Source organism: Ziziphus jujuba, chromosome 7 (assembly GCF_031755915.1).
Source record: "Ziziphus jujuba cultivar Dongzao chromosome 7, ASM3175591v1".
NCBI lineage: Eukaryota > Viridiplantae > Streptophyta > Magnoliopsida > Rosales > Rhamnaceae > Ziziphus > Ziziphus jujuba.
The window spans coordinates 5,268,687-5,340,775 of NC_083385.1; the positions used below are offsets into that span (position 1 = coordinate 5,268,687).

The following is a 72,089-nucleotide window of genomic DNA, read 5'->3' on the forward strand; positions in this document are numbered from 1 at the left end:
ATTAAATCGCACCACATGAGCATAATTCAAATACCAATTAAACACCAATTAAACATAATTAATTGCCAAAAAATATTTTTAAACGTATATCAGCTAAGATCCTCAGTAGGATCAACTCCACTACTCCCATGCGCACCTAAAACATCCACAGTACACCAACCAAATATATTATATTAATATCAGCTAAGGCAGCTTTGTAGATCGAGGGGAGAGGATTCCAACAAGACCGGTGGTGAGGCAAAATGAGGCCGGACGGTGGAGAGATCGAAGTTTGAAGATTTTCGGTGCCTCACCGGAAAACGCTCCGATCCCGGCACATCGGAGGTCCGGTGGCCGTGAAATTTGGTGGGTAGGCCAGAAATGAGGAGGTGGTGAGGGGTGGCCGGCGGTGGAGGGAAAAATCACCGCCGAACTTCGCCGTCTCGATTCAGGCGCGTCCGGCGACCAATGGTCGTGAAATTTCAGGGTTCGGCTGGAAATGGGAAGGCGCTCCCGTCTGCCCAGTGCGTGTAGCAAGGATCGGCCGGAAAATTGGATGATTCCGGCGGCCGGTCGTTCTCTCTCTCTCTCCTCTCTCTCTCTTTCTCTCTCTTCCCCGGTGTTTTTGCCAAATAAAAGCCACCGTGGGTGACACTGTTCATCCACGTGGACCAATCAGGTGATGACACGAGGCGTTACTGTGCACTTAAGCCAGATATAATAAAATATTACGGTATTCGGCGAACTTCAAACATCCATAACTTTTTAACCAGATGTCCAATTTAAGCGTGGCACTAGTCTATGAACTCGTATCGACGAGTACTTTACAACCATACAAGAGCCAAAATAAAATTATACAACAACAAAAAGTCAACTCCCGGCACCTTTTGGACAGTTTGCACCTCGACTTGTTTTGCCCATAACTTTCAAACCGTAGCTCCGTTTTCGACGTGCTACTAGTCTACGAACTCGGGGCATCATGCACTTCACCATGGTACCCTGGTCAACTAGAAATTTCAACTGGAACAAAAAGTCAACTTTTAACCCACTCGGTTAACGGTCAACCTCGGTCAACATGCACGAATTCCGATGTGATTTGGGACGGGGTGTTACAACCTTCCCCCCTTATAAGAATTTTGTCCTCGAAATTTCACACGTCACTGGAACAGATAAGGGTACTGATCACGCATCTGCACTTCGGGCTCCCACATTGCTTCCTCGACTAAATGGTTCAGCCATAAAACTTTAACTAGAGGAATAGTCTTGTTACGTAGCACCCACTCCTCCCGATCCAAAATCTGCACCGGTTGCTCCACATACGAAAGATCTTCCCTTAATTCTATGTCAGGAGTCTCGAGTACGTGTGAGGGGTCTGCAATATATTTCCGTAGCATCGAAACATGAAACACGTTGTGCACTCGGGCTAGCTGTTCCGGTAATGCCAACCTATAAGCCACAGGGCCAATCCTCTCCGTAATCTCGTAAGGGCCAATATAACGAGGACCCAACTTACCTCGTCGTCCAAAACGTACGAATCCTTTCCATGGAGATAGCTTTAGGAATACCCAATCTCCTACTTCGAATTCCAAATCCTTCCTACGCACATCGGTGTAACTCTTTTCTCGATCTTGGGCAACCTTCAATCGGTCTTTAATGATCTTCACTTTATCCAAGGTCATCCTTAAATACTTAGATCCAACCGCATTATTCGTTGCAAGGAGTCTCTCTTCTCCTACCTCACTCCAACACAAGGGTGTCCGACACTGCCTCCCATATAAAGCTTCTTACGGGGAAATCCTAATACTCGCCTGGTAACTGTTGTTGTAGACAAATTCTATCAATGGCAATTTTTCATCCCAGCCACCACGAAATTGCATAACACACGACCTTAGCATGTCTTCTAATGTCTGAATTGTGCGCTCAGCTTGTCCATCAGATTGCGGGTGAAAAGCGGTGCTGTAGTTAAGTCTTGCTCCTAGTGCATCAGCCAACTTCCGCCATAGTCGTGAAGTAAAACGCAGATCTCGATTGGATACGATGGCTAACGGTACTCCATGAAGACCTACAATACGTTGCACGAACAATTGGGCCAATTTCTCGGGTGAGAAGCGCTCTCTTACAGGTAGAAAGTGTGCTGACTTGGTAAGGCGATCGATGATTACCCAAATGCCGTCGTACCTTCTAGGTGTGGAGGGAAGCTTGAATACGAAGTCCATGTTGAGTTCTTCCCATTTCCACACAGGAATAGGTAAGGATTGAAGTAGTCCCGAAGGCTTCTGTCTTTCTGCCTTTACTTGTTGACAAATTAAGCACTTTGATACAAAATCTGCCACTTCTCTCTTCATGCCAATCCACCAATAATACTTAACAAGCGTTCGGTACTTTTTTGTACTACCAGGATGCATCGTATACATCAAGCTATGTGCCTCTTCTAAGATTTCCTTCTTGAGTTATGGGATATCAGGAACGCAAAGTCGTCCTTTATACACGAGGGCTCCATCCCTCCTTATGGAAAATTCCGGATCAAGACCTTCTTATACGTTGCTCTTAATCGTTCTCAATTTAGGATCTTCCATTTGAGTCTCCAATATACGATCAACCAACACCGGTCGCACCTGAGAACTAGCCATAAGAACTCCCGAAAGATGCATATGCATTAACACCCCCATCTTCTTCAACTCCACCATGAGAGGTAGTTGGATGGCTTGGATGTGAGCAAGAGATCCGATAGCCTTCCTACTCAAAGCATCTGCCACTACATTCGCCTTGCCTGGGTGATAATCAATCACACAGTCATAATCCTTCAATAACTCCATCCATCTCCTTTGCCTCATATTTAACTCCTTCTGAGTGAAAATGTACTTGAGGCTTTTGTGGTCGGTATAAATTTGGCATGTGGCCCCATACAAGTAGTGTCTCCACTTCTTTAGGGCAAAGAATACCGCCGCCAATTCTAAGTCATGCGTAGGGTAATTCTGTTCGTGCTGCTTCAATTGTCGTGATGCGTACGCTACCACCCTTTGATTCTGCATTAGCACGCAACCCAACCCTTGATGGGATGCATCATAATAGACTTCAAAACCTTCATTCCCATCAGGTAAAGTTAAGACAGGCACGGATGTTAACCTTTGCTTCAACTCTTGAAAACTCTGTTCACATGTGTTCGTCCAGCTAAATTCAACCTTCTTTCGAGTTAAGTTATGAAGCGGTCCAGCAATTCTCGAAAACCCTTCTATAAAACGACGGTAGTATCCCGCTAATCCAAGAAAACTTCGTACTTCCCTCACAGTGGTAGGACACTCCCAACTCAACACTACCTTCACCTTATCGGGGTCCACATAGATGCCTTCGGCCGACACGATATGTCCGAGAAAACCCACTTGATTCAACCAGAATTCACACTTGTCGAACTTAGCATATAGCTGATGCTGCCTTAGAGTTTGGAGCACTCTCTTCAAATGCCTCACGTGCTCTTTTTGCCTCCTTGAATAGATCAAGATGTCATCTATAAATACAATGACGAAATGATCCAAGTACGGACGAAACACCCTATTCATCAAATCCATAAAGGCTGCTGGGGCATTGGTGAGTCTGAACGACATCACTAGGAATTCATAATGTCTGTACCTCGTCCTAAAGGCAGTCTTAGGAATGTCTGACTCCCAGATCCTTAACTGATGGTATCCAGATCTCAAGTCGATCTTGGAAAACACCTTGGCACCTTGGAGTTGGTCAAATAGATCATCTATCCTTGGCAACGGATAGCGATTAGGGATGGTTACCTTATGAAGTTGTCGGTAGTCGATACACAGTCTTAGACTACCATCCTTCTTCTTCACAAACAAAACTGGAGCTCCCCATGGCGATATGCTTGGTCTAATAAACCCTTTATCTACCAAATCTTACAATTGGACCTTTAGCTCCTTTAGCTCCGCTGAAGCCATCCGATACGGCGGTAGAGAAATGGGCACAGTACCCAGAATTAATTCAATGGGAAAGTCAACTTCCTTTTCAGGAGGCAATCCTGATAACTCCTCAGGAAACACATCCGGAAAATCCCGCACAACGGGCATGTCTTCCAACCTGACCCCACTTACTCGGGTATCTATCACATGAGCCAAATACCCTTGGCAACCTTTATTCAGTAACTTCTTGGCGGTAAGGGTAGATATCAACCTTGGCAAGGGCCTTCCAACTTCCCCACGGAATACCACTTCTGGCAACCCTGGCCTCCTGAATGTAACTTCTTTGCTAAAACAATCTACGGATGCATGGTTCCTTACCAACCAATCCATGCCCAAGACTACATCAAGTCCGGATAGATCCAACAGGATCAAGTCTGCTTCCATCACTTGATCTTCAATGCAGAAGAAACACTCCTTGATCAACTGGCTAGGCCACAAGGATTCTCCCGCAGGAGTGGCTATTTCTAATAGGCATTCTAAAGGAGTAGGGGTCATACCAACCCGAATGACAAATTCTCTTGAGATGAACAAATGTGTTGCTCCCGGGTCTATAAGCATACGTGCGTCATTACTAAAAAGATTCAAAATACCTGTAACAACATCAGGTGTGGTCCTGGCTTCCTGCTGTGTCATAGCAAACACCCGACCTTGACCTGTCTGCTGGGGTTTCCTTCCTCTACCTCGACTCGATCCTGTAGACGATTGGGCTGATCCCGAAGAAGCTCCTACTGCCTGACTCCCTTGGGAACTCTAAACCTGAAATACACCAGTATGCTATGCTCGTCGACCTGCCCCTAGCACACTGCCACTACCATAAGGGCACTCCCTCCTTATGTGGCCTGGCTTCCCACACTGAAAACATAAACCATCCATCTGACACGGCCTAGAATGCTCCTCCTACAAATTGGACAAATCCGCGGAGAACCAAAGTGTGACTGCTGATACGAGCTTGTATCCCCACTGATCGAATAGCGAGCTGACTGGGCATACGATAACTACCTCTCCTCTGAAATCTGCCTCGTGGGCTCAGTCCACCACTACCCGATGAGCCTGAGCTATGGCTCTTCTTGGACACTCCCTGGCTAGGTGCTGCACTGTATGAACCTTCGAATGATCTGCGCCTAGAGGGTTTGCGCATCTCCACCTGTCTCTCTAGCTCCAACGCTGCATCCTTGGCGGACTGATAGGTGGGGTGTACTGATCCAGCAAGGTTGAGGGCAATGTTTTCGTTCAAGCAGTCTATGAAGCTCACCTTTTTCGCATGATCGTCAGGAATCATGTGCATGCAGAATTCGGATATCTCCCGAAATCTTCTCTCGTACTCGGACACTGTCATGTTCCCCTGTCGCAGTTCCTCGAACTCTCTCCTTCTTGCCTCACGATAGGCAGGAGGACAATACTCAGTAGAGAAGGCAACCTTAAACTGATCCCACATATGCCTTCTGCGAGTCTTTTCTACTTGCCACCACTTCCGGGCGTCTCCTTCTAGCAAGAACCCAGAGATTCTCACCATATCCTCGTCGGGGCATTGCATCCCTTCTTCCAGGATTTTCTCTATGTTGGATAGCCAATTTATGGGTGCAGCTGGGCCTTGGCTTCCATCGAAGTTCACGGCTCCCAAATGTCGAGCTTGATCCACGGATCGATTACTAGAGCTTGAACCTCCTAAGGCTCTAGTTAGTTGAGAGACAAGTTGCCTAAGGCTCGTTCGACTCTCGGAACTCTCAGCTGAGCGTTCCCGAGTTCTACATGTGTCCCGCCTACTCATCGTAGCATATTCTGAGGAAACAAACAAAACTTTAGAAACAAGGACACTTAAGCACAATTACAAAGGGAAGAAATTTACGGATGGGCTGTACAGCAATGCACAGTCCCTTAGGATTACAAGAACCTATGCTCTGATACCAACTGTCAGGACCCGTCCAGAATTCCTCTTCGCAACCCTAGACAAGCCCTGATCCTAGGGAAATACCACCGAACCTTCCAACGGAAAATCCAGCAGCACCTCCCCTAAGGGTAGGACTTACCAAAAATTACCTGCACTGAAAACACACTTCTATATTCATCCCCTTATTCCTCCCACAAAACTACAAATTAATTCCACAAATTTACAGGACTTCACAACAATAACAGCAATCTAGTGCATAATTAAAACATAGGTGTCCAAATAGTATACAGAGCTTCATGAAGTGCTAATCAATAGAAAATACAACAAGGATGAAAGAAATAATACAACTGAAATGAACGAGTACAAAAGTACGTCTCGAAACACGATAGCGGCGGAGAATTTGTTCGCCCCGGAAGAACGTCTACCACCCCTTGCATCTAAGGGAACGGAACTTAAAAACGTGAGATGCTAATCATCTCAATGAATGACCCTAGCTACTGAACACTTTTAATAATAACAGTATAACAAATGAGGGAATTTAATTTAACACCGACAAATAAATAAATAAATAAATAATAATAACAACAATTGAAAGTAATAATTTCTCTCAAAACTCTCACTAATCACTCCGTTGGAAATGTTCTCTTTAAAAACAATTTCACAAAACCCGATATTCGTATTTCCCGAAAACCAAGGGATCAAACCATTTGATAAACAATAAATAAATAAATACCCCAATATATAATTAAAATGTAATAAATTATAATAAATAACTTTTGAACACTTTTAGGGTTTGAAACTTTATCTGAAAATTACACTTGACGCACCACACCATATACCGGTGATGCCCTCCGATACCCAGCGTCCTGAGCACCGACTGGCGGGGAGATTAAAGAGAGAAACTTGCAAATGGCACTTCGGCATCCCGACAGTACCGCTGCTGAAATCGTCATCCCGGCCAAGGAGGGGGGCGGCTGTGGCCAATATCAAACTTGCCTGCCCACGGTCCAATGGCAACCACGGGAGACATAATACTTGCGCGCTAACCATATACACATACACCAGAACACCAATACTGTATGAATGCGTCTAAAATAATTATTAAATCAACCGTACCATTCTTTCAAAAATTACCGTGGGAAATATACCAATTTTCACATTTACCATCCCACATATTTTCATTTAACAAACCCGGTACGAAAACATCGATAACCAATAAATAATAATTTTTCTCGTAATACGAGGTTCAACAAATAAAATACCGTGGGCATAATTATAAAATTAAACCAGCAATTTAAACAAATATTTTCATAAAATATTTAAAAAAATTACGCCCAAAAAATAATACTTAAAACCACGTACGATTATTACGGAAATATACTTTGCTCATGCATAATAAATAAATTAAATCACAATAAAATCATAATTAAATCGCACCACATGAGCATAATTCAAATACCAATTAAACACAATTAATTGCCCCAAAATATTTTTAAAGGTGGGTCACTCACCTTAAGCGCGTATATCAGCTAAGATCCTCCACAGGATCAACTCCACTACTCGTATGCGCACCTAAAACATCCACAGTACACCAACCAAATATATTAATATTTTAATCGGGTAACTCCCAAATGGGTACCTGGGAGCGAACACAAACGACAACTAAAAATTACGAATAATATACCGAATCGAAGCTTGAGTGATGAGGATCACGGATTCGGTCTTACTTCCCGGAGATCGGACCCGAGGTGGCCTGAATCTCGCCGAAAAGCTTTCGGGATTCGATTCCTCAATTCTCCCAAACGGTTGCGAATTAAAGGAAAAGGATGCTGAATTTGGATTCAGGAGGTCGGAATCAGTGGACAGGGACCGGCGGTGCAACTGGATACTCGCCGGAACAGTGACTTCCAGCGAGCCGCCGCGGTCACCGGTAACCATTGTCGGCGGCGACGCGTGCGGTGGCCGTTGGCTGAGATTTTGGGCGGTTTTGTAGATCAAGGGGAGAGGATTCCAACAGGACTGGCGGTGAGGCAAACGGAGGCCGGACGGCGGAGAGATCGTGGTTTGAAGATTTTTGGCGCCTCGCCGGAAAACGCTCTGATCCCGACGCGTCGGAGGTCCGGTGGCCGTGAAATTTGGTGGGTAGGCCGGAAATAAGGAGGTGGTGAGGGTGGCTAGCGCGTGTGGCCTGAAAATGGCTGGAAACTGCGCAAACGGCGGTGGAGGGAAAAATCGCCGCCGAACTTCACCGTCTCGATCCGAGCGCGTCCGGCGACCAACGGTCGTGAAATTTCAGGGTTCGGCTGGAAATGGGAAGGTGCTTCCGTCTGCCCGGTGCGTGTAGCAAGGATCGGCCGGAAAATTGGATGATTCCGGCGGCCGGTCGTTCTCTCTCTGTCTCTCTCTCTCTCTCCTCTCTCTCTTTCTCTCTCTTCCCCGGTGTTTTTGCCAAATAAAAGCCACCATGGGTGACACTGTTCATCCACGTGGACCAATCAGGTGATGACACGTGGTGTTACTGTGCACTTAAGCCAGATATAATAAAATATTATGGTATCCGGCGAACTTCAAACATCCATAACTTTTTAACCAGATGTCCAATTTAAGCGTGCTGCTAGTCTATGAACTCGTATTGACGAGTACTTTACAACCATACAAGAGTAAAAAAAAAATTACACAACAACAAAAAGTCAACTCCCGGCACCTTTTGGACAGTTTGCACCTCGACTTGTTTTGCCCATAACTTTCAAACCGTAGCTCCGTTTTCAACGTGCTGCTAGTCTACGAACTCGAAGCATCATGCACTTTGCCACGGTACCCTGGTCAACTAGAAATTTCAACTGGAACAAAAAGTCAAATTTTGACCCACTCGATCAACGGTCAACCTCGATCAACGTGCACGAATTCCGATGTGATTTGGGACGGGGTGTTACACAGTACCTTACCCAAAGAGGCCCTATCTCAAAGTGCCCTAATAAAAACTGAGCTTGGACTTCTACAAAAACAAAACTGGCTTGTACCTTTGAAAAGCTGGGCTTGGACTGTAACTATATATATATATATATATATATAATAGTTTGACCAAATAGTCTAGCCTGATGGATAGCCGAAAATGGGATAAGCACTGCCTTAAAAAAAAAAAGGGGAATTTGGCTCTTTGCCCTCCTTGGCAGGGCGTTAACAAAATATACCCTCTCCTCCTTCATTTTTTTTTTTTTACACTTTAATATCAGTTATAGCCTTAAAACAATTACAAAAGACATTCATATCCTTTTACATTAAACTTCAATCTATTTCCACGAAAAATCCTTATTTCATCCCACCCTACACCATACCCCACACCATGAAAAACCCTTTTAACTTTTCAACTAAAAAAACAAAAATTCACTTTTTTTCTATTTTTTCATCCACTTATAATTCTTACTTTTTGATCCAATATAAGCATAACCCACCCGAGGCTTAGTTTCTTCCTCCCAGGGCATCATCAGGTAATATTTTTTTTTTTTTTGTTTATTGCCGTGTGTATGTATATATATTGTGGATTTCATATTTACATGAAATACTTGGAATTTTAAGAATATATAACATTTCTTGAGTACAATGTGATATGTTTAGGAGTGTGAATCGCTTTATTGATGTTTAAAACCGATTAAAAATTTGAAATTTATATTAGATTAAGGTTTTTGTGGAAGTTATTAAAATCTATGTTTTAGGATAGATTGACACTGGGTATCAGTAGGAAATGAAGAGACGAAAAAAATGGGACCGGTTTGGCCTGAAACGGTGGCCGGAGGTGGGAGAAAATTTCGGATCGAAATTTGGGTATGAGACCCGGTTCGGGTGGGTTTGGGTCGACTTCCTGGAGGTTGAAGGAGAAGCGAACGACGTGTTGTCTGGGACAAACGACATGTCATTCGGTCGGCCAGACTAGATGACACGTCGTCCAATGAAGACAACACGTCGTTAATGATAAATGACGTGTTGTTTTTGTGCGTGTGTAGCGGACCACTTGCCGTTTTGCTGATGTCATCGATGACATCAATTTTTTTTTTTAATTAGAGTTTTGGGGTTCAAAAAGAGAAAAAAAAAATATGGAGTTGATTAAAGTTTATAGTTTGGCACAAGCTGAAAATTTAAAAGCAATATAAATTAATTTTGGAAGTGATAAAAAAGGTGGAATTGGTTGGATAAATAAATGTGTTTGATCAAATTTTATGTCATTTTAAGTTGTTTATACGTAGTTATATATATATATATACATATATATACACTTTAAATGTAGATGAAAGTGAGCAACATTTAAATTGAAATAGTTATTTTGTATTGTTTAGAATTATATAAATTCTATATTCGTAATTTAGGATTATGGTTATTTATATATGCATACATAGTTGACTATGTGGCTAAAGGTAGATAAAAAGTTATTGATGTTGTCAAGTTAGATCTAGATGTTATATTTTATAATGGCACTAAAAAGGAATTTGTGGTCTCAATCGAACAAGGGAGTTAAGAAGGTGCAAACTAAGAGACGTAGTGGCAGCATATCAACACCCGACTCTAAGCGTCAACGAACTACCAGGCAGCAATCCAAAGCTGAGAAAGAAACCACCAAACTTTTAGGGCACGTTCCACTCTCCTCTCCCGCATCTGAGATGGTAAGTTTTATATTCATTTATGTAGTTTGGTGCGGTAAATTATAATACATCTGTCGGTATTTATTCATGAATGTGAACACTCGAGAAAAACTTCACCTGATGGCCATTGGTAATTGCTGATAGGCCATCAGGATTTTTTCCAATTCATTGTAGGTTGATTACTAATGGTTTCATCGGTAATTACCACTAGTGCAAAAATGTGATCCCATATGTCTTAACATTTGATTGAAAATTATTATTATCAAGGTAGGGTGGAAAAATAGGGTATGATTAAATGGTTGACTTCTGTTCCATTTATGTAATTCATTCTGCAGGCCAACGATGCTCCAAAGGAACGGATCTTTCAGAATGCCGATATATTTAAAGTTAGGGCACATTCATTCAGGAATCCAATAGAAGCGAACGAAGTAATTACAAGTGTCCTCACAAGTGAGCAGCTGCAAAAGTATAAACAAACATGTTTTGGACACTTACTTGAAATGAAAAACCTCAAGTTCTCTGGTCATCTAGTGCATCACCTGCTTTGCAGACGAGTTGTGTCCAACTATCCAGAAGTACTAGAGTTTAACTTCGGTTGATCTAGAGTGCAGTTTACGAAGTGGGCAAAAGTTCTCAAATTGGCAAAAAAAATTGATTATCGTACGTTTCATCGGTAATTACCGAAACCCCAGTGATAATCACATTTTACCAATTTTTTGGCCCCCACAAGTCTCCTAATGAGTGTCAAATACAACAACATGTAAAATATACATTCTTCAATGATCCTAAGGAAAATAAAAACCCCAAACGTTAGGAAAAAGTTCTCAAATTCAAAAAAAAAAAAAAACTTGATTACCGTAGGGCCTTCAGTAATTACCAATGAAACCTATGGTAATCCATTTAAACTTGCTGGAAAATTTACCGAAGATTATATCGATAATTACCAAAGGCCCTACGATAATCAAATTTGACAACTTTTTTGGCCCCCACAAGTCCTCTAATGTGTGTTAAATACAACAACATGCAAAATTTTCTTTCTTCAATTATCTTAAGAAGAAAAAGCCCCAAAAGTTCTGAAAAAGTTCTCAAATTGGCAAAAAAAACTTAATTACCGAAGGCCCTTCAGTAATTACCGATGAAACCTCCGGTAATCAGTTTAAATTTGCTGGAACAATTACTGAAGGTTTGATCAGTAATTACCGAAGGCGCTACGGTAATCACATTTGATAATTTTTTTGTCCCCCACAAGTCCCCTAATGTGTGTTAAATGCAAAAACATGCAAAATATACATTCTTCAATGATCCTAAGGAGAAAAAACCCCAAACGTTAGGAAAAAGTCCTCAAATTGGCAAAAAAACTTTATTACCATAGGGCCTTCTGTAATTACTGATGAAACCTACAGTAATCCGTTTGAACTTGCCGGAAAATTTACAGAAGCTTTATCGGTAATTACCGAAGGCCCTACGATAATCATATTTTAGAACTTTTTTGGCCCCCACAAGTCCCCTAATGTGTGTTAAATGCAACAACATGCAAAATATACTTTCTTCAAGATCCTAAGAAAAAAAACCCCAAAATTTCAGAAAAAGTTCTCAAATTACCAAAAAAACTTGATTATCATAGGGTCTTCGGTAATTACCAATGAAACCTATGGTAATCAATTTAAACTTGCTAAAACAATTATCGAAGGTTTCATCGGTAATTACCAAAGGCCCTACAATAATCATATTTGACAACCTTTTTGGCTCCCACAAGTCCCCTAATGTGTGTCAAATGCAACAACAAGCAAAATATACTTTCTTCAATTATCCTATGGAGAAAAAACCCCAAAAGTTTTGAAAAATTCTCATATTGGCACAAAAATTTGATTATCGTAGGGCCTTCGGTAATTACCGATGAAAGCATCGATAATATTTCCAACAAGTATAAATCTATTACCGTACGTTTCATCGGTAATTACCGAAGATCCTACAGTAATCAAGTTTTTTTGCCAATTTGAGAATTTTTTCATAACGTTTAGGGTTTTTCCTCCTTAGGATCATTGAAGAATGTATATTTTGCATGTTGTTGCATTTAACACACATTAGGGGACTTGTGGGGGCCAAAAAGGTTGTTAAATGTGATTATCGTAGGGCCTTCGATTATTACCGATGAAACTTTCGGTAATTTTTCCAGCAAGTTTAAACTGATTACTATAGGTTTCATCGATAATTACCGAAGGCCTTACGGTAATTAAGTTTTTTTGCCAATTTGAGAACTTTTTTAGAACTTTTAGGGTTTTTTATCCTTACGATCATTGAAGAAAGTATATTTTGCATGTTATTGCATTTAACACACATTAGGGGACTTGTGGGGGGCTAAAAAAGTTGTCAAATGTGATTACCATAGGGCCTTCAGTAATTACCGATGAGAGCTTTGGTAATGTTTCCAGCAAGTTTAAACTGATTACCATAGGTTTCATCTGTACATACCAAAGACCCTATGGTAATCAAGTTTTTTTGTCAATTTGAGAACGTTTTGCTAATGTTTGGGGTTTTTTCTCCTTAGAATCATTGAAGAATACATATTTTGCATGTTGATGCATTTGACACTCATTAAGGGACTTGTGAGGGCCAAAAATTGGTAAAATGTGATAACCATAGGGGTTTCGGTAATTACTGATGGCTTCTACGGTAATTTTTTCAGCAACTACAAATTTATTACCGTAGGTTTAATTGGTAATTACCGAAGGCCCTACGGTAATCAAATTTTTGTGCCAATTTGAGAACTTTTTCAGAAAGTTTGGGGTTTTGTCTCATTCGTATCATTGAAGAATGTATATTTTTCATGTTGTTGCATCTAACATGCATTAGGGGACTAATGGGGGCCAAACATTTGGTAAAATGTGATTACCATAGGGGTTTTGGTAATTACCGATGAAACCTACGGTACTGTTTCAAGCAATTACAAATTGAATATCGTTTTTTCTCTTACTTTGTCAACAATTATCATCAATAAAGCTAGATTTGGCATGTTCTTGGTGGAAACACACATGACTGAAGTTGATGGATGGAATTGTGGTGATTCTTTTACGACGGTGGATGAAAGTCAGTTACCTATGATGCATGAGTAATTACCATTAGGCAGTAATAGCATCCATAAAATACTAAGAAACCTAAAAAAACTGAACATAGAATGATATTTTAGAAACACAATACAATAGATGACTTTGCCAACAAAACAACACATAAAACCAACGTCTATTATGCCAAAACACATGTTACGAGGTTGAGCTATTAATTGCATTCCTTATTGCATTGCATAACACACGCATAGCGTATAACATGCCCCCATTGTCTTAATATAGCGTAGAGTGATTTATGGTCCTTCAGTTGAATGGTGTTGTTGGTTGGTAGTGCTATTAAGAGGTACAGCGGCCGAGCATGATCGACTGCTGTGACCAAACTGTTTGCACCTCCGGCATCCATATTGATGACACTCCTTTCCTTAAGATTGAATCCTCTTCTTCCTTGGTCTTCCTGACTGTTTGCCAATCTTAGGTGGAAGTACAAGCTGGTATATGATGTCATCTGGAGCATGCCACTGACATTTATCTCCAAGTGGATATATGGTTTCCGAATATGCGTCACGGAGTGAGTCAACTGAGTAATGCACCGAGCAAAGGATATATGGAGAAATATGTCGATGCTTACATGCTACAATTGCATGGACACAAGGAAATCCATCAATGTCGAATTCCTTGCATGAGCACGTCTTATTTTCTAAATTGACTACTCTAATGAGCATGCCATGGCCAACAACTTGAAACTCGTATAAGTTCAATGGAATAACACATACGCTTCTGCCATTATTTGAGTGCTCTTGCAAGTTATTTTCCAACCAATTAGTAATAGGAGTTTGCATTGCAGCTGAACTATTTCGACGTTCATACCACCAGTTTTGCAAGATATCATGAATGTGATCTACTAATGGAAAAATAGGTTTATCCCTAGCATCAAGAAGCACAGAGTTCATGCTCTTTACGATGTTAGTGGTCATTATGTTGTATCTATTGCCCGGAAAATGTGATCTAGCCCACTTTGTAGGATTTACATCCTTGAGATATTGTACAACTTCAATACTAACCCCTTCTAAAAGCAGCATGGCCTTATCATAATCCTCAACAATATATGCTCTAGTTGCATCATTAAAAGTTGATATAATTGCATTGATATTACCTTTAAACTTCTTAGCACGCAATTTTGTACCAAGATGATATGTGCAGTGGCCATAGTGATTATTAGGGAAAACTGTACGTATCACTTTCGCAATGCTCTTATGTCTGTCCGATATAAAAGCTATATTCGGATCATCCTTAAACGCTTTTTTAAATCTCTAAAAAAATCATGTGTAGGCCACATCCGTCTCCCAGGGCCTATTCCATAAGCAAGTGGATAAATTTGATTGTTCCCATCCAAACATGATGCAATATATAACAAACCTCTGTATCTATTCTTCAGCATAGTTCCATCGACAGCTACGACTCTCCGCATATGCTGAAACCCTCTAATGCTAGCTACAAGTGCCATGAAAAAATATAAAAACCTGTTTTGATCGTCAATTTCAATTCGGGTAAACGTGCCCAGATCTTTGCTCTTCAAAACGTGACTCCATGAAGGAAGTTTTGCATATACCTCTTCTAGCATACCCTACAAACCTGATAGTGCAACTTCTTTAGCGGCCCATGCTTTATTGTAGCTTATGTTTACTCCGTAATTAGAGCGAATGTCATGCACGATATCTCAGGGTTTGTATTGCCGAGAAATCCCATCAAAATTTGGCTGGATGATGTCTCCGATAATTGAACTTCTTGCTTGATGATGATCCCTTTTCATTATATTTAAAGAGCAAATATGCTCATCCTTGAAGGCCCTAATCATGAAGGCCTTTGTATTCTCACCATGTAGCTTGGTAGCACACAATCACCACATGCAATTGTCATTTACACATACAACCTCATATCGGACCCCATCTGACTTCTTGACCTTGAATTCAAAATTTCTCCTTAGTGCATAAAAACTAAGCTTCTTTTGTAGCTCATTCTTACTCGAAAAGAGTTGGTTCATTCGAATGATTTCATGGTCATTGACAGATGAGAAGCGACGATTAACCCTATGTCCAGTCATGGATGTGGTAGAATACTAACGAATGTCCAAATGGATTTCGGTATCAGGAGAAGCAAGCACATTATCATTCACATTACCAATTGGACTATTACCAAAGGAGAATCACCATGTCGACTATTACCTGTTCAAAGTCCCGAATGTTGGGTCCAACAAATGTCACATAACCCATCTTCACTACGATCAGTGTTCACCTCAACCTTAAATTGTTCATCTTTATCATAATCATGGCCACGATATTCATTCAAATCATTAAGGTTGAAGCACTCATTATCATGATCATGTTCCACAGATTGCACATTGTTTTCACAAATTTGATTTTTGGAGTGTCCTGGTTGAGTTTCCGGCACATGAAGCTCGGTCACTGGGGATTGCATGTCAGCATCAGAGGTACATATAGCTGTCTCTGGAACTTTAGATAGTGGGGCAACAGTCATAAATCTTGAACTTGTATGTATGCTATTCACAACACATACAGTAGTATTAATACTCTGTGGAACCCTGGATACCACATCAACAATAAATGGAGATCTATCTTGAGGTCCGTGTGAACTATACTCTTCTATAGAACTTTTTAGGTCTTCCTCATTTTCCACAATGTGTGCGGCTCGCATGACAAATACTCATGATATGTAAACTTGAAGATTAATTGATGTTGTGTAGAATCCAAGTTGAGAGCATTGTAGACATCTTCAAGTTCTGCCAACGTACAATTTCTCTTGATATATATAATCTTCGTTCTTTGATGTTGGTATCTCCTAGTACCTTTAGAACATAAACTCCATGTTCCATCATAGAACAGTGGAACTGAAATTTATGACATTGAGCACAAAGGGTTTACCAATTCAAAACAGAATAAGTATCTCCTTGTCACAAGCTTGTGGTAATTCATCAGGTCGTATGACTAAAAATAATTACAATCGTAGAATCTTTACTAGAAGGTTTAACTACAATCTTAAAGCAAAATTAATGAAAAAATACAAATGCATTTTCAAAAACATGAGTACAGAAAATATGTGTAAATGTTGCATATTAACGCCTAGTAGAATAGCTAATAACTCCTGATAGACATAGTAGATCAAGTAGAATATGATGTCAAGTTTGTGTGTAATACCCTGTCCCAAAGTACATCGGAAATTTCTAAAATTTGATCAAGGTTAACCGGGTTTGACCATTGTTGACCGAGAAGTGGTCAAATGTTGACTTTTTGCTCCTGATGGAATTTCACATTGACTAAGGTAACATTAAAAAGTACACATTGTCACGAGTTCATAGACTAGTAGCACGTCAAAAACGGAGCTACGGTTTGAAAGTTATGAGCAAAACAAGTTGAGGTCCAAACTGTCCAAGGGGTGCCAGAGTTGACTTATTGTTCATGCAAAATTAAGCTTTGACTCATGCATGGTTGTGAAGTACTTTTCAATAAAATGAATTCACACAATTTTCGTATAGAAACAACAGCAGCAGTACGGCTTTTAGAGGGCCCTCTCCTCTCTTCTATTACTTGTTTGAGTTCCCCTGTCTCCCATCCTCTTCAAATCTGTTTATCAAAGTGCTTCTCCGATTGCTCAAGACATCTCTTTTCAACTGAGAAACAAAACAAGATCATTTCGTTCCATTTTTAGTAAAATAGTGAAGGATATTCCATTAATAATGAAAAAAGAGGTTGAGGGGATCCGTCTGTTAAGTTTTTTTTTTACTATCAATCTCGATTCCTGCTTATGAATCATGGAAAACCAGTGCTGAAAATAGTATTTATAGAGTAAGGGGCGACTGGGGAGAAGAAGATCAGACGGATACGAGTTCATAGACTAGCAGCACGCTTAAATTGGACTTCTGGTTAAAAAGTTATGGATATGCAAAATTTTCCGAATACCGTAATATTTTAATATATTTTGACTTGAGTGAACAGTGTGTGCCACGTGCCGTATTTTCAGCCAATCCCATGAGTGAACAGTATCACCCATGGATGACTTTTATTTTGGCAAAAACACGTGAGCCAAAGGGGAGGAGAGAGAAAAAAAGGAGGAGAGAAGAGCGCTAGAGAGAGAAACCCAACCGGTCAACCGTCATTCACCCATTTCTGGCCACCAGAATAGTACACATGCCACCCTAGCTTGAAGCCCACCTGAAAACCGGCCGGCCAGCCAAAAATCACTGCCAACCGACCGCCGACGTGCCTGGATTGAGACTTTGTCCGGCGGTGATGCTGATTACTTCAAACCCAGATTTCTCTCCATTCTGACCTCCGTTTGCCCCATCGTCAGTCCCGTTGAGTCACCCATTCCCGGATCTACCTTCCCACCAAAAATCACGACCAGTAGCCACTGGACGCGCCGTCGGTGGTGACAGGTTCCGGTGACATAGTGGCTCGTCTGGAAATCGACTTTCCGGTGAGTTTCTAGTTGCACCGCCCATCCTTTCCCACTATTTCCGACCCTCTGAACCCAAATCCGGTGTCCACTTTCCTCAATTCTTAACGGATTGTGAGAATCGAAGGCCTAAAATCCAAAAGCTTTCCGGCGAGATTCCGGCCACGTCGGGTCCGATCTCCGGGAAGTAAGACCATATTCGTAATCCTCATTTCACAAGCTTCAATTCGGTATATTACTCACAAATTTTGGTTATCGTTTGTATTGAACCCCTCCCGGGTACAGGGTATTATCTACCCGAATAAAATATTAATTTATTTGACATTGTGTAATATTGTTGTTTTAGGAGCACGTGTGCGTCGTGGAATTGATCCCATGGAGGATCTTGGGTTAATTGCGTGCTCGAGGTGAGTGACCCACCTTCAAAATTATTTTCGGATGTTAAAATATATATATTTTGTGTTAATTGGTTATTTGAAAAATATGTTTGATGTGTGAAATATTTAGTAAATTTATATTTGGAATTTTGATGCCAAAATTGAATGGAATTAAATATTTGTACATTATAAAATATTTTGGTTTTAAGGAATTTGAGATTTGGGTAATTATTATCAAATTTCATTGTTGGAATATTTCATAATGGAATATTTCAAAAATATGTTTATGTGTTCAATATTATGAGAATTTCTATCTAGAATTGTATTGCCAATTTATAATTTTTTTAATATATGTTTTGATGCCAAAAGAATATATTTGGGAATTTAAAGAAATTGTGGTTTTGATTTATCTTAATTATTGCTATGGTTATTATTCAATTATTGTACACAATTACATGAATTAATTATATATGGAATTTATATGGTTTTCATATTACTGATTTGAATTGATTTTTGAGAATTTGAGAAAAATATGGATTTAAATTATTATGTTTTAAAAATATTTATGCATTGAAATATTAATGGCTTGACCTTATGCCAATGAAAAATTTGTATATTCAAATTGATGGATTTGAACTTGCTGGATTCTAAAGTGATGGATTTATGTTGAGGATTAAAGAAAAATGTGGGAATGTGAGTTTGAAAAATGGTATAATTCCCATGGTGAATTTTAGAAAAATTTGGTATTTTAATAATAAACTTGATTATTAGTTTTAGATTCACTCATACAGTACTGGTGTTCTATACTGTGTATGTGGATGAGCGTGCAAGTTATAATGTCTCCCGTGAGTTGCCATCGGACCAAGAGCAGGCAAGTTTGATATTGGCCATAAGCCGCCCCCCACCATGGCCGGGATGACGGTTTAAGCAGCGGCTCTGTCGGGACGCCGAAGTGACAGTATGCAAGTTTCTTTCTTTAACCTCCCACCAGATGGTGCTCGAGACTCTGGGTATCATAGGGCATCACTGGTATTATTTCATATCCTAAAGTTTTAAAGTCGTATTTGAATTAAATGTATTTAAATTGTTTTATTACCTATTTCCAATTAGTATTTTCTAAAATGTAATTATTCATATTTTATGTCATTTATGTTAAATTAATGTTTTTAAAATGCATCTTGCCATAAAAATATTATATAGATTGGTTGAATATTTCAAAATGAATATTATAATATTTTTTCTATCATTTATTTTACATGATTGTTTGTAATTATTTAAATTATATTTTGATACTGTTTATTTTGATTTATTAAATCAAATTTTACGAATTATATATTGAATTTCTCTTTTATGTTATATTCCTTTAACGCAAGTATTCTAAATTTATTTTATTATATTTCATTACATTTTATTCGTATTTGGATTATTTAATTATTTATTAAATTAATTATTCCTTGATATTTGGGGCATAAAAGATTGGGTTTTGCAAAAATATTTTAAAAGGAGAACCTTTCCAACGGAGTAAATAGTGAAGGTTTTGAGAGAAAATATTATTTTCAATTAATTATTATTTATTTACTTATTTATTCTTAATTAATCAAATGTGCTATAATTATCGTTACTATTATAATTGTACAGTAGATAGGGTCACTCACTGAGATGATTAACATCTCATATTCTTAAATTCCATTCCCCTAGGTCCAGGTTGGGAGACGTTGTGTCAGGATCCGTCCAGAATTCCTTTCCGGAACCTTAGACAAGCCTTGATCCCAGGGAAATACCATCGAACCTTCCAACGGGAAATCCGGCAGCACCTCCCCTAAGGGTAGGACTAACCAAAAATTACCTGCACTGAAAACACACTTCTATAAATATCCCCTTATTCCTCCCACAATACTACAAATTGATTCCACAAATTTACAGCACTTCAAATAATAATAGCAGCAACCCAGTGCATAAATGATGACTACACGTCCAATACAGTATACAGAGCATTATACAGATAATGTGGAATTTATACAAGGACAGGTAAAAAAATAATACAGGATGGAGAGGAAAAAGGGAATAAATACTTCTTGAACCTTCGGCAACGAACTGAGACGTTGGGCTCGCCCCGGACAATCAACGTCTCCAACCTGGACCTAGGGGAACGGAATTTAAGAGTGTGAGATGCTAATCATCTCAGTGAGTGACCCTATCTACTGTACACCTTTAATATTAACAATATACCAAATAAAGGGATTTAATTAAGCAATACCGAACAATTAAATAAATAAATAAATAAATATTTGAAGTAAAATTTTCTCTCAAAACCCTTACTATTCACTCCGTTGGAAATGTTCCCCTTTTAAAACATTTTCACAAAACCTGATATTCGTACTTCTCGAAAACCAAGGGACCAAATAATTTAATAAACAACAAATAAATAAATAAATACCCCAAATATAAATATTCTGTAATAAATTATAATAAATAATTTTTTAACACCTTTGGGGTTTGAAACTTTATCTGAAAATTACACTTGACGCACCACACCACATACCAGTGATGCCCTCCGATACCCAGCGTCCCGAGCACCGACTGGCGGGGAGATTAAAGAGAGAAACTTGCAAACGGCACTTCGGCATCCCGACAATACCGCTGCTGAAACCATCATCCCGGCCAAGGGAGGGGCGGCTGTGGCCAATATCAAACTTGCCTGCCCAGTCCAAAGGCAACCACGGGAGAAATAATACCTGCGCGCTAAACCACATAATACTTGCGCGCTACCACGTGTCCATACACCAGAACACCAATACTGTATGAGTGCATCTAAAAATAAACATTATTAACCAACCGTACCGTTTTCCAAAATTACCGTGGGAAATATATTAAAATTTCACACTTACCATCCCACATATTTTTATTTAAGAAACCGGTACGAAAACATCGATAACAAATAAACCACAATTTTCTCGAAGTACAAGGTTCAACAATAAAAATACCGCGGGCATAATTTATAAAATTTAACCAAATATTTTCATAAAATATTTAACCCAATTATGCCCGAAAATAATACTTAAAACCACGTACGATTATTACCGAAATATACTTTGCTCATGCATAATAAATAAATTAAACCACAATAAAACCATAACCAAATTGTACCACATGAGCATAATTTAAATACCAATTAAACATAATTAATTGCCCAAAAATGATATAAAATCCAGACACAATCAATTACTGAAAATACTTGCTCATGTGTAATAATTACCATTTAATCACAATAAAATAATAATCAGGAATTTCTTAATGACCCCAAAATTCCATTTAGCACCAATGGGTAAATATATATATAAAATAGTATTTTTCCCGATTATATTTAAAATGCGCCACATGAGCACCAATTACAGATATTAAATTAATACCACATAATTACAATTAATTACCCCAAAAACATTTTCAAAGGTGGGTCACTCACCTGGAGCACGCAATTAAACCATGATCCATCATGGGATCAATTCCATGACTCACCCGTGCTCTTAGAACAAAATTCACACACAGTCAAATAAATTAATATTTTAATCGGATAAATAATACCCGGTACCCGGGGGATCAAACACAAACGTTATCCAAAATAAGCGAATAATATACCGAATCGAAGCTTGAGCGACGAGGATTACAAATCCGGTCTCCATCGACTCCAATTCCGCCAGAGGTGGTCGGAATTTGGCGGGAGAGCTTCGGCCGGTTTTCAATTCCTCGTATCTCGCAAACCGCTTCGAATTTTTGAGATTGGAGGCCATATTTGGACTTAGAGGGGTCAAAAATGGTGGAATAGAGGTATGGGTCGGGCTGGGTTGGTCGGAAACGGCAAGAATCGCCGGAAAATTTCAAGTCGCCGCCGCGGACTTCACCGGCCCGATCTGGGCGCGTCCGGCGGCGGCTGGCCGGGAAATTTGAGGGCTGAGGTCGGGAGGAGATGGGCTTCATCGGTGGCCGGCGCGTGTGGCATTCCGGCAACTGACATCCGGCCAAGAGGTCGGTCAAACAGGGAGAGGGAGAGAGTCAAAGGAGAAAGAGAGAGAGAAAAAGTTTGCGTGTTTTTTATGGCTCGGGGAAGAAGAAGGGAAGAAAAGGAAAAAAGAAAAAGAAAAAAAAAGAAAAGGTGTTTTCCCACGTGGGGAAAAGAAAAGAAAAAGAAAAAGAAAAGAAAAAGGAAAAGAAAAAGAAAAAGAAAAAGGAAAATAAAAATAATTAAATAATATTAATAATAATATCATTATTTAAAATAATAATAAAAAATAATTTGATATTACACATGGTTGACATGTGGCTTCTGCACATGATGACACATGGTCACCTTCATTAAGTCACACGTGGTACATCGTTACGCGTTTTAAAAAAATAATATTAAAATAATACAGTATTTGAAAAACTCTACAGGTCCATAACTTCCAAACCACATGTCCAAATTAGACGTGCCGCTAGTCTACGGACTCGTATCGACGAGCACTTCACAACCATGCATGAGTCAAAGCTTAACCTTGCATGAATAAAAAGTCAACTCCGGCGCCCCTTGGACAGTTTGGACCTCAACTTGTTTTGCTCATAACTTTCAAACCGTAGCTCCATTTTTAGCGTGCTACTAGTCTACGAACTCATGCCAACGTGTACTTCGTAACGATACCTTAGTCAACCTAGAATTCCAACCGGGTCAAAAAGTCAACTTTTGACCTTTGATCAACGGTCAACAGTCAACCTCGGTCAACGTGTAAAAATTCCGACATGGTTCGGGACAGGGTGTTACACGTTGATCGTCTGGGGCGAACTCGACGTCTCAGTTCATTGCCGAAAGTCCAAGAAGCATTTCCTCCTTTTTTGCTCCTCATCTTGTATTGCTTCTTTATCTGATATTGTATTAATTTCATATTTATTTGTATAATGCTCTATATACTGTATTGGACACATTTTATTAAATACTGCATTAAATCCCTGTTATTATTTTGGAGTGCTGTAAATTTGTGGAAACAAATTGTAGTAAGATGGGAGGAATAAGGTGGTGTTAATAGAAGTGTGTTTTCAGTGCAGGAAATTTGTGGTAAGTCTAACCCTTAGGGGAAGTTCTGCCGGATTTTCCATTGGAAGGTCCGGTAGGGTTTCACTGGGATCAGCGCTTGTCAAGGGTTCTGGTGAGGAATTTTAGACCGGTCCTGACATTGTGACACATGTGCTACATCATAACATAACATTAGCTTGAATGGATGCAATGTTGACATTGCGGTGATTTGTGGATTATTTTGTTCACGATCATAAATATAGTTACATTTAGCATGTCCTTTGTATACAATAACATTATCAAAGTTGTGAAATTCATTTGAGGTGGTTTGCTTTCAAAAAATGGAAACATTAAATATACCGACGGAATGTCAATAATTACCGATGGAACCGCCGTTAAATTTTTCAGCAAGCAAGTGTTTCGTAATTATCAATGGACTGTATGTAACGAACAAAGGTTGTAATTTTCAAATGTAAATTTCCGAACCATTTATGGATTGTTTACATAAAATCAAACCAACATGTAACTTGCACTTTTATATCATGTCAAAACGTGACAAACAATGAATCCAATATAAGGGAAAAATATATACATATATGTACATATATATATATATATATATACACATACCAAAATTCTTTAACTCTGCTCTGTACAAACGTACACTTTAATTACACATTTTTGAAATCTATGGCTCCAAAATGAAGATTTTCAGTCTTTTTGTTATCATAAAAGGTTGGGGGTATGCAAGGAGACTGAACTGAACTGAAGGTGGTATTGTGTTTTATGCAATGATTGGTCAGTGTGAAGAAAGGCTGAAAGGTACGTAACCAACAAAGGAGAAAGAGAGAGGGAGACACATAGGATTCATTGAATATGGTAGCAGGGAGAGGAAGAGAGAGGGATAGAAATTAATGAGGGTAGATGAGAAATGGGAGATGGTAAAACAATTTGTTTAAATATTTTCCACTTTATTCGACAGTTAATGAGAAATGAGGGTAGATGAGAAATGGGAGATGGGAGATGGCAAAACAATTTGTTTAAATATTTTCCACTTTATTCAACAGTTAATGAGAAATGAGGATAGATGAGAAATGAGAGATGGTTTCATTTATTCGACACTTTCATATCTATTTATTTAAATATTTTTCACAACTGCATAATTAATTCTCTCCTGGGAATAGTCAAAAAATCTATAACTAACTAAATTTCAATGCATACCATTCAAACAAGTTCAAATGGTCCCAAACTAGAGAGTCAATATTTGAGACCTCGATTACCTTTAAATTCTCATCCTTCTTATTTCTTGCTTTTCCACTTCTCAAAAAATATGGAGAATTTAATAATGAAATTGGGTCCTTAAACTTCCTCTTGAAATGAGAATCATGTAGAAAAACTAAAAACTAAATCTGAATTAGTAAGAGAAAAATATACAAGTGTTTTATGAATACAAACCTATTTTTATTGAGTCGATGAAAATTACAAAATTTAGCACTTTCTTTGTTGGGGCAAGTTAGACACTTTGATAATTCTAATCCATATCAAACCCCTCTGATAATTCCAATTTTTTGATTAATTCTAAGTTCTAAATATTAAACCTCACTTAATAGCCAACAAAAGACAAAGTTGACACCTAATAGGATCGGCCAGGTCCTGTTCCAAATTTGGTGCGAAGGCTGTCATAAGTCCATGAAACTTGTAGGAGCCATGGATCATCTTCCGGGATCTCGTGTACTTGCAATTTCATAAACAAAAATAAGTTCAGAAAATTTGTCAAAAAAGATGGAAAATTGGAAAAGAAAAAGAAATTGAGTCACGTGGATGGGTGTATATATATATTATATACTTTAAATTAAAGTGAAACAATAAACGTCTCTAGTGAAGCAAGAGACTAACTTTTAAGCCATTGTAATATGCTTCCACAGTAGGAAGTGAAGGAGTAATCTTCCGAGCTTGTATCAAGTCCCAAATATAGTGAGCAGTAGTATATCCACCAGTCTGCAAATATCAAAAGCATTTCTTGAATGAGAATATTTCCTCAAACACTGAAACATAAAATTATCCATGAGGAACCACAAAAGACAAAATACAATCACCCTTCTCATCCCTAAGCTAATAAAAAGGGATTAAATGAAGCTATTACAGCACCTTTTCACCAGAGGCTATAAGGAGAAGGTCACTCCCCATTTTTGGGCTTAAGAAAAAGTCCCTCTCAGTCATTTTTACCAATGGTGGAGAATGAAATCACGTTAGACCAAGTCCTTGATTTATGTTGTAACTCAGATAAGAAATTGCAATTACTCAACCTACCAGTGTATCTTGTGTAAGTTGCATTCCCTTGGGGCTATACCCAATCATGGCTCCCTCTATAAGTGTCTGGAGACATATATTATACAAAATTAACGTCCAACTATTAGAATAATCCTTCGAACATTTCAGAGAGAACAACACAAATAATATACTTTCTTGAGTCTTAAATGGAAAATGTGCCAAACATGAAGGTGTATAATATAATAGAATAAATAGCAACATTTATATTACTAAGCAACACACAACTAGCCAACCATAAATGCTATGGAAAGAGTTTATGCATGGTAAAAGGAAAAAGAAAATATTAGTTTTTCTGGTTAAAAAAAAAAAAATCATAACATATCAGATGTCTGGATGGACCATGTGGATACCCATGAAAGGGAAAGTGTTGTTGTATTTCCTGAATACGTGTAGAGTTCAAAGAAGGCAGATTATTGCACAACATAATTTGTCATCAAGTACTGCCCAAAAATGATTTGGCTGATCAGAAATCCAATCATCCAAAAATGAGGTTTAATGTAAATTCTTACTAATTTCAAAAGGAAGCAGAAACTATGAAATAGCATTCAAATATAGAGAACGAAGATGCTTTGACATAATGCCAAAGATTTTTTGCCACCAAACTTACTACATATAGTTCTGGCGCTGCAGGCTTTTTTGCACTCATGTGGTCTTCGAAAGTTTTAAGAGCATTATCAATGTCCCTTGCACGTAGATAGCACCTGAACCAAAGCGCCAGTGACAGAGACCAGTTTTTTACGGTGAGCTAATCAACTAACAAGATATTTTACCAAGAAAATTAACAGAATAAATAGGACATAACAGAAAAAAGCATGTTCTAGGGAATAGAACATAGCAAGCGAAACAGAACCAATTTAGAATCTCCAAAAAAAGTTTTCCCATCCAATGAAGATAATATTATTAAAAAAATCACTTACCTCATAATTTGCATTACAATGAAGATATCTGGATATTTCTCATCCTTTGAGTTTCCATCAACTGACATAATAAACAGAGATTAAATAAACAAAGCTAAAATAGCATTAAATTATTCATAGAACATATATAAGCCACAGGTATACTAATATAAGGTATATTACTAATATCAAGAAATAACAGACAACAGAAAAACATAAAGTAGATAACAAAATAACAATAGAATAATAGAACTACAATTGCCTATACACAAAGAAGATAATAGAGATTTTCTTGTTGAGTGATGTTAAGCCGAAATATTAGAGATGCAAAGAAGTACCTCTACATTTCCCAGGTCTGCACAAGCGTGAAATGCAACATGATATACAGTTAGTTGCCTATTCAAAAATCCACCATGTCTATTAACATATTCAGCAGTGGGAAGATTATATAATTCCTCCTCAGCGACACCCATCATCAGATTTTCAGCTGTGGCACTGGATACTTCAACTGATGTCCACTCTTTTGACCACTCAATGAACTCAATGATCTTTCAGCAAAGGGAATATCATAGAAAACATCAAAAGCTAATGATATGAAAGCCTAATTTAAGAAGAGAGATCCTATAGTAATTACTTTAGTGGCAAAATCTTTTGGAACAGGCGATTTGTTCTTAAGTGCAGCAATAAGCCCTGCATAGCAGAACTTGTTCAACCCAAGACCAGCTGCAGTCGTATCACGAATGATCGCATATCTATAGATTAACCAAAAGTAGCATATAGGACAACTTATATGCCGAAATTAACCAAAAGTAGCATATATGACAACTTATAAATTAATTTGCAGAGCAAACATTTAAATGTAAAATTTTGGAATGAATTCATGTAGAATCATTCACTAAGGTAAAATAAGCCAATTTAATCACTGGTATAGCAGCCTTCAAGTTTCCAGGCTAAGGTTTATGACCATAATTATTGCAATTTGCAACTAGGTAAAACAAGACAACTAAAAGAGTGGCATACATTCAATCTATACGGCCAGCAGCAGCACATGCATTGAGTAGACACACATAGGTTTGCACCATCAGCTTCACTTCATATTTCTTCATCTCATCCAAAATCTTCAATCATTTTGAAGGTAAACAAATCAAAATTTACTCCAAAATCCGACATAAGTTTATGGATTCTAAAAAGAATCTGAAGACTAATAAAACATCTAAGAAACATACCCGAATTGCCTGGTCAGAGTACTTGCATTTCCCACACAATGAAACTAAAATGTTGTATAAAGTAACCTATAACACAGAGCAATACATTGTAACAGCTAAGGAAAAAAAAAACACAAAGTAACTTTATACAAAATTTCCAATCTTGAAAGAATCTAATAGTCAGCAGATAAGAATTAATGCAGATTCATGTAAAAGGCCATGGTGGGGGGCGGCTTATGTCCACCATATAGAACTTGCCTGCCCTCAGTCCAATGGCAGCTCGTGGGAGACATTACAACTTGCGCGCTCATCCACATATACAGTACAGAACACCAGTACTGTATGAGTATGTCTAAAATCAATTACTAAATTTATTAAAATACCAAGCTTTTCCAAAACTCCCTGTGAGAATTATACCATTTTTCAAATTCACAGTCCCACATTTTTCTTTAATCGTCATCATAAATCCATCACTTTAAAATCCATCAATTCAAATCCATCAATGAAATCAACAATAATTTAAAATAAATATTCCTTCAATTCCTCAAACTTCAAAATATAATTAAATTACATGATAAACATAACAGTTATAAAAGGAAATTAAAATCACAATTTCTTTTAATTCCTAAATATATTTTTGGCACCCAAACATATATTAAAACAACATACATTGGCAATATAATTTAGATGGAAATTCTCTTAATATCAAATATATAAAACATATTTTTCAAATATCTAATTATAAAATATTCCAACAACAAAACTCAATAATTATTAAATTAAACCTCAAATTCAAGAAAATTCTTAAACCCCAAAATATTTATAATACACAAATAATTTAATTTCCTTCAATTTTGGCATAAAATTTCAATTAGAAATTTACTAAACAATTAACACATGAAATAAAATTTCTAAATATATAATCAACACAAAATATATACAATTTACCAACCCAAAATAATTTTGAAGGCGGTTCACTCACCTCGAGCACGCAATCCAGCCAAGATCCTCTATAGGATCAATTCTACGACTCACACGCACTCCTAGAATAACAACATTACACAGGAGTAAATAAATTAACATTTTATTCGGGGAACCGAACACAAACGGCAACCAAAATTTATGAATGATATACCGAATCGATGCTTGTGAAGCAAGGATTACGGATATGGTCTTACTTCCCAGAGGTCGGACTCGTGGTGGAGGAAATCTATTGGATTTTAGGCCTTTGATTCTCACAATCCGTTAAGAATTAGGAAGGTGGACATTAGATTTGGGTTCAGGGGGTCAGAATTAGTGGGAGAAGATAGGCGGAACAACTGGGAACTCACCGAAGATCGATTTCCCGATGAGCCGTTGTGGTCACCGGAACCCGTCACTGCAGGTGGCACGTATCGTGATTTTTGGTGGGAAGGTAGATCGGGGAACGGGTGAATCAATGGGACCGCCGGTGAGGCAAATGGAGGTTTGGTTTGGGTGAAATCGGCCAGAGAAGGAAATAGGCTGCTCGCCAGAAAACACCTCGACCCAGGCGCGTCGTAGGCGATCTGGCCGTGATTTTTGGGTGGCCGGCCGGTTTTGATGGGGGGGTCACGGTGGTCAAGCGCATGTACTGTTCTGGTGGCCAGAAATGGGTGAATAGCAGTTGGCCGGTCCTTTCCCTTTTTCTCTTTCTTTCTCTCTCCTCCTCCTTTTCTCTCCTACCACATTTTCTCAACCAGTCAAAATGCCCATGGGTGCCACTGTGCACTCACGGATGGGTCCACTTTTTGTAACACGTGGAATCACTATTCACACACATACAGATCTATGAATAGTAAACGATGTCTCGGAAAAACTTCACAGGTCCATAACTTTCAAACCACATGTCCAAATCAGGCGTGCCGCTAGTCTATGAACTCGTATCGATGAGTACTTCACAACTATGCATGAGTCAAAGCTCAACTTTGCACGAACAAAAAGTCAACTCAGGCAACCCTTGGACAATTTGAACCTCAACTTATTTTGCTCATAATTTTCAAACTATATTTCTGTTTTCGACGTGCTACTAGTCCACGAATTCGAGTCAAGGTGTACTCCACAAAGGTGCCTCAGCCAATGCCAAATTCCATCCAGAACAAAAAGTCAAAATTTTGACCCTCTTGGTCAACGGTCAACCTCGATCAACGTGCAAAAATTCCGATGTACTCTGGGACGGATGTTACAGCCCACGTGTCATAATAACATGAAAGCAGCATCTAACTTGGAATCCTCATCGACAATAACATACAACCCGTGCAAGGAAGCAACAAACATACAACCCGTAAAACCAAATATTACAATTGCAACCAAGGAACACCAGATAGGTTTTCTTCAATGAAATTGAAATAAAAATGACATAGCACGCAAACCAACAAAGGAAAGCTTACTGTTTATACCTTCTGGAAAACCTTCTGGGAAGTTGCTAAACCATAATATTTGTTGTTATATTAGACTCTCTCTGTCAAGACATTAGGTTGAGAGCAGCCACACCACACATAAAGATGACAACAATAATTGAATTGTCTTTAGATGCTGAAGTTAATCATGTTTGCACTTCTTTTGTCACATGCAACAAACAGAGTAATATTTGCTATACTATCACTGAAAAAAGACTAAACAACAAGCAATTATGCCAAAAATGAAATTCAACAAACTAAACAGCATGCATGTACCCAAAAATGAAAGTAATAGAGGTTAGGCAAAAATTTTGCCTCTTCGCTTGTTTACTTATAGTGCTAATGAAATTCATCCAAAAAAAAGTTCAATGAAATTCCAATATCTAAACACAGAACCAACATCAAACACTCCAAATTCAAATCAATCCCGAGATACCACACTAACCATAGGTGAAATCAACACCAAATGAGAACAATCAATCAAACCGACCCAGATCAAGATAGCAGAAAGAAGAGCACAACTAAGTTAGAACCATTTCACATACTTCAGAAAATTGTAATCCATTAAGCTAAAACCTATTACTCTAACAAGAAAATTAGGTTTCAACTCCAGGATTTACTTGCAAATCTGGGATTTACTTGCTAGTTTTCATTGCCTAATTCTAGATCGAGTAAGATCGGCACATGAAGAAAAATCACGACATAGAAGGAAGAAGAAGAAAACATTATACAGAGCTGCAGAGATGGAGGGTAAGAACCATACTCATTGACCATGTTTCTTTGTCCGAGTGATGTAGGTGTCCAGTGAGCTCCTTCGATCTTCTACAATGAAAAGCTTTGTCTACAATGAAATAAGAAGAAGAACAACAATGCCCAAGCCCAACGAATATAAACCCCACCCGAAAGAGAACACGATTTGCCAAAAAAAAAAATTTCCCAAACGCAGAGGAAAAAAATAAAGAATTTTGGTAAAAATTCTGAGGATTTTCATTTCTTTTTAGATATGTCAATGAGAGATGAAAAGTGGGTTTCAAATCCATACCCACGACGACATACAGAGAGAAAGAAAATTGACTTGCAAATGGAAGCCCTTTCCCAACCCGAAAGAAAACACAAATTGAGAAAAAAAAAATTTCCCAAACGCAGAGAAAAAAATAATGAATTTAGGTAAAAATTCTAAGGATTTTTTTTCTTTCTAGATATGTTAGGGAGAGATGAAAAGTTGGTTTCAAATCCACACTTACGACAACATACAGAGAGGAAGACAATTCCCTGGGTCCTTGCAAATTTAGGGTACTTGCAAAGGGAAGCCCTTTCCCAACCCGAAAGAAAACACAAATTGAGAAAAAATAATGAATTTTGCATAAAAATTTTAAGTATTTTTTATTATTATTTTTTTTTAAGATATGTCGGTGAGATATGAAATTGGGTTTCAAATCCACACCCACGACAACATAAAATAGAAAGGAAGATGACACTTGCCTAGGTCCTTGCAAATTTGGGGTTTACTTGCAAATCGAAGCCCTTTCCAGATCGAGTAAGATGGTCTTTCATTTCAGAGGATAAGAAGGAAGGTCACAACACAGGAAGAAGAAAACAGATATAGAGATGCAAAGAAGAAAACATACTCACCGACCGTGTTTCTTTCTCTGAGAGTTGCAGATGTGATTTTTCCTTCAATTACCCAAGCGAGGCAACAATACGCATCGGCGAGAGAACAGACTAGGGCGTCGTTTGAGTTTGGGACAAAAATGACCCAGGAGAGGAGAAGGGTCAGATGTGTCCCAATCGATTGGGATAAATTTACTGTTTAGGTTAAGCTTGTCCCGATCTCAAAATGACGAACCAAACATCAGACTGGGACACAGTCCCCGTCCAATCCTGGCCAATCCGACGTACCAAACACACCCTTTATGTTCAAAAGACTACATAGTTTAAAAGCCTTTTTACATACGACACTGCCTAGCATCTATGTATCACAGATTATTGTATGTCATCATTATTTGACGCACCACTACGTGTATTGGTATTTTTTACTCCATGTATGCAAGTGTGCCAAATGGAGGATTTCCATTATTATTGTTATCCATTACCTCAAGGGTAGTGGTGGGGCGTGAAGGATATATCACTGCACTAACCAACCATACTGGTCCATAAAAGTATCTAGTTTGAATGAATTGTTAAAATCAAATATATTTTTGTTGAGACTTAGAATTAAATATCAACTTTACTTAGCAATTGATTTATATATACACAGTAAAAAAAATAAAATTAATGGTTAGAATGTAATACAAATGAAATATAAACAAGTTCATTTTGAAATAAATAAGTGAAACACGTTATAATATCTAAGCATCAATTGTCATATTGGTTTTTGTTTGTTTGTTTTCATTTTTTGGTGACTTATCACAATAATTGGTAAATAAAATTGGCCAATAGATTGGTTAGGTTTTAAATGTTGGTTAATAAGTTGCCTTTGACATTCCATATGATAATGATCATTGCTGATAATTACCAAATTCATATGGTTCTAAAATCCTAGTTCACAATTTATCAAAGCAAAAATGTTAGCTAATCATAATTTTACCACATGAACACTTATCAAATGAATAGATCAAAGTTTTTAATGTGAAAAAATACTATTCATCGTTACTAGATCCTATACAGTCGCAGGGTAGTTTAATTAACTGGAGCTATATGTTAAACACGATTATTTTTTATTTTAAAAAGTAAAGGGATTTGTGTTCAATTATTACTATCCTTTTGGATGGAGGGTATTGGTGAAAGATATATCGCTATAGCCAACCATTCTTATCAATAAAAGTATCTAGTTTGAATCAACAGTTAAAATTAAATGACAATTTTATTTACCAATTGATTACATATCAACATATTAAGAATGTAATACAAATTAGATATAGGCAAATTGATTTTAAAATAAATGAATGAAATACAATATAATATTGAAGCATCATTTGTGATATAAGTTGGTAAATCGAATTGGCAAATAAATTATTGATGTCATTTGGCATGATATTGTGTCAATGTGGAACCGTGGGTCAGTAGATAGGTTATAATTCAGTCACAGTTTAAACTATCATCAAATTTGTAACAGCCCAATCCACTTGTATGTAGATATTATCCGCTTTGGCATTGAAGAATCCTCTTACAACCCACCCCTCAAGGGCTTAAATGCATCTACAAAGGAAAGGTATCCACATGCTTATAAGCCATGCTTCGTTCCCTTTTCCAACCAATGTGGGACTTCACAATCCACCCCCCCTTGGGGCCCAGCGTCCTCGCTGGCACATCGATCCGAGTACTAGCTCTGATACCAACTGTAACAGCCCAGTCCACCCGTATGTAAATATTGTCCGCTTTGGCACTGAGGAATCCTCTTATAACCCAGCCCTCAAGGGTTTAAAACCCGTCTACAAGTGAAAGGTATCTACACGCTTATAAGCCATGCTTCGTTCTCCTTTCCAACCGATGTGAGACTTTACAAAATTGATATTATACCTTTAAAGTTTTAAATTTATGTAGAAAGTATGATAATTCTTATAAAAAAAAAATACAAAATACAACTTTGAACTTTCGTATATACTTAAAATTTGTATTCTAATTCCTTTTTAATGCAATTCTTCCCCTAAATTATAGTATAATGCTAAATTCTTCCCCTCCTCAAAATATTTTTGTTAAGAGTTTGGCAATATTGACAATCAAATATTCAAATAGGTGGATTATATGATAAAAGTATGCCTTAATCACAACTTTTCTGAAAAAAAAATTAAAAGAAAAAATGAATCGAAACATTTTTTTTTGGTGTTATATTTTAATTTTTATCAATTTAATCCACAATTATTTATAGGATAAATTGTCAGGACCCGTCCAAAATTCCTCACTGAAACCCTAGACAAGCCCTGATCCCAGGGAAATACCACCGAACCTTCAGATGGAAAATTCGGCAGCACCTCCCCTAAGGGTAGGACTTACCACAAATTTCCTGCACTGAAAACGCACTTCTATGCTCATCCCCTTATTCCTCTCACAATACTACAATTTGAATCCACAATTTACAGCACTCCAAATGAATAACAGTAACTCAGTGCATAAATAATAACTACATGTCCAATACAGCCCCGGACGATCAACGTCTCCTAACCTAGACCTAGGGGAACGGAATTTCAAAATGTGAGATGCTAATCATCTCAGTGAGTGACCCTATCTACTGAACACCTTTAATATTAATAATATAACAAATAAAAGAATTTAATTAATACCAACAATTAAATAAATAAATAATAATAACAATTGAAGTAATATATTCTCTCAAAACCCTCACTATTCACTCCGTTGGAAATGTTCCCCTTTTAAAACATTTTCATAAAACCCGATGTTCGTATTTTCTGAAAACCAAGGGATTAATTAATTTAATAAACAATAGATAAATACCCCAAATATAAATAAAATGTAATAAATTATAATAAATAATTTTTGACACTTTGGGGTTTGAAATTTCCATCCAAAAATTTATACTTGACACACCACACCATATACCAGTGATGCCCTTGATACCCAGTGTCCCAAGCACCAACTGACGGGAGATTAAAGAGAGAAACTTGCAAACGGTACTTCGGCGTTCCGATAGTGCCGCTGCTGAAACCGTCATCCCGGCCAAGGAGGGGGACGGCTGATGCGCAATATACAAGACTTGCCTGCCCTCGGTCTAATGGCAACTCACGGGAGACATAATAACTTACGCGCTAACCACATATACACCGAAACACTAATACTGTATGAGTGCGTCTAAAATAATTATTACATTAATTATAACCGTACCGATTTTCCAAAATCACCGTGGGAGATATACCAGTTTTCAAATTTATCATCCCACATATTTTCTTTTAACATTCCCAGTACGAAACCATCGATAACAATATAAAAATAATTTTTCTCGAATCACAAAATCCATCAAATAATATTCCACGGGCATAATTTATAAAATTTAAACCACCAATTTAAACAAATATTTTCCTTACAATATTTAAACCAATTATGTCCAAAAACAATATAAAAATCCAAACACAATTAATTAATGAAAATACTTGCTCATGTATAATAAATACAATTAAATCACAATAAACTAATAATCGGGAAATTTTTAGTAACCCAAAATTCCGTTAGCATCAATGGAAAAATATATATATATAAAATAATATTTTGTTCCCGATTATATTTAAATTCCACCACATGAGCACAAATTCCAAATATCAATTTAACACCACATAAATATAATTAATTACCCCAAAATATTTTTAAAGGTGGGTCACTCACCTGGAGCACGCAATTAACCTAAGATCCTCCATGGGATCAATTCCACGACTCACCCGTGCTTTTAGAACACAATTCACACACAGTCAAATAAATTAATATTTTATTCGGGTAAATAATACCCGGTACCCGGGGGGTCTAACACAAACGTTATCCAAAATACGCAAATTATATGTCTATGGAAAGCTGGTGAGATGAGGATCACATTACCGACCTCCTATCTCTATTGTCGCAATTTGTATTGGTATTCCTGCTTGGTTAACAAGTCAATCCATTGGTCTAGGGATGGATTGGTGAGCAATTAATCAATATCTGGACTTAGTTTTTCAACCTTAATTGGTCTTTAGGACATCAATACTTGTCAAAATTTAAAAAAGAAGATGATGAAGTTGCATTCACACTTGTTCTTGCACTTAGAATTCATTTGTGCTTAGGTTCAGTTATGATGTATTTTCACACCATTTTTACAAACCATATATATGTAACATTATAATGAACGAATTTTTTTATGATTAGGGTCTTTTGCGGGTGTATTGATAGAGATCAATAGCTTATTTCTGGATGCGTTGATATTTCTTTTTTTCTTTTTTTTTTTTCATTCGGGTTAATGAGATGGTGTTAAATTTTTTTGTCACATCAAAAAAATAGTTAATCACTAAAAAAAAAAAAATTCTTTACTATATTTGTCTAAACACCCTGTTAAGTTAACATGACCAATAAATAAATAAATAAATAAAAATAGATATGTCAAGGTAACCCTCTATTTCTAGAGGATATGTTAGATATAGTGAAGTTTCCTTAAAACAAAACTTTCTTTAAAAATTCAATTCATTCAAAAAAGAAAAAATTTAATAAAATATATGTAATTAATGAACAGTTATAAATAATCTTATGTATATTACTATTGAAGAACAATTTTAAAAATGATTATACATTTAGAGTATCTCTAATCGTAAATGTGAATTACTACCTATGTGGCACATAAATTGATGTTGTCTAAATCTAGATGGCATAAATTTAAAGTTAATTTTAAAATTATTCTTTAATGATAATGTGCATAAAAATTAATTATGGTTATTAATTAATTAAATATTTTTTTAGTTTATTTTCTTCTTTTGAAAGATTTGGCTTTTTAAGGAAAATTTTATTTTTCAATAAAATTTCAAAATGTTTAATAAAACATTCCGACAGTGTGTATTCTTTTTTTTTTTTTTAACTACATTAACTTGACATGATGTTTAAACAGACTCATTGAAGAGATTTTTATTAAATTATTATCTATTTTTCTGATATGACAAAAAAAAAAAATCTAACAATAAACATAATCAGTAATGAAGATGCTTTTGTATCACTTAAATTTAGAAAACATTAATTTTTATGAAGATGCTGACCAAGTGTGTTTCTTCTTTTACAGTAGTATCACCACCCTACATGACAGTAGATCTAATATTTATGTGGCTTTTACATATATATAGATCCACTACTATGTAGATTGTTTTTACTTATTATATATATGAGATCCATTGTCATATAGAATTGTGACAGTTACCACTGATGATAAAAATTATTTTTCTTTACAATATGTGAAAAAAAGGGAATACTCAATTTGCCATGTGGTAATAGGCGAGATTCACAGTGGTAATTAACGAGGTGACGATATGATGATTTAGGATGAACAATACTAAAACAAGTAAAATAAAAACTTGCATTTACATTCGCATGGTCAATGTAGTGATCAGATTGATTTTTTTTTTATTTTTTATTTTTGGTTTGCTTTGTTTGCGTGATGTAACTTATATTATTATATGCTATCCAAATAAAAGTTAGTAAGATTGTCACCGCGTGACTTCTCTTCATCTACAATTAAAATCTTAATCTCTTGTTCTACATCATTTCGTTAACATGTTTCATTTTTATTAACGGCTTGTTAATAGGGCCTGTTTGTTATTAGAGTCCGGGCCCATCTGTCATTAGAGTTTGTCTTTTGTTTGTGGTTTGCTTTTCTAAGATCCATAATCTACGTTGATCTTTAGTTTCGGTTTTTATCTTTCCTTTTTTTTTTTTTTTTTTTAATCTATGTCGAAATGTTGTCAATTGTCGCTAAAGTTTATTACACATTTAAGTTAGTTATAAAGTTAATATATATATATATATATATAATTGAATATAATTTTAAATTGTATTGGCATTTAATTTTTTTTATTTTCATTTTTTTCAGTTTTTATTTTTTTAATATATTTAACAAAACTATAAGTATCCTTAAATAACATTTGATATAAGCTAATTATATACAATTAAATAGAGAAAAATAAAAACTAATCATACAATCAAATAACACCTCCTTTTCTATTTCGCTTTTCTTTTTTTTCTTTTTTTTTTTGGCAAACAAAAAACGTTTTTATGTGTTCGTAAAAAGTTGGAAATGGAAATTTTTATTTTTCTTTTTTGTGTTTTTTGTTTTATTTTATTTTTATTTTTTATTTGGAGGCTCCGTACAGGAACTTGACGAAGAGCTACTGTCAAGTTAGTGTGGCCATGTGTTCTTAATTTTTTCTTTTTTTGTTTCTGCATGCCACCTTCGTTCTACACCAGATTTTTTTTCCCCCTAAAAATACAATTTTTAGATTCTTAAAATTTTATCTTTCAGTTTCATTTTTATTGTGTTGTTTGTTATAATTCAATTTCTTTCTACTCACATGCTATTATTTTCTTTTAAAATGATTATATAAGTTGTATTTATAAAACTGACTTCCTAAAACAGACTTTGACGAAATTTTTCTTTTTTGGGTAAATGTTTCGATTTCTAAACCTGACTTAGAAATAAAATTAGCAGTATCTGATGACAGCAGTATAAACTCGTTATATATTTGGTGAACTCCCAAGTCCCAAGCCCTCAATCCACTTACACAAGATTGTGAGGTGGTTTGTATTTTACATATTTATCCCTTCCAAACTCGATGACAGTAGCAGTAATGCAGTATGAAAAAACAATAGCTAGAGAGACAACAAAATAAAGCACATGAATAATGATTCAAAACTTTTAATACCGTTTTGGCATTATAAGACACTTAGTCAATACTCAGAGAGTTGAATTTTTGTTAAGGGGCATAGAATGTTTGTCATTTATCCTACTTTGTTAGGTTGGCAAAAAAGGAGATGGATAATTTCAAGATATTGAATTGGCAAATGTTAGTTAATTAGAAGGCATATCCTCGATGCTTACAATGACTGAAACAACTGAGAACAATGGTAAAAAAAGTGCCACGATACTTAGAAGTACTACCCCAAAATTACACACTTTTAAAGGTTCACTACTCGATTCTATCTGTAATAGTATACAGTTAAAATGGATTTATTTATTGATTTATTATTATTATTTTTTTTTATAGTGAGGATGAGGGGATTTCAATTCAAATCATTACCCCGAAAAAATAGTAGCTTTTGTTGTGCCCCCAAGAATGAATAATGGCAATTTTTAAATCTCATTGCAGTTGTCATAAATTACCAAACAAAATGTTTGATTGCCTCTAGATTCTAGACTCTAGAGTGATAAAATGTCGAGGATGGAAATTTTTTTTTTCCCCCTTAAATCCTACAAACTTATTATCAGCCACTTTCTGTAAGCTTGTAGGGGAAAATAGTAATATTTTAATTTTTAACATATAGATTTCAAATCCCTTATTAGTATAATAAATTTTTCTAAAAATTATTTTCAATTTCACATGTGTGGCGCTTTTCTTTAACTTGAATTAAAAATAAATTAAAAAATTTACACTTTTTTTTCCAGTGAATATTCAATCAAACCTTTCTTTTTTCCCCAAGCCTTTTATATGATGGAAAATAAAAAACAATTATTAGTGAAAATATGCTCATGCTCGATTGTTTTATTTATTTATATAATTGGGTTCAAGAACATAAATAGTGATAATTACAAGATCAACAAAACTAGACACGTACATCTGGACAAAATTAAAAAGAAATAAAAACAGTCGATCTATTAAAGAACCACACTAGATATTTTATCTAGGTAGCTAATTGACATATTTTCCCTCATACAAAGTAGAGACTGTTGTTTTTATGACTCTAAATTAATGGTGAACATGAGGAGTTGATGGGATGATGTTTGGTGATGAAGTGAAGAGGAAGGAAGCCAAAAAAAAAAAAAAAAAACAAAAAGAAAGGTTTTTATGAAATTACTGTTTTGCCCCTATTTAATGACATGTTAGCCTACAACTTTGTGCCAAACAGTAAGAGGGGGTTTTCTACCTGGTTTTATAGAGAGAAACAGTGGGTTCTTCAAAATCCCATCAATGGTGCCATGCTCTTGGTGATTAAGCTTGTAATTTCTTCAAGATAATGAGAATCATCATCTCTTTGCTTGCCCGTGGACGTAGATCACCTTGATCGAACCACATAAAACTTTTGTGTATTTTTTTTCTCTCTCTCTCTCTCCTCTTATAATTATGTGCTTGTCTTTCTCTCTCTAGATTTTTCATTGCGTTTGTTCTAAAATCATCTATTTCATCTATAGCTTGTTTATGGGCTAGTTGTAGGTTGTGTGCTGCTTGTGGATATATATATTGCTTGCTATACATAGGTTGAATCTCAACAAATTGGTATCAGAGCCTAGGTTGGTGAAAATTTAGGGATTGGAGATTGGAGATTTAGGGCTTTTGTGTAGCTTGTTGTTGTTAGCTTCTTGTAGTGGAATTGGAGGTTCCCTTGGTTGAAGCTGTGGGTTGATTATTATGTATCCAAGCAAACTTGACCATGTCTACTAAGTTTGAGGTGGAGAAATTCAAGGGCTCAAATGATTTTGGCCTTTAGAAGATAAAAATGAAGGTGGTGTTAGTCAAGGAAGGGTTAGATGTGGCTTTAGAAAGTAAAGAACATTTACCGGAAACAATGGATGTTAGAGAGAAGAGGGAATTATTGAAAAAGGCATATAGTTCAATAATTCTTGGTCTTGGAGATAAGGTGTTAAGAGAGGTGTCGAAGGAAACAACAGCAGCGGATGTTTGGAGAGTTTTGGAAGAGAGATACATGGCTAAATCGGTACCGAACCACATCAATTTGAAGCAATGACTATACGGCTTCAAAATGAAAGAAGGAAGGTCTTTGAGTGATAATCTTGATGATTTCACTAAGTTGATTCAAGATATGGAGAGAATGCAAATCTCAATTGAGGGTGAGGACCAAGCGATGATTTTGCTTAATTCTTTGCCTCAAGGAAACGAGCACTTTGTGGATACTCTCAAGTATGGAGGACAAATCTTGGATGTGAAGGAAGTTATAGCGGCGATAATTGCTAAGGATGCGGAGAATAGCTTAATTGGCAAGAGTAGTGATGGGTTGGGGCTCACGGTGAGAGGTAGAACCTCGGATCAGCCTAGTGGTAAAAATTGATGAGGTAAAAGTCGGGGTAGATCGAAATCAAGGGACAAAATGAGATGTTTCCGTTGTAATCAATTGGGGCATTTCAAGAAGGATTGTCCGGAGAGGCTTAGAAAAGGGAAGGAGAAGCAATTCGATGGAGATGCAAGTGTTGCCTCGGAAGGTTATGAAAGCTCCAAAGTATTGCTTGTAACCGACCAAGACAGCGGTGTTGAGTGGATTCTTAACTCAGGTTGTACTTTCCATATGAGTCTGATGAGGAATTATTTTGATACATTTGAGGAACTAGATCGAGGATGTGTTCTCATGGGGAACAATGCGGTTTGCAATGTTGAGGGGATTGGTACGATAAAGTTGAAGCTTCATGATGGAGTTATGAGAACTTTGTCGAATGTGCGGTATATTCCCGGATTGAAGAGGAATATGATTTCTTTTGGTACATTGGATGAGCATGGATATAGTTATAAGGCCAAGAGAGGTACTTTGAAGGTCTTTAAGGGTTCAATGGTAGTGATGAAGGCTTTTAAGAAGAATGGCTTGCATGTGCTAGATGGAAGTGTGGTTCAAGTTGAAGCATCGATCTCGGTGAATGAGAAAGTGAGCGACACCACACTTTAGCATAGAAGGTTAGGCCATATTAGCAAGAAAAGGCTAATTAAGCTTAGTAAAAAAGGGCTTTTGTGTGGGCATAAGGTGAAGAAACTCAACTTTTGTGAGCATTGTATCTATGGCAAGCAAGCTAGGGTGAAGTTCAACATCATGATGCATCGAACTAAGGGAATCTTGGATTATGTTCATTCCAATGTATGGCACCCCACAAGAACGAATTCAATGGGTGGTTGTAGGCACTCCATGACCCTCATTAATTATTCCTTAACTAAAGTATGGGTTTACATGTTGAAAACCAAGGATCTGACTTTCATTAAGTTTAAGGAATGGAAGGATATGGTTGAGAACCAAACCGGAAAGAAGATGAAGATGCTCCGAAAGGATAATGGGCTCAAGTATTGCAATGAGGAGTTCAATTACTATTGCAATGAGCATGGAATTGTGAGACACAAGACTGTGTAGATGACTCCTCAACAAAATGGTCTTGCCAAACATATGAATAGGACCATTTTGGAAAGAGTGAGTATTCTTTCCAATGCTAAGCTACCTACAAGTTTTTGGGTAGAGGCGGTGAATATCACGGTGTACTTGATCAATCGGTGTCCGTCGAGTGCTATTGAGTTCAAGACTACAATGGAAAAGTGGTCCAAGCACACACCGGATTTAAGTAATCTCAAGGTCTTTGGTTGCACTTCATATGTTCATGTAAATGAAGGCAAGTTACATCCAAGATCTATGAAATGCATTTTCTTGGGGTACCCGGAGGGTGTCATAGGCTATAGACTTTGGAATCTGAATACAAGGAAATGTGTGATTAGTAAGGATGTGGTGTTCAAGGAGAATGAGATGCTTAGGTTGGTGAAGGATGGAGAATCTTTGAGTGGAGGTGAAGTTGACAAGAAGACATTCGATCTTGGGATTGAGGATAATCCAAGAAAGAAAGTGACTCATGAGGAGCACCATGATGCATAAGTGGCTTAAGAACAAGTTGATAAGGTAGTTGATTGTATCAATGAGGAGCTGGTTGATGTTGATAACCTCCATGATTACAATTTGGCTCGCAATAGAGAATGGAGACAATCCAAGGCATCGATGAGATATGGTTTTGCGGATTGTATTGCATATGCTCTCGAAGTTGCAGAAGCAATGGACTTGGAGCCTAACTCCTTTGAGGAAGCTTTAACTTCAAAAGATTCGGTAAAGTGGAAGGCGACCATGGATGAGGAGATGGATTCCTTGCATAAGAATCAAACTTGGAAGGTAGTAGATAAGCCTAAAAGTGGAAGGGTTGTAGGTTGCAAGGGGGTGTTCAAGAAGAAGGGAGGTGTACCCGAAGTTGAGGTATCAAGGTTCAAAGTTTGATTGGTTGCCAAGGGTTATACTCAAAAGGAGAGAATGGATTTTAATGAAATATTCTCTCCGGTGGTGAGACACATTTCTATTCGGATCTTATTGTCACTTGTGGTTCACAATGGTCTTGAGTTGCATCAATTGGACATCAAGATGGCGTTTTTGCATGGAGACCTTGAGGAACAGATTTACATGGCTCAACCAGAAGGATATGCAAGGGGTGCCAAGGTATGCTTGCTTCAAAAATCCCTTTATGGCTTGAAACAATCTCCTAGGCAATGGTATAAGAAATTCGACATGTTTATGCTTGGTATTGGCTTCAAGAGGAGCACGTTTGATCTTTGTGTGTATTACAAAGAGTTGTCAAATGGGGAGTTCATTTATCTCTTATTGTATGTTGATGATATGTTAATTGCGTGCAAACATATGGATGAGATTGATAATTTGAAGAAGTTTATGAGTTCTAAGTTTGAGATGAAAGACCGTGGAGAACCTAAGAAAATTTTGAATTTTGGGAATCGATAAATTTTAGGATAAGGAGAATTGGGAGATATTTATCTCTCAAAGGAAATCTATTGAGAAGGTCTTGGAGAGGTTCAACATGGGCGGTGCAAATCTCATGATCATGCCTTTAGCACCCCACTTCAAATTGTCATCCAAGCAATGCTCGAAAAGTGAACAAAAGAGGGAGAGCATGACTAAGACACCAAATGCAAGTGTCATAGGTTGCATCATGTATTTGATGGTGTGTACTAAACTGGACATCGCTCATGCGATTACTGTGGTGAGTAGATTTATGAGTAATCCGGGCAAATCACATTGGGAGGCTTTACAATGGATTCTAAGGTATTTGAAGGGATCCATGGGTGTTGGCTTAGTGTATCGGAAAGAGAATAATGGTAATGGTTATTGTGTTGTCAGATATTATGATGCGGACCTTGGTGATGATCAGGACAAGAGAAAGTCCTTGACCGGGTTATATATTTTTGGCTTGGGGTAATACAATTAGTTGGAGAGCATCGTTACAACCGGTGGTTGCACTCTCAAGTACCGAAGTCGAATATATGGTGGCCACGAGAGTAACAAGGGAGGCATTATGGTTAAAATGGTTGATAAATAAGCTTGATGCTCCCCAAAACCAAGTCATTGTGCATTGTGACAACCAAAGTGCAATCTTCTTGGCAAAGAATCAAGCCTTCTCGAACCGTACAAAGCAGATCGAGAAAAAGTATCACTTTGTTCGAGAATTGATCGACAAAGGTGAAGTGGATTTGGTGAAGATTGCGGGTGAAAAGAATCTGGTGGATATGTTGACCAAGGTAGTGCCAACGTAGAAGCTTAGGCTCTGTGTGAGTCTAGGCAATGTGCGAAGCAAGTGATGAGGATGTGTGTGCAAGCAAGGAGTGATGGGAAGTGATTTGAAGAGTTTGTGAATTTAGAGTCAAGGTGAAGAAATGTTGTTTTTGTGACTCTAAATTAATAGTGAATATGAAGAGCTGATAAGATGATGTTTGGCGATGAAGTGAAGAGGAAGGAAGAAAAAACAAGAAAAAAAAAAGGTTTTTTTTTTATGAAATTATTGTTTTGCCCCTCTTTAATGATATGTTAGCCTAGGACTTCATCCCAAATTGTAAGAGGGGTTTTCTACTTGGTTCTAGAGGGAGAAACAGTGGGTTCTTCAAAATCCCATCAATGGTGCCATGCTCTTGGTGATAATGTCAGGACCCGTCCAAAATTCTTCGCCGGAACCCTAGACAAGCCCTGATCGCAGGAAAACCCTACCGGACCTTCCAATGGAAAATCCAGCAGAACCTCCCCTAAGGGTTGGACTTACCACAAATTTCTTGCACTGAAAATACACTTCTATATACATCCCCTTATTCCTCCCACATTACTACAATTTAATTCCACATATTTGTAGCACTCCAAATGAATAATAAGAAATCAGTGCATAATTAATACATAAATGTCCAAGACAGTATACAGAGCTTCATAAAGTACTATTAAGTATAGAAATTATACAATAAGGACGAAAGAAATATTACAATTGAAATAAATGAAGACAAAGATAACTTTTCGAATTACGACAGCGACGGAGATTAGGTTCGCTCCGGAAGAACGTCTACCAATCCTTGTACCTAGGGGAGCGGAATTTAAAAATATGATATGCTAATCATCTCAGTGAGTGACCCTATCTACTGTACAATTATAAAGCAACAATAATTATGGCACATTTGATTAATTAGGAATGAATAAGTAATTAAATAATAATTATTTGAAAATAATATTTCTCTCAAAACTCTCACTATTCACTCCGTTGGAAAGGTTCTCCTTTTAAAACATTTTCGCAAAATCCAATATTTTATGCCCTAAAAATCAAGGAATCATTAATTTAATAAAAATTTAAATAATCCAAATACAAATAAAAAGTAATGAAATATGATAAAATAAATTTAGAATACTTGCATAAAAGAAATATAACATACAGGAAATAAAAATTCAATACATAGTTCATAAAATTTGATTTAATAAACTAAATTAAACAATGTGAAAAATATAGTTTAAATAATTATTATTAGATAATAAAACAAAATACATACATTTAATTTAAATATGATTTTAAAACCTTTAGGATTTGAAATTTTTGTCTGAAAATTTATACTTGACGCACCATACTATATACCAGTGATACCCTAGGATACTCAGCGTCCCGAGCACCGTCCGGTGGGAGGTTAAAGAGAGAAACTTGAATATGGCCGCTTCGGCGTCCCGACAGCGCCGCTGCTTAAACCTTCATCCCAGCCATGGAGGGGTGCGGCTTATGTGCACTATATAAAACTTGCCTACCCTCGGTCCAATGGCAACTCATGGGAGACATTATAACTTGCGCGCTCATCCACATATACAGTACAGAACACCAGTACTGTATGAGTGCGTCTAAAATAAATAACCAAATTTTATTATAAAAAAATAATACGTAATTTTTTTTCCAAAATTCACCGTGGGAATTATACCATTTTTCGAACTCAACCTCCAACATTTTTCTTTAACATTTCCAGCATAAATCCACCTATAACGATATACAAATAATTTTTCCCCAAATCATAGAATCAATCAAATAATGTTCCATGGGCATAATTATAAAATTTGAAACCACCAACTTAAACCAATATTTTCCTTGAAATATTTAAAAATCAAATCATGCCCAAAAATAATATTAAAATCCAAATACAATTAATTAATGAAAACACCTTGCTCATACGTAATAAATACAATTAAATCACAATAATATTAATCGAGAATTTCTTAATAACCCAAACTTTCATTTAGCATCAATGGGTATATATAAATATATAAAATAATATTTTTTCCACAATCATATTTAAATTCCATTACATGAGCATAATTCTAGATATCAAATTAACACAAAATAAATATAATTAATCACCCCAAAATAGTTTTAAAGGTGGGTCACTCACCTCAAGCACGTGTATCAATCAAGATCCTTCGTATGATCAACTCCACTACCCACACGTGACCTAAACTATCCACAATACACAAAACTAATTATTTTAATATTTTAATCGAGTAACTTCCAAATGGGTACCCGGGGAACAAACACAAACAACAACCAATCGAAGCTTGAGTGATGAAGATTACGAATCGAATCTTACTTCCCGGAGATTGGACCTGAGGTGGCCGGAATCTCGCCGGAAAGTTCACAGATTTTAGACCCTTGATTCTCACAATCCGTTGAGATTTGAGGAAAGGGGACACCGAATTTGGGTTCAAAGGGTCAGAATTAGTGGGAAAGGAGGGGCGGTGCAGCCGGAAACTCGCCGGAAAGTCAATTTTCCCAGTGACCCGCCGTGGTCATAGGAGCCCGTCACCTCCGACGGCGCGTCTGGTGGCCACTGGCCGTGATTTTTGGTGGGAAGGTAGATCTGGTGATGGGTAACTCAATGGGAATGGCAGTGAGGGAAACAGTGCCGGAAGAGGGAGAAATCGGAGTTTGAAGGAATCGACGCCGCCGCCGGAAAAAGCCTCAATCCGAGCTCATCGACGGTCGATTGGCCGTGGTTTTTGGCTGGCCAGCCGGTTTTCAGGTGGTCTTCAAGGTGGGGTGGTGCGTGTGAGGAAAGGGTGGCCGAAAAATGGCTAAGTGGCGGTGGCAGGTCGATTTCTCTCTCTAGCTCTCTCTCTCTTTCTCTCTCTCTCTCTCTCTCTCCTCCCCTCTTTCTCTCTCCTTCCGCCGGCTCACGCATTTTTGCTTGAATAAAAGCCACATGTGGGTGATACTATTCACTCATGAGATTGGCTAAAATTGCGACACGTGGCACACACTGTTCACTCAAGCCAAATATATTAAAATATTACGGTATTCAAAAAATTTCGCATGTCCATAACTTTTTAACCAGATGTCCAATTTAAGCGTGCCGCTAGCCTATGAACTCGTATCAATGAGTATTTTACAACCATACAAAAGTTAAAACAAAATTCTACAAGCATAAAAAGTCAACTCCCGGCACCTTTTGGACAGTTTGAATCTCGACTTGTTTTGCCCATAACTTTCAAACTATAGCTCCGTTTTCGACGTGCTACTAGTCTATGAACTCGGGGCATTATGTACTTTGCTACAGTACCACGGTCAACTCGAAATTTCATCCGGACCAAAAAGTCAACTTTTTAACCTACTTGGTCAACGGTCAACCTCTGTCAACGTGCAAGAATTCCGATGTAGTTTGGGATGGGGTGTTACAGATTAAGCTTGTAATCTCTTCAAGATAATGAGAATCATTATCTCCTTGCTTGCCTATAGACGTAGATCACCTTGATCGAACCACTAAAACTTTTGTGTGTTTTTCTTTCTCTTTATCTCTCCTCTTATATTTATGTGCTTGTCTTTCTCTCTCTAGATTTTTCATTGGGTGTATTCTATAATCATCTATTTCATCTATATTTGCTTGTTTATGGACTAGTTGTGGGTTGTGTGCTGCTTGTGGATATATATATTGCTTGCTATACACAGGTTGAATCTCAATAGAGACTCTTGATGGTATAATAGGTAGAGAAGAGGGAGAACACAAGGAAAACAAGCCCAACAACAGTGGAACTGCCAGTCCAAATATCCTTGAAGTAAACCCTGTTGAGGGTTGCCTGGGCAACATTCAATTTTTTGCTGTGATAGTTGTTAAGTTTGTCGCAGATATCAGTATAGAAGAAACGCAGTGTCTTAATTTGGTTGAAGAGTGTGTTAACCAAGTCAGCCACGGCCCTATTACTACCAAGCCAGTTCTCAATGATTCTTTTGTCAACCAGCATTTCCACATCTTCAACGGTGTTGATGAGTTGATCCAGCAAATATGAGGTTCCGTTGGATAAACAAACTGCTCCAACGCTATGACATTTTTGAAAATGCACTCGGTGTTGTCTTGGACCTTCAATTGAGGGATTTTCAATTCCAACTGATTAATCCAACATCACCCATTTATCCAACAGCAATAGCGGCCATTCCACCAGCAGCACTTATCATCTTCCTTAACATCAGGCCCAGTCTTTATGCTAGCCAAATACGTAGAGCATCTTTAGGATGCCCAAACGTCACCCCCGCATTATGTAGTTTCTTTGCAAAATAGAAACAGTGGGTCAAATCATAAGAACTCAACGATGTAGTCCCCTGAATAAGTTTTGTCACAATCTTTGATTTCTTTATCAGGCAATTGCTTCTTTTTCTTCTTTTCTTCTTCATTTTTGTGGTTTCTAAGGAAGAGCTCAACGATGAAGCAGGCATCTCGTAAAATGTCTTCCGGGTCCATCCTGTGCTTTTTCTTATTCTCAGGCTCAAAGGTCTCTTCGTTATAGCTACGCTGGATTTTTTCCACAGTTTCCCATCTTCTTCTTGCACTCGTGGATCAATTCTTCCTCCTTGACATGATTACAGAAGGACCGCCTCAGGAATTCATTCATGTACTTGGCTTTATAATGTTCCATGGTCTTCAAGTTCGATTTGCCATGGTGAAAAGGCCCAATTGAAACTATTTGGGAAGTGTAAGCTTCTGGACGTATCTTCCGCAGATTATTGGGAACCTTGTAGATGTTCCAATTACTAATATCTTCCAATTTCTCTTGAATGTCGATTATGATCTGCTTATGAGAGGAGTCCTTCGAAACCTTCTCTTCTTCCATATTTCCCTTCCCTAGATTTAACAAGTCAATAAATGACAAAACAAACAACATAAGTTAATTAAGGGATACCATATGCTAGATATATGAAGGTAGAACTTTATTTTATGGACCAACAAAAAACAAATTACAGTTATTATTTATTTATTTTTTTATAAAGATGATCTATTGTTCATGATTCCTGAAATTGGAATAATATAAGATGTCGTTTAGATGCAGGATTCATTAATGGAATGGAAAGGAAAAGAGTGGAATAAAAAAGAGGGTGGAATGGAATCAAATTTATAGTTAAACATTGAAATCAACATCTGAATCATTGATATTTGATAAATAAATATATATATATAGAAATCATTGATAGAAATAAATTTTTTAGACAAAAATACCTTTGAAATCATTTTACTTTATGTTTTTTTTTTTTACCAAAAATCTTCTTCCATTTCTTTTCCACATTTTTTATACAATTCATTAAAGAAAAAAAAAAACACAGTTCTTCTATACAATTTAAGGAATTAAATTAAAAGTACGAGTTTGTTCCCATTTTTTTTCTTACCAATTTATTTACGTGCAAATTAAGAAAAATAAATAAAGATGAGAATCTGTGCCCACAAATTGCAGAGAGTCATGATCTGACCGGTGTGGTCTCTGTCTTCACACGCCTAAAGAATTTTTGCTTAATCTATATATATTTTCAACTTTTCAGAAAATTGGATCAGTTGGAATTAGATACATTGGGAAAAAGGTGAAATGAAAATTGAACAATGTGACTTTTGTTCCTTTAATTTTTCTGTTAGTTGTGTCACCAAATTCATAGTATATATCCTATCACAGTTAAATAACCACTTTGGTTCACCACGATTATACCAAAAACGGCCATCTAAGATTCCTGCAACTAAAACAATGAATATGTATTTTCCTTGCCCCCGCACCCCCCCATGAAATGAAAAAGAAAAAAAAATTTCTTCTCAGGTTTGAAAACAGTCGAAATAGTAAAATGGTTTTGTAAGTAATTATATAGAGAGAAGGAGCTCCTTTACTGTTAATAAAGTGAAATTTCTTCTCTCGATTTTATAAGAGGGATTTTACACAAATGATTTTGCATTAATTATGTACCATTTATGGTTGTCCAAAATATATATATATATATATATCATTTATGGTTTTTTTTTTTTAAATGAAAATGTATCATATATGTTAAAAGAGAAATTTAGTATTAATTTTCTTTAGCATTAATTATGTATCAATTAGAATTGCTAAAATAGAGGAATTTCAGATTACAAACAATTCAAAATTTAAATTTTTGTTCAACATTTTTAACCTTCTATATGAACAAAGTAAATTTTTATGTAAATGGAGGCAAAATGGTATATAGCCTAGTTTTTCTACCTAAAATAATAAAGTATTAATCCATCCATCGAAGCCATGTATGTGAAATCCCACATCGGTTGGAAAGGAAAATAAAGCATGGCTTATAAGCGTGTGGATATTTTTCCCTTGTGGATGCGTTTTGACAAAATTGTGCGGGCTGGGCGCAAAACAGATAATATCTACATGCGGATGGTCTGACTGTTACAGTGGGTATCAGAGCCAGTACCCAGATCGATGTGCCAGCAAGGATGCTGAACTCCAAGGGGGGAGGATTCTGAAGTCCCACATCGGTGTGGGAGGATTGTGAAGTCTCACATCGGTGTGCCAGCGAGGACGCTGGGCCCCAAGAGAGGAGGATTGTGAAGTCCCACATCGGTTGGAAAGGGAAACGAAGCATGGCTTATAACCATGTAGATACATTTTCCTTGTGGATGCATTTTGACAAAACCGTGCGAGCTGGGTCCAAAGCGGACAATATCCACATGCAGGTGGTCTGGGCTGTTACAATGTAGGACACTAATACTATTTAAAAAGATAAAATTAAAAAGAAAAATAGACAGAAATTTATGGCACAAAAATGATAAGGCGACTAACCGACGTTGGATAAAAAACTAGCTGAGTCCCTTGATGCCGTAAGTCAAGTGTGATGAAGTGGTGACGAGAATGGGAAGTTATATATAGGGATGAAAAGGTAAAAGACAGGCAGACAGCAGCTTTCAAGGGTCTACACCCTCCATAAAGAGAAATTATTTACTACGCAAGCATATCACGCTAGTAGCCCCAACCAATAGAATTACATATGGGATTGACAATCAGCATAATTTAACTCTTGTCTACAATATACATATATACATATATATATATATATATATATGTATATTGGTAATAAAAAATATATCTCATGATAGTATCATAGCCATAAAGTGGAAGCCTTGTGCCATGTGGATTAATGATATGAGATTATTTGAGATAAAATCTATAAATATGAAAGTAAATCGGTTTCCTTTCACTAGGTTACCACCTTTCGTCGTCTACAAATAAATATATATATATATATATAGAGAGAGAGAGAGAGAGAGAAAGCATATATTGCAAGTTGGATTGTCCCACTTTGTAAGAAAATTTCTTTTATTTTTTATAAAATAATAATGATTTGCTTAAAATTTTAACTTAGTGGGCTAGATAGATTACTTTATGATATATGACATTGATGTGGCACGGTATGTATTAAGTGTTAGCAAAAAAAAAAAAAAAAAGAAAATGAAGAAAAAAATTATTTTTTTATTTTTTAAATATAACATTAGAATTATACAAATTGAGTGCAATTGACAAAACTTAATATATATAATAAATCACATTTTAATAGTTTAAATTTTTGGAATCAGATGATAATTCAATACAGTATCAAAACTTGAAATACTAAAAATTTAAATTCAAGTCACACCATTGCCAACTAAACAGACTAAAATGACTTAGAAAGGATGGAAAATATTAACCAAGCATGATATACATATCTTTTGGGATTAGAGCTACAATTAAATAAGCCTAGATCATAACCACTTCTCAAAATCTGCCATTTAGCCTTAAAAAATTAGTTTACTATACCCTCTACATATGATGCGTTTCTCCATATCAGAATTTAAGACAACAAAAATAAAATTACATATGTAAGGAAACACTTATAATTCCTTGTTGTGCCTTCTTAATGAATTTTCTCAAGAGGATCTGCTTCCTCTCTTTTGACCACAGGAAAAAAAAAAAAAAAGAAAAGAAAAGCTCCTACGTCGTTAGCTCATTTAACCATTCATGAGGGATGATGTCCTGTTCTTTGTGTAAATCAGGTGATTCTTCAAATTGACATATAATATGAGGGATCGCACTTCCTTGCTATGCCGGCAACCTTACCGTTGTTGTTGTTGTTGTTCTTTTTTTATTTTATTTTTTAATAATAATTGCCAACTGATTATCACAGTGGCCCATCAATTTTGTTTGTTTATGTTATTAATTTTTAGTACTTTCTCTCTAAAAGTTAATATTTATAATTATATCTTTGCCATTAGCTATCCTGAAGCACTCTTTTTTTGCTATAGACTTAACACAATATATTGAGTTACAAGTACTGTCTCCTAACTAGATAAAGAATGTGAAAAAGAAAAAAGTACCGACTCCAAATAAGTAACAAGATCAAGAACAAAACAAATATATATATATATATATATATGTATATATATATATATAGTCCTTCTATGGTCAGGATCGACCTGACGAAAATGGTGTGGTCTAAAAACGTGAAAAAATGATCAGCCATTAGATTTCAACTTATCTAGTGAACGGTTCAGATACTTCCCCTTCACACGTGAGAAAATTGCAACCTCAAAAGAATTTCCTTCAACCTTCCAGCTTCAAGATATCATTTTCTTTCCCGCTTGCACTACTGTTTCACACAGACTTTACCATTTTAAATTTCCAAATAAAATCCACCATCTCTCACCGTTTCAAAATTCCCAATAAAATCCACCATCTCCACCATTCCAGTCCTAGATATTCTTCTATTGCTTCCAATGCCCGTGCCATCTCTTCGATAATCCAAAATCCATTTAGAGCTTCGGTTAAAGGTTATTATTTGTGAGCCCTTTTTTTTTTCTTTTTTTTTTTCAAGTGTGAACAAAAAACCCAAAAAAAAAAAAAAACAATTACATCGATGACCTGCAAAACATCATCGGCTTAGATACCAAACAAGTGGGCATTTTCCTCCAGATTAAGAACTGCTCTTTCTTGGTGGTTCGAAGTAGTCTTGACGTGGCTGAGAGCGAAGTTCCAATGGTGACTGTATCGCTGCCCAGAGCAGAAAGAGCGTCTATGACCTTGGTAATTGAGTCTTATTTGGTTGGATTTTTTTTTTAGTCTTGAGGCCCCAATCTTAATAGGATATGAGGTTGAGGAGTTCCTAGTTGAAGAGTTTCGATTGAGCTGTAAAGGACAAGCAGGTGATCATAGAGGATTTAGAGTGGTGGGGTTTCAGAGAACAAGAATTGAGATGATGGTATTGTGGGTTGAATTGAATACTGGAAAGAAGAAGGTTTGAGGATGTAGAATTATGGAAGCTTTAACGCTTTTGTAAATTTTTTTAATTTTTAATTTTTTTTTGTTATTTTCTTTTTTTTTAATTCCTTTGTAATTTTTTTTTATATTTTTACAAGTATCATTTAAAATAATAAAATTCAAACTTAACAAAAAAAATTAAGAACCAATTGAAAATCATAAAATTGAAAAGATAAAAAAAAAAAATGGGACTTAGGCCAACACTTTTACATCCCAACAGCGTTGCTTTGGTCCTCCAATTTTTAAATTTTTTTTATTATTTTCTTTTTTTTTAAGTCCCTTGTAATTTTTTATACTTTTACAAGTATTATTCAAAATAATAAAATTCAAACTTTATAAAAAATAGTGAGTATCAATTGAAAATACAAAATTGAAAAGATAACAAAAAAAAAAAATATATTGGGGACCAAAGCCAACACTCAACAGTAATGGCTTTGGTCCCCCAATTTTTTAAAATTTTTTATTATTTTCTTTTTTAAATTTCTTTGTAATTTTTTTATACTTTTATAAGTATCATTCAAAATAATACAATTTAAACTTAACAAAAAAATAAAATAAGGACCAATTGAAAATACAAAATTGAAAAGATAACCAAAAAAAAATTAGGGACCAAAGCCAACGCTTTTATATCCCAACAATGTTGGCTTTGGTCCCCCAATTTTTTAAAATTTTTATTATTGTTTTATTATTTTTTTAATTTGTTTGTAATTTTTTTATATTTTTACAAGTATTATTCAAAATAATAAAATTTAAACTTAACAAAAAAAAAATGAGGACCAATTGAAAATTATAAAATTGAAAAAATAACCAAAAACAATTTGGGGACCAAAGCCAATGGTTCTACATCCTAATAACGTTGGCTTTGGTCCCAAAACTTTTTTATTATTTTCTTTTTTTATTTTTGTTTTTTATTTATTTTATAATTTTTTTTTATATTTTTACAACTATCATTCAAAATAATAAAATTCAAACTTTAAAAAAAAAAATTTGAGAACCAATTGAAAATTACAAAATTGAAAAAATAACAAAACAAATTGGAGGACCAAAGCCAATGTTTGTATATCCTAAAAACATTGGCTTTGGTCCTCCAATTTTTAAAATTTTTTTATTATTTTTTTTTAATTTCTTTGATGAAAATATGATAATGAACAAAAAAAAGGGGGGAGGGTGTTTATGTTAAAATTGGACCAAAAAAAAAAAGGAAAAAAAAACTTTAGATGAAAATATGATAATGAACAAAAAAAGAGAAAATTTTTTTTGATGAAAATATGATAATGAACAAAAAAAGAGAAGGTTTGTGTTTAAAATTTAACAAGAAAAGAAGAAAAAAAGGGGGAAAAAAAAAACTGTCACAAAAGAGGAAAAAGCCGATGCTATTTTCAGAACAAACGTTGCCTTTGTACAGGCTTTAGCGATGCTATTTTAAAATAGCGTCACTAAAAACCAAATATATAAATTTATATATTTAGTTTTTGGCGATGCTATTTTAAAATAACATCGCGAAAGTCTTTAAAAGCTGACGTTTGTTCTAAAAATAGCATCGGCTTTGATCCCTTTTATGACAGTTTTTTTCTCATTTTTTATTCTTTTCTAGTCTAATTTCAAACACAAATCCTCTTTTTTTTTTTTTTTTTTATGTTCATTATCATATTTTTATCAAAAAAATTTTTTTTAGTCATATTTTAAAGACAAACCCTCTTTTTTTTTTTTTTTTTTTGTTCATTATTATATTTTCATCTAAACTTTTTTTCCTCTTTTTTTGGTCCAATTTTAAATAGAAATTCCTTTTTTTTTTAATTCATTATCATATTTTTATCAAGGAAATTAAAAAAAATAATAAAAAAATTTTAAAAATTAGAGGATCAAAGCCAAGGGTTTTAGGATGTAAAAGCATTGGCTTTGGTCCCCCAATTTTTTTTTTTTTATTTTGTAATTTTAAATTGGTACTCAATTTTTTGGGTTAAATTTGAATTTTATTATTTTGAATGATACTTATAAAAATATAAAAAAAATTACAAAGTAATTAAAAAAAAGAAAATAAAAAAGAAAATAATAAATTTTTTTAAAAATTTGGGGTACACCAAAGCCAACGCTGTTAGGATGTGGAAGCGTTGGCTTTGGTTTCCAATTTTGTTTTGGGTTATTTTATCAATTTTATAATTTTCAATTGGTCCTCACTTTTTTTTTGTTAAGTTTAAATTTTATTATTTTGAATAATACTTGTAAAATAAAAAAAAATTAGAAAGAAATTAAAAAAAGAAAATAATAATAAAATTTTAAAAAATTGAGGGATCAAAACCAACGCTGTTGGGATGTAGAAGCAGTGACTTTGGTCCCTAATTTTTTTTGATTATTTTTTTAATTTTGTATTTTCAATTGGTCCTCACTTTTTTTTTTAAGTTTGAATTTTATTATTTTGAATAATACTTGTAAAAATATAAAAAAATTACAAAAAAACTTTTTAATAAAATAATAAAAAATTTTTAACACTTGGGGGATCAAAGCCAACGCTGTTGGGATGTAGAAGCGTTGGCTTTAGTCCCCAATTTTTTTTTTTTTATCTTTCAAATTTTGTATTTTTAATTGGTCCTCCTTTTTTTTTGTTAAAATTGAATTTTATTATTTTAAATCATATTTGTAAAAATATAAAAAAAATTACAATGAAATTAGAAAAAGAAAATAATAAAAAAATTTTAAAAACTGAGGACCAAAGCCAACGCTTCTACATCCCAATAGCGTTGGCTTTGGTCTCTAATTTTAATTTTTTTTTTGTTATCTTTTCAATTTTGTATTTTCTTTTTGGTCCTCATTTTTTTTGTTAAGTTTGAATTTTATTATTTTGAACGATACTTATAAAAATATAAAAAAAATTACAAAAAAAATTAAAAAAAATAATAAAAAATTTTAAAAAATTTTGGAACCAAATCCAACGTTGTTGGGATGTAGAGATGGCTTTGGTCCCCAATTTTTTTTCTTTTTTTTTTTTGGTTATCTTTTCAATTAGTCTTCACGTTTTTTTGTTAAGTTTGAATTTTATTATTTTGAATGATACTTGCAAAAATATAAAAAAATTACAAAAAAATAAATAGAAAATAGTAAAATATTTTCAAAATTTTGGAAACTAAAGGCAACGCTGTTGGGATGTAGAAGCATTGGCTTTGGTCCCCCAATTTTTTTTTTTTTATCTTTCCAATTTTGTATTTTTAATTGGTCCTGATTTTTGTTTGTTAAGTTTGAAATTTATTATTTTAAATGATATTTGTAAAAATATAAAAAACAATTACAAAGAAATTAGAAAAAGAAAATAATAAAAAAAATTTAAAAATTGAGGACCAAAGCCAACGCTTCTACATCCCAACAATGTTGGCTTTGGTCTCCAATTTTAATTTTTTTTTTTTTTGTTATCTTTTCAATTTTGTATTTTCAATTGGTCCTCATTTTTTTTGTTAAGTTTAAATTTTATTATTTTGAACGATACTTGTAAAAATATAAAAAAATTACAAAAAAATTAAAACAATAATAAAAAATTTTAAAAAATTGGGGAACCAAATCCAACGTTGTTGGGATGTAGAGATGGCTTTGGTCCCCAATTTTTTTTCTTTTTTTTTTTTGGTTATCTTTTCAATTAGTCTTCACGTTTTTTTGTTAAGTTTGAATTTTATTATTTTGAATGATACTTGCAAAAATATAAAAAAATTACAAAAAAATAAATAGAAAATAGTAAAATATTTTCAAAATTTTGGAAACTAAAGGCAACGCTGTTGGGATGTAGAAGCATTGGCTTTGGTCCCCCAATTTTTTTTTTTTATCTTTCCAATTTTGTATTTTTAATTGGTCCTCATTTTTTTTTGTTAAGTTTGAAATTTATTATTTTAAATGATATTTGTAAAAATATAAAAAACAATTACAAAGAAATTAGAAAAAGAAAATAATAAAAAAAATTTAAAAATTGAGGACCAAAGCCAACGCTTCTACATCCCAACAATGTTGGCTTTGGTCTCCAATTTTAATTTTTTTTTTTTGTTATCTTTTCAATTTTGTATTTTCAATTGGTCCTCATTTTTTTTGTTAAGTTTAAATTTTATTATTTTGAACGATACTTGTAAAAATATAAAAAAATTACAAAAAAATTAAAACAATAATAAAAAATTTTAAAAAATTGGGGAACCAAATCCAACGTTGTTGGGATGTAGAGCGTTGGCTTTGGTCCCCAATTTTTTTTTTTTCTTATCTTTTCAATTGGTCCTCACTTTTTTTGTTAAGTTTGAATTTTATTATTTTGAATGATACTTGCAAAAATATAAAAAAATTACAAAGAAATTAAAAAAATAAATAGAAAATAATAAAAAATTTTAAAAAATTTGGGAACTAAAGGCAACGCTGTTGGGATGTAGAAGCATTGGCTTTGGTCCCCCAATTTTTTTTTTTTTGGGTTATATTTTCAATTTTGTAGTTTTCAATTATTCCCCAATTTTTTTTGTTAAGTTTTAATTTTATTATTTTGAATGACACTTGTAAAAATATAAAAAAAATTACAAACAAATTAAAATAAGAAAATAATTAAAAAATTTAAAAAATTGGAGGACCGAAGCCAACATTGTTGGGACATAAAAGCGTTGGCTTTGGTCCCCTAAATTATTAATTTTTTTTTTTGGGTTATCTTTTCAGTTTTGTAATTTTCAATAGGTCTTCAATTTTTTTTTTATTAAGTTTGAATTTTATTATTTTGAATGATACTTGTAAAAATATAAAAAAAAAATTACAAAAGAAAATAACAAAAAACTTTAAAAATTAAAAAAATTTACAAAAGTGTTAAAGCTTCCATAACTCTACATCTTCAAACCTCTTCTTTCTAGTATTCAATTCAACCCACAAGACCACCATCTCAATTCTTGTTCTTTGAAACTCCACCACTCTAACTCCTCTATGATCGCGTGCTTGTCCTTCACAGCTCAATTGAAAATCTCCAAGTAGGAACTCCTCAACCTCATATCTAATAAGATCGGGGCCTCAAGACTCAAAAGAACACAACCAAACGAAACTCAATTATCAAGGTCATAGATGCCCTTTCTACTCTAGGCAGTGATACAGTCACCACCGGAACTTCACTCTCAGCTACCACGAAGAAAGGGCATCTCTTAATCTAGAGGAAAATGCCCACTTGTTTTGTACCTAAGCTAATGACGTTTTGCAGGTCATCAATGTCATTGTTTTTTTTTTTTTTTTTTTGGAGTTTTTTGTTCATACTTAAAAAAAAAAGGCTCAAAAAAAAAAAAAAACAATGGCTCCCAAATAATAATCTTTAACCCAAGTTCTAAATGGATTTTGGATTTGTCGAGGAGAAGGCCTGGACGGTGGAAGCAATAGAAGGATATCTGGGATTGGAATGGTGGAGATGGTAGATTTTATTTGAAAATTTTGAAATGGTGAGAGATGATGGATTTTACTTAGGAATTTGGAAATGGTAAAGTCTATATGAAACAGTAATGTGAGCGGGAAAGAAAATGATATTTTGAAGCGGGAAGGTTGAGGGAAATTTTTTTGAAATTGTAATTTTCTCACGTGTGACAAGGAAGTATCTAAACCGTTTATTAAATAAGTAGAAATCTAATGGCTAGTCATTTTTTCACGCTTTTGGACTGTACCATTTTGGTCAGGTCGATCTCTATATGTATATACACACACACACACACACACACTACAACTACTACATATTCGATACTGTGCAGGGATTTTTGTGACTTTAAGTCCTTTTCAATATTCTGTGTTTATCTTGTTTTTTTTTTTTTTTTTTTAAAAAAATCAGCACAAAATTGGAAGGATTCATTGCCTATATAATATAAATGTTTATCTATAATAGTTTTATGTAATATTGATGTGTATACATATTTTTTCTTTTTTTATTTTTATTTTTTGCTTTAATTATATATTCTTGATAATAATTGTTTTTATTATTGATATGGATTTTTTTTTTCGTTTAATTGTACTATTTAACAGATCTTATAAAAACAGATGATGGCCTTCATTTTATTTATTTTTGCCACAATAATATAAGAGAGTTTGGGGGAATTATTATTATATTAAATATCAGTTGGTACGAATCAAAATATGACACTACATCATAAAAAAAGATGGTCATATATATTTTCTCTCCAACGAAAAAAAGATGACCACATATGTTTTCATATTATATGTGAATTTGAGGGATCGCCTGATTTGCGCAAAGGACAGACACATACATGAGCAAACAAGACAGAAGGCATCTTTTTCTCTCTCTCTCTCTCTCTCTCTCTTTTTTGGGGATTATTTTTGGGTCAAAAGAGAGGAGGCAGCTCCTCTAAAGAAATTTCGTCAAGAATGAGATAGGGATCGCACTTCCTTGCTCTGCCGGCAACGTTACAATTGCTTTTTTTTTTTTGTTTTTTTTAATTGACAACCGGATATTATGGGTTGGCTATGGCCTATTTCCCATCATTTTTTTTCTATTTTAAAATTTGCCCTATAAAAGTTAATATTTACACTTTTTTATTGAATTTTTTCATTTATATTATATATATACATATATTTATATTTTAATGTGCAATAATTAGTAATGTTACATTTATCAAACTTATTTATTAAAATTTTAAATAAATAATAACATGATAATATATGTGTGGTTAATAAATTATTTATTTTTTACAATTATGGAAGGAACGTTGCCACGGCAACCCTTAGTGATGTCTACTTCAAGGATCTTTGGACAAGTGGTTCTTTAGTGTTGTTTTTTTTTTTTTTTTTTTTTGGGGGTAAATCCTTAGTATTGTTGCACAAGTAATTCTACATCTATTAATTTTGATAAACAATAAATTAGCATTATTGTTTATCTCCTCACTGATGTCCCCCAACTCCATCAAGCCACGGTCTACGGCATTGAGCTGAAGCATCTTAGCGGACCGCCCGAGGTATGCGCGCATACTAGGGGAGAAGGCTTTGAAGGGATGAGGTCCGAGTGCCCTTCATGCCCTCTTCTGAAAGACACTATGACCCATCATAACTGGGCTGGCTCCCATATTTCCTACCACCAACAACGACAACGCCTTCCTTGTCGTCTACCACCTCTTCCTCCACCATCTCATTCATTCTCAATTTCTCTGATCTCCTCCATTTGATCTGTGTTTGTCTTCAGTCCGATACTTTCTTACTTTGAGGCAGATCGAGAACAGAAACGGGCTTCTCTTTTGGGCCGTACACGGACAGTGGGTTTAAGGCGAATCAGTACATCAACTATATACACCACAATCTTTTTGGAGTTGTTAAAGTCAAGATCATTAAAAAAAAAAAGAGGATGGGGGCGGGGGAGAGAGAAATGTTAATTTAATTATTATCATTTTGTTAAAATTTCTTAATTGACAAATCATTCACATTTACTACTGGAACAAATGCAATTGTTTGTATTAAGAAACCGTATTTTATTCTCACAGAGATTTTATCTAGCTAACTATCATTTTCATTCATCAGGATTTTTCAAAAATCACATTTGGATATCCTTCGATGCTAAGTTTTTATTTCTATTAGAAGAACAAATCCTTGATGGTTGCAATGACTGAGACAATTGAGAATACAAGGACGAAAAACGCAACGACGGAGGAACTCCCAGTCCAAATATCCTTAAAGTAAACGCTTTTAAGGGTCGCTTTCGCAACGTTCCACGGATTGTTGTAGTGGTCATTAAGAGCTTCACAGAGGGTTCTATAGCAGAAAGATGTTTCTGCAATTTGGTCACAGATTTTGTTAAACAAATTGGCAACTGCATCATTGCTGCCTAGAAAGTTCTGAACGACATCCTTCTCAACCAGTAATTCCACATCTTCAGCAGTGTTGATAAGTTGATCCAGCAGCGAAATATAATTGCATATGTGAGCTTTACATGGATAAAGACACTGCTCCAAAGCCATAACGTTTCTCATAAGGCATTCTGTGTCGTCTTCTACCTTGAGTTTAGGGACCTTCAGTTTCAAATACTTCCAACCTATACAGAAACAGTTGTATGTAACCTTTGTTCTGTGTATGTCAGCTAAGTAATGGTCTTCACTCGGCACAAAGTTCACCCCTGCTCTATCCAGTTGTTTTGCAGTGTATAGACATTTGGTTTTGACATGTGGACCTCGAGGATACCCACTATCTGGACACATGAATTGTCTGACCAAATCAGTGAAATGTTTGATTTCGTTCAACTGTTGCAATTCCACTTCTCCTGGCTTCTTTATTGTAGCTTTTCCATTCCTGTAATAATCAATGGAGATTTCACATGTAATCCTAATAAAGAAATCATGGGATTCACTTTCCTTCCAATGTTTTGATAGATAAGGAGGGATATTCATATTCCCTTGATTTTCTGGCTGTTTTTTGAGGATGAAGTCAAATAATTCTGTGAAAATAAAATAAGGGAGCTGATTTTCGAGCATTATCAAGTCCAGCTCTATAGCTTTCCTTAGCCATGGAGTTCTCAATATGTAGTCCTGTATATCCTTCTTCATTTCCTCAGGCTTGTCATTATTATCAAGTACATGTTCGTAGTTTCTCAAAAATAGCTCAAAGATGAAGCAGACATCTCGTAGAATAACCCGGAAGAACATGTCCCGATTATTCCTAAGCTCAAAGCTCCCTGCATAGCTACACCAGATTCGTTCTCGGCGATCCCCTTCTTCGATGAAGTCTCTGATGTCATTTTCCCTAATATGTTTACTGAAGTCCCGTTTCCAGAATTGATCATGATATTTGGTTTTGTGCTGTTCCATGGCATTCAGTTTCGGTTCGTCGTAATGAAAAGGGCCTATGGAAATTAGCTGGGGAGTGTGAGCTGCTTCATGTACCTGACGGAGCTTCCTGGAAACTCTGTGGATCCAACATGTAGAGTTCAGGTCAGGTTCCAAGTCCTCTGGAATGTCTATTATGATTGCCTCATCGGGGCAAGCCTTCTTTTCTCCCATTTATAAAAGGCTTTCGAAGATCCTTAATTTCCCTTGATACCTATAGAAAATAAAGCAGATTACAATAAATCATCAGACAAATGCAAACTTGTTCTAAAAGAACAGAACACCGCTCTGTTTAATTTCTAGAAAGAATAACAGATAATTGAATCATGCATAGTCATACAATTGACTTTGATTTCCTTCTACTAAATGTATATATATATATATATATATATATATATATATATATATATATATATATATATCCCATTATCAATTCTGATTTTATATCCAATCATAACCCCTTTGATTCAGTCTGAGGCTATTCATTAACTAATAAGTTTTGTATTGCATTGCAACTTAATCGACCATATATGTTAACAAGGAAATAGTAAAATAATGAACCATATAATGTTTACCGCTAAAAAGTGCATGCTATCTTCACTTGTAAAGAATTTGAGGGAATGGAGACCATGAAGAAAATTTAACAATGTGAAGAACCAGAGAAATATTATTAATTAGTAGAAAAGAGAAATGGCTTTATAAACATCGTAGGTGTCCTTCTCATCTCTCCCTACATAATTAAGGCCTCCTTCTATGATTCTATCTCTCCCTTCATATAAATGAGGACTCATACCTGATTACAAATCAAAAATAGAAAGATAAAGAATCAAAGCATATTTCAATAACAACAGGTGATAGGACTAACCACTGGTTTATAATATCTCAGCCGACTTTAGGTGCTGCAAATGACCGTGAAGATCTAGTAAGAATCAGAAGTTGGGACTTGGGAGAAGGGCGCTAGAGGCAGAGGGATACGGTCTGTGTAACTCCTCATTTTTTGAAAAAAAAAATTAATAAATAAAAATTGGGGAATGGGGATATTTGTGTACATCCCCTTTAAAATCATAATTTATAACAAGAGTCGAGTCAAGTCAACCGTTCCCAATTGATCTAAGCCAGTAGATTACCATGTTTCCGAGTTTTCTACTTCCTATTTTCTTTAATTTAGAGGCAAAAAGACCAAATATTTTGTTGCATATGCCATCCACCAACTCAATCACTATTTTTATATTCATGAAGGAGGCCAAAAAACAACAACAAATTAATGCAATTGTAAGGAATTTATTACATTTTTTCTTTAAGATTCATTTCCTTGCAATATTATCTGTGAACTTGCAGTACTATATCCATATATAAATATATATATATATATATATATATATATAGTTTTTCTCTTATTTAGATCTCCATTGATTTATCCGGTTTAATGTGCTTTTATAAGCCTATTGTCCAGCTTTTATATGCTAATAGACGGCTATTAAGGCATCTGCTAGACTTCTAAATAAGAAAATTTAGGTATATATATTCTAAGTTTTACTAAAAAACGCTTAGATCCAATTATATTGTGTGCACAACCTATCTCAATCAGTCTATTATTATTAAGAAATTGGTAATGCATATGTTATGGTAAGGATTTGGTGCGCGTCTTATATAACAATGCCTTATATATAAAACAAAATAGTATAAGAAAAACTAAAATGTACAAGTTCTAAGTTTTTGTCTTCTAAAAGAATGCAAGAAATGGCTTTTTGAGTTATTTCATCTTTGTGACTAAAAAAATCTTAAACTTAAACGCAAGTTTAAGAAGGGTGAAATGCTAACATGATCACACATGATCGGTAACAGCATCAGAACCAAATATGAATTGGCAATTAAGTCAAAGTCTTTCTTTAGTCGAAAAAATAAAAGTCATAATTCTCTAGTAATCTATATATATATATATATATTTGCTGAATGGACTGATGGTATATTAATATATACATGAGAGGTATATTACATAAACAGATGTATAAATTAGAAAAAAAAAAGAAAAAAAAGAAAAAAGAAAAAAAGAGAGAAGCCTGAATATGATCTAGATTAATATTGGCAAAATATTAGATGATAAGCACCAAATATGTAATTGGCAACTAAGTCAAAGTCTTTCTTTAGTCGAAAAATATATGTCACAATCCTCTTCTCTAGTTTTCTACTGGGCTAGTGGTATGTATATAATATATGCTGAATGGACTGATGGTATACTAATATGTTCATGGGAGGTATATTCCATGAAAAGATGTTAAAAAGTAGCGTGAATGATTATCTGGATTAACACTGGTAAAATATGAGGAGAGATTGTTCGGTCAACACGGATTTAGGGATAAGGTAATCGTTTTTTAATTTTAATTTTTTAATGATTGGTCTTTTGTCGTCATTTTATAATCATTAATTACTCCTGCGGCATATCATACCATGTTTTTTTAGAGATCTACAAGATACTACCAACTTTACAGTCAAAATCAAATACCGATTCAATAATAGTTATTAAAATATTTATTAAATAATATATTAATATTTAATAAATGCATTTATTTATTTATATTTAAATTATATAATATATTAATAAATAATATTTTAATATTTATTATTCATAACATTACATATAATATTAAATATGGATACAGGATTGAAATTTAGAAACATTATTATATATATAATGATTGTGCTAATAGGGCTGTAAATAAAGTTCAAATAACTCGTGAGCAGCTTAGTTCAATTTTAGTTTATTTAAACTTAATTCGCAAAGAAAACGAATCAATTTTAAAGAAAAAGTAAAATCCGTGAGTCAATCTTAAATAATAAATAAAGTTTGTGATTAGTTTGAATTATTTATATAAAAATTATATGATGAATTTAAACATATTCAATATTTGTAATACATAAACAATATTTTTTATATTTTCAATTTATAAATTTTTAAAAATTAAACTAATTTTATGATAAAATTAATAGGATAAAAGAATTCATTATTTATTATGTATTTATATTTTAAAAAATAAATATTCAAGCTTTTTGGTTTTTATATTATACCAAATTGAGTTGAATTAAAGTTCAGTTTTGTATGAGTGAGTCGAGTCGAGTGAAATTGAATTTTTCATAAATCAATAGAGTTGAACTTATCAAATTATTTCAAAATTTTATGAGTTTATACATTTTTAAAATTATATGAACCAAATTTAAAATATTAATACTCAGCTCATTTACATGCCATTTCTTACTACTAAACCTTTTTTTTTTTTTTTGGATGATCCAGTACTAAATTGATTTCAAGATATATAAACAAAAGGGTTGAAGTTCAACTATATACAGCGTGACAAGCATGGTATATTTTATTAAATCTGGAAGGTTTACATGTGGAAATAATGTTCCAGATGAGTACTGTCAAATTTAATTTTTTTTTTTTATGTTTATTTGTCACATTTAATTTTTGTCGGCTACATTAATTTTTGTGCACGTAGATGATTCATTTTGGTGATTGGCTCCAGCTTTACGCGGTAAAGGCTAGTTGAGAGTAGTTTATTATAAATAGACGACTTGAGACCAATCTCTTGTCGGCCAATTTTCAATTCATATAAGGTAGAGACAGTTGACATTTGAATTCATTCCGATAATTTAGCAAATTTAATCTCCAGGAGCTTTGCTTACTTATTCTCTCTAATTACCAATCCATCAGTTCACCGATTAATCTCTCTTCTCCTTTACTCTACTAACTTTTATCTTCTTAATTTTCTACCTACAAAAAAAAAAAAAAAAAAAAATCTATTATCTTCTTAATTGTACAAAAACCAAACTTTGGTCTTGGAGCTATGCTGACGATTTTCTCTGCCTCCTCTCTTGCCCTCAAACGCTCCATTCCTAGTATGCCTCTCTTCTTTGTCTATTTATGCATGATACAGTTTAATTATTATTATTATTTTATTTTTTTGTAAAAAAAAGAGGGGGTGATTTTACAGTGGTTCGTGTTTTTCCCGAATATAGATTATTATTTTTATTTCTAAATTTTTTCGTACAACATAAAAATAAAAACCAACGCCTTTTTTTCCCCCCTTCTCTTCTCCCACAAAATAGCTTACAAACACCAAATGTAGCCTAAGATTTCTGGCGGTCTATAGGTATTCTGGCTCTCAACAAAGCTGCTTTTCCAGGTGCAGCATTTCCCAGGCAGATAGGGACTAACTATGGGCAACAGAAGCAAAAGCAAACACTCAGTTATTCTTTTAAACCCCTCCAGCACCATAATAGGTAACATTTTGATGAGGGCGCAACCAGATTTATTTTTCCCCGTAGTTTAATTTCCTAAAATGTTCTTGATGATCTGGTTGACTAAGTAATATTTTATGAGGCGTGGCAAGGTGCAAAACATACATACTTCGACGCACACTATTACAGTCTACGTGAAAGACAAAAAGATATTAGTTGAATTTCCAACATTTCATAGAGACGGTCGGTGCAATTTTCTTGTTGTATTATTAGTATCAATGATTTAGAGTGCGGATTTGCCACCCCGATATCAAAATATATATATGTATACTTTGATGATAACTAATTAGTGACAAATTAATTACTGTCATAGATCATATATTATTTGCCCCTTCGGTAAATTTTCATTTTTTAATTTGATTTCTGAAATTAATACCCAGGTACTCAAACTCGTGTAGTTACACATGGCAAATACAAGAAGCTTGATAGTGGTATATACTACAAGGATATTTGTACCGGTACTGGTCCACACCCAAAGAACGATAAAGGGGATGCTTTTACTTCATTTTATGTAGGTGGATTATGATTAATTGTTTCCTTCTCTATAATTGTGTGTGTGTGTGTGGGGGGGGGGGGGGGGCGGGGTGTGGGGGTGGGGGGTGAAGGGAAAAAGAAACAAGAATGTTCTAGAGTTTAAAAGATTTAAAAAAAGACAAAAAATAATAATAATAAATCAATAAAAACTCAAAAAATTAAACTAAAGAGTAGTAGATGTTTCCATCATTCATCAGGAAAGCAGTTTGATTCGTGATTTATACAGTTTTGTTAATGTAGGAACACTTTCGTATGTTTTATTAGATTCAAAAGTACGTTTGCATAACTTGGAATATACAAATATGCAAAACTGCTATTATGAGCACTGTCGACCCTGTTATTCAGTGGGTATCACCTAACCATATTCGCATATAACTTAAAAACATCACCTAGTTATATGCGGATGACACCCACTTAATAATGGATGACTATGTCTACAATAGAAAATTTATACAAATATTGGTAAATAAGTAATGCTAGAGGTAATAAAAAGTCTACCAGATTGTTTATCAAATATACATGTGCCATTGTTTTATTAGTTAAAATATTAATATAATCTAATTATTAATAAAAAGTAAATAATTTAATTGATAAATGTAACTAAATATAAGTTAATCAAACAATAATATATGTACCCATGATAAATATTTTGTTTGACTTTTAAGTATTTCTAATTATTCATGATATATTATATACATAAAATTTTTCAAAAAGAAATTGAAAATTAATGAAAATTAAGTAAAACATATATGGTCATTGTCATTGTGGCTATAGTAGTATTTTTTGCAAATGTTGTTTTACTTTGTAAGGGTTTTTCCTTCCTAGATGAGGATTTCTATCTTTATTTTCCTTATTTATTTATGTGTGATAAAATCACATATCATCTTTGAAAACAGTTGTTTTTATTTTTCACTTTGTTTATTTTAATTATTTATTAATATCTTCAAATGAAGTGGCATTATATTATTACTATATAGAGATGAAGAAGGAAAAAGAGAGAAAGAAGATGAATTATCTATCTATATAGTAGTTCAATCTTTATAAAAGAGGAGTACTAGTGTGATTGATTAAACTTATAAAATTAAGTATCTTTATATATTTAGGTATCTAAATCTTTACTAAAATACAAAACATACACTTACTCTTTAGAAGAAAAAATTATCGTGTGCTTCTCCTACAACCACTCTAATTAAATGTTTTATTTCAATGTAAAAAGCGGTTCCTTTTTTCTTTTTTTGTTTTTTCACTCTCTCTTGAGAATGTTTTAGAGATGTGATATTCTCCTTGATTGCTGCAACTCTAATTTAAGTTCATTTGCAGGCTGGAATAGAATATGTCATCTATGATGAGTCGGGCAATCGTTTAGAATATGGGAATCGAGTCCAAATCAAAATGGGAAAGAAGGAATTTGGTCCAGGTGAAAAAAAAAAAATTAATACCTAGTAGCTTTTTATTTTTATATCATTACTAATTAATTTAATGTTTTTCACTATAGGTTAGTTTTTTAGTATCTTTTTAGCCCTATTCTCTGTACAACTAACAACATTTGTTGTCTTTTACCCAAAAAAAAAAAAAAAAAAGGCACGCCAAGCAATTAAATAAACAAATAAAAGTTAAAAAGAAGCAATTTAAAAAGTACAAAACTTGTGCAGGATTAGACAAAGCCATTCAACACATGAGATTAGGAGGAAGAAGAATGATAGTTATTCCCGCGACTCTGGCTAAGGTCAGTTTCTCAATTGCCGATTGAAAATAGACGTTTAATTAATACGGGGTTGACACTTGATACATTCCATTCAATTTCTAAGTTTTCTTTATATATAATATATTTCTCAAAAAAACAAAGAAAAAAAAGAGTACATATTCAATTTCCAATTTAAATTGATAATGCCTGATCTAATAGATGTGATACGTATCATCTCTTCTTGTACATTTCAGCCAAAAAAAAATCATCTTTTCTTGTACAGAATGCAGGGGAAAAGGAGTACAGAGTTTATGATGTGACACTTCGCAGTATTCGTATTAAGTTATTATTAAAGGATAAAATTTTGTACACGTAGGGTAGGGAGAATGAGATTTTTTGAAGCCCCCAGTGGAAATCAGAAGCAAGAACCCAAAAATGAAGAAATAAAATCTTCTACTGTGTAATCCTAATTAGCCAAAAAAAAAAAAAATCCTAATTAGTTGTTTCCTAAAAATCTTCCTTCTTTAAATGAATCAGTAGACATTTTTTTTTTCTGATAAATATATTTTATCGTAAGATTTTATAATTATGAAACCGAGTACAACTTGATTGTGCTTGCATAGTTATTAATGATTGAAAATGCAGTTGGATAAATTTCAAAATTTTAAATTGACAATTGTTAGTTAATTAGAAGATATCTACTTGATGCTTCCAATGGCTGAAACTAACTCTGCAAAAAAGTACAAAATGTGAGACAATACTAGAACTACTTGTCCAGAGATCCTTAATGTAGACACTATTAAGGTTGCCTTGGTCACGTTCCCAAAATTGTCATAGTGCTTATTAAGCTCTTGGCAATTCCACCATAGCGGAAACTTATTTCCACAATCTGTCGCAAAGCTCGTAAATCAAATCGGCCACTGCATCGTTGCTTCCAAGCATTATGAAGCACATATTTCTCAACCAGCAACTTCAGCTGTGTAGATTAGTTGATCCAAAAATGAAATGTAATTTCAGGTATAAGTCTCAAATGGACAAACACATTTTCCAAAGCCATAATGTTTCTCATAACGCATTTCTATGCCGTTTTCCACCTTGAATTCAGGGACTTCAAGTTTCAAAGATTTGGGCATTTTTGGAATTTTAATATTTTGTGGGGGTGTATGTGGTTGATTTTATCATGTGTGTATATAGAGGCCTCCCGGAAAATTCAGCAGCCCAAGGCCAGTTCAACAATATTGGGTGGGCGTCGAGCTCCACTTTGGGATGGGTTGTGGACAAAACAGTTTTATTTGTTTATTTTAATGGGGATGGAAATCTAAAGTAATGTTACTCTTTTGGGGTTAATATCTTCAGAAACGCCAAGTAAACCTTTCAAATAACTAAAAGGAACATCTCATTCTCATTCTCATTCATCCAGTAATAAGATTTTATTTTATTTTATTTATTATTATTATTATTATTATTTTTTTACCATGTGGTCATATCTTTAATGCTTACAATGACAGAAACAACTGAGAATAAAAGCACAAAAAACGCAACTATACTAGAACTGCTAGTCCAAAGATCCTCGAAGTAAACCCGCTTAAGGATTTCTTGGTGACGTTCCAAAAATTGTCATGGTGCTTGTTAAGTTGTTTGCAGATTGTTCCATAGCACAAACCCGATTCCACAATTTGGTCGCAAAGTTTGTTAACCAAATCTGTCACTGCATCGTTGCTGCCAAGCAAATTGTCAACAATTCTCTTCTCCACCAGCAATTCCACATCTTCAGCAGTGTTAATGAGATGATCCAGCAGCGAAATGTGATCGCAGATATAAGACTGAAATGGATAAACACACTGCTCCAAAGCCATGACATTTCTCATAAGGCACTCTGTATTATCTTCTATCTTGAACTCAAGGACAACCAATTCCAAAGATTTCCAAGGAAAAAAATTGTACTTGAACTTTTTAACCACTATGTTAGTTAAATATTGATTTTTACAGGGCACAAAGCTCACGCCTGCTCTATCCAGTTGCTTAGCACTGTAAAAACAGGTGGTATAATGAACAGATGGGTCTTCCACGCCATTATAATTGACATATATATTTGTTTGAGAATAACAAGAAGAACAGGGTGGTTGATTTGGTTGAGCAGGTTGAGACAGCAGAACCATCAGATCAGTTGGACACAGAAACTTTCTGACCATATCAGTGAAATGTTTGATATTCTTGAAGAAATTAGTTTCGGTGCCCCAGATCGTATCGTCAGCGATGAATTGTGGTCTAGTTTCCGCTATGCTTAGCAAACCACCTGCATTGAAGCATTGCTGAAAGTGATAAACTTTTTCCAGCGTTTCCTCGCAGAAAGCTCTTCCAATGCAGTAATAATTACTGACAAATTCAATGGCAAAATGTGGAAAGGAATAGTGGGATTTTCTTTCCATCTGATCAATGCGGAAGAAACAGGATATATGGCATCTTAATTAGATACTAACTGAAGAAAATAAAAATAAAAATGAACACCAGAATTTTTAAACCAAATAAAATAAATAATTGAGTGTGAGGCCATTAAGTGCCCTGGATTCTATTGAGTTCTAACCTGATCCTGCCAGTGCCCCTGGGTGACCATGTTTTGATAGATAAAAAGTAAAATCCATATCCATTTGATTATCTGGCTCTGTTTGCAGGACGAAGTCAAACAGTTCTGTGAAAATAAAAAAGGGAAGCTGATTTTCCAGTAATATTAAGTCCAACTCTATAACATTCCTCAGCCACGGTGTTGTCAATATATAATCCTTCACTTCATCAGGCTTCTTATTTCCAAGCTGATTTTCAAAGTCCCTCAAAAACAGCTCAAAGATGAACACGGCATCTCGTAGAATCACGCTGAAGAACAGGTCTGGATTGTTCCTGAGCTCAAATGTTCCTGCATAACTATCCCAGATGCGTTGTCGGCGATCTTCTTGTCTCATGAAATCTTCAATATCATTCTCTCCAATGTGTTTGGAGAAATCCCTTTTCCAAAATTCCTGCTGATACTTGGTTTTATGATGTTCCTTGGCCTTCAAGTTTGGTTTAGCATGGTGAAAAGGCCCAGTGGAAACCAGCTGAGGAGTGTAAGCTGCTTCATTCACCTGGCGTAGCTTCCTGGGAACCTTGTGGATCCAACATGTTGTATTCAGGTCAG

The 72,089-nt window shown here is 35.0% G+C and overlaps 2 protein-coding genes, 1 long non-coding RNA gene and 1 pseudogene across 5 annotated transcripts in view; 1 reads left to right on the forward strand and 3 right to left on the reverse strand.

Annotated features, from left to right (window-relative positions):
- Positions 1 to 24,872: 24,872 nt before the first annotated feature.
- On the reverse strand, positions 24,873 to 31,822 carry LOC132804392 (pentatricopeptide repeat-containing protein At4g35850, mitochondrial-like; annotated as a pseudogene).
- Positions 31,823 to 61,158: 29,336 nt separating this feature from the next.
- On the reverse strand, positions 61,159 to 62,577 carry LOC132804394 (UPF0481 protein At3g47200-like). The gene has a single exon (XM_060818693.1). It carries the CDS (start codon positions 62,575 to 62,577, stop codon positions 61,159 to 61,161), a length of 1,419 nt encoding a protein of 472 aa, XP_060674676.1.
- Positions 62,578 to 66,854: 4,277 nt separating this feature from the next.
- Positions 66,855 to 68,959, forward strand: LOC132804443 (uncharacterized). The gene is made up of 3 exons (XR_009639584.1): positions 66,855 to 67,210; positions 68,554 to 68,650; positions 68,886 to 68,959. It is a non-coding gene; the product is annotated as an uncharacterized LOC132804443 (long non-coding RNA).
- A 1,403-nt stretch (positions 68,960 to 70,362) lies between these two features.
- LOC107425637 (UPF0481 protein At3g47200-like) overlaps positions 70,363 to 72,089 on the reverse strand; it is a 2,347-nt gene continuing 620 nt past the window's right edge. For 2 of the 3 annotated variants that reach the window (XM_060819155.1, XM_060819156.1), the window contains 2 exons: positions 71,502 to 72,089; positions 70,375 to 71,346 (listed from right to left, as the gene is read on the reverse strand). The exon at positions 71,502 to 72,089 is cut by the window's right edge and continues 85 nt beyond it. In XM_060819155.1, coding sequence (XP_060675138.1) covers positions 71,303 to 71,346; positions 71,502 to 72,089 — 632 coding nt within the window. In that variant the 3' untranslated portion in view covers positions 70,375 to 71,302. Of the gene's footprint in view, positions 71,347 to 71,501 lie in introns of all 3 variants that reach the window. The other variant, XM_060819154.1, reaches the window with a different exon arrangement.

Bases quoted from the DNA above. Each gene is read 5' to 3' on its own strand.
- LOC132804394 (XM_060818693.1), bottom strand. From the start codon at position 62,577: ATGGGAGAAAAGAAGGCTTGCCCCGATGAGGCAATCATAATAGACATT.